This window comes from Cervus elaphus, chromosome 4 (genome assembly GCF_910594005.1).
Source record: "Cervus elaphus chromosome 4, mCerEla1.1, whole genome shotgun sequence".
NCBI lineage: Eukaryota > Metazoa > Chordata > Mammalia > Artiodactyla > Cervidae > Cervus > Cervus elaphus.
Window position 1 is genome coordinate 52138534 of NC_057818.1, and position 64960 is coordinate 52203493.

Consider the following 64960-nt stretch of genomic DNA (forward strand, 5'->3'; position numbering starts at 1 on the left):
TTCCGACCAAACTTTATTTACAAAGAGCCGGTGGGTGGGATTCTGCCCGTGGACTGTAGTTTGCCAGTCCCTACCATAGACGAGCCAGGAAAGGATAGCTAATCGGCAAATAAGCTGAGAGATAAGAGAAGAAAATTAAATGAGACCCTGTGGTCAGCAGAATAATGGTCCCCCAAAGATGTCCATGTCCTAATCCCCGGAACCCGAGATTGTGTTGGCTTCCACACGGCAGAGGGGACTTTGCATACATGACGAAGGAGCTCATCTTGAGACGGGAGATTATCCTGATTATTCCAGTGGGCCCAATGAAATCACAAGGGTCCTTACATGGGAAAGAGGGAGGCAGAGGAGCCAGAGATGTGACAATGGAAGCAAACACTGGAGTGATGGGGGGGCCACGAGTCAAGGAATGCAGGCAGCTTCTCGAGGCTAGAAAAGGTGAGGAAATGGGTTCTCCCCTAGAACTTCCAGAAAAAACACAGCAAAATAAATTTTTAAATACATAAATAAAATTAAAAATAAAATTTAAAAGACAGGAGGAATACAGCCCAGACATCACCATGTTTTTACCCCAACTCAGACTGATTTTGGTTTACTGACCTCCAGAACTGTAAGAAAATAAAGTTGTATTGTTTAAATCCTGTGATCTTGGTAATTTGTTACAGCAGTGTAGAAATGAATACAGCTCTCTACCTTACAGCATACACAAAAATTAACTTGCTAGTGATTTAAGATCTAAGTTTGAGACACAAGACTCTGGAGCATTTAGATGGGAATAAAAGAGAATATCTTAGCAACCTCAGAGACAGAGAAACTTTAAGACACAAAAAGTATAAATTGTAGAGGAAAAGACTGCTGAATCTGATCATGAGCAAACCAAGTTACAACTATGATAGAGATACATAAGGGCTGGGTTTGTTTTTTTTTCCTTTTTGGCCCCACCATACTGCATGTGGGATTTTAGTTCCCTGTCCAGGGATCAAACCCGTGCCCCCTGCTTTGGGAGTGCAGTCACAACCACTGGACCAAGAGGGAAGTCCAAAGATACAGTATTATGAGTATGCATGCCAAGTCGCTTCAGTCGTGTCTGACTCTTTGCAACCCTATGGACTGTTGCCTGCCTGGCTCCACTGTCCGTAGGATTCTCCAGGCAAGAATACTGGAGTGGGTTGCCATGTCCTCCAGGGGATCTTCGCAACCCAGGGATCCAACCGGTGACTCTTATGTCTCCTGCATTGCAGGCAGGTTCTTTACCACTAGCGCCACCTGGGAAGCCCTATTGAGTGTATCAAAGTGAAGTGAAAGTCGCTTAGTCGTGTCTGACTCTGCAACCCATGGACTATACAGTCCATGGAATTCTCTGACAGAATACTGGAGCAGGTAGCCTTTCCCTTCTCCAGGGATCTTCCCAACCCAGGGATCAAACCCAGGTCTCCCACATTGCATGTGGATTCCTTACCAGCTGAGCTACCAGGGAAGCCCATTATGACTGTATACCTGGCATATACTGTTAAATACAGAGTTAGGAAAGGTCTTCTTGAGGAGCTATTGTTTGAGCTTGGATCGGAAAGGTGGGGAGGATGGAATGCAAGGTGGTCTGTGGAATCTCCAGCATCAGGCTCCAAATGAAAACCAGGGGCGGCAGGATGGCAGGCTGCTCAGCAAGGCCCTAGGGGCGGGACAGCCGAGGGGCAGGGTCTCTCCTCTGAAGCCGGCAGTACGGCCTGTGTCCGTGTTCACCACGGAGCTTGTCCTGGCAGATCTTCTAAGAAGCAACCATACCGCCATCCAAGTCTCAAGGACACAAACTCATTTGGAAGGTGTTCATCTGGTCCAACCTTAGCTTGTCTAGACCAGAAAGCTGACTCCTAGAGATGGGATTTGGCTATACCCAAACAAGGGGACAGGGCTTCCCAGGTGGCACTATTGGTGAAGAACCCGGCCTGCCAATTCAGGAGACGCACGATAAGCGGGTGTGATCCCTGGGTCGGGAAGATCCCCTGGAGAAGGAAATGGCAACCCACTCCAGTATTCTTGCCTGTGAAATCCTATAGACAGAGGAGCCTGGCGGGCTATAGTCCATGGGATCGCAGAGTCGGACAGGATTCAGCACGCACATGCATCATGCACCTGATGCTGGAGATTCCACAGACCACCTCGCATTCCAACCTCCCCACCTTTCAGATCTGAGTTCAAACAATAGCTCCTCAAGGCCTCTCCTAACTCTCAGTCAGACAGGACTGAGCACGCATACAAACAAGCGGACAGTGTTGAGTCTGGGTGGGTCCCGTTTTCCTGACATCCCGATGCCCTGCTGCTCCTTGCATGTGTCCTGCCTTGCTTTTCCTCTGCCTGGAATGGTTCCCCCAGACCCTCCCTTACTTCTCCTGAGTCCCTGCCGATGGGCGATGCTCTGAAATGCCTTCCCCGTGACTCTGTCACTCTCATCGCTGGATAACCCCACTCAGCCTTTTCTGCTCACACAAGGTTTATCGCCACGCTGCAAGACACTCGCCGTCTCTGACCCCCAGCAGAATGTCAGCCCCATGAGAGCAGGGATTCATGTCTTGTCTGGCACACCAGAGCCCCAGTGTCTTACACATGGTGGGTGTGGTTGGCAGAGTAATGACCCCCCCAAAGACGCCCACAGCCTGATCCCTGGAACCTATGGATAGGTGGAGGTGAATTAAGAGAGCAGAAGGGGGCTTCCCTGGTGGTTCAGTGGTAAAGAATCCACCTGCCAACGCAGGAGACACAGGTTCGACCCCTGACCTGGGAAGATCCCACAGGCCTCAGAGCAACTAAGCCTGGGCACCACAACTATTGAGGCCATGTGCCCCAACTATTGAAGCCTGCCCACTCTAGAGCCTGTGCTCAGCAATGAGAGAAGCCACCGCAATGAGAAGCCCAGGCAACTCAACCAGAGTAGTCCCCACTTGGTGCAACAAGAGAAAAGCCCACATAGCAACAAAGACCTAGCACAGTCAGAAATAAATAAATAAAAAATTTTAAAGACAACGTAAGGAATGAAGGTTGCTAATGGGCCGACTTTAAAACCAGTAGATTATCCCAGGTTATCCAGGTGGGCTCAGCGTAATCCCAAGAAGTCAGCGTCAGAGTGATGCAGCATGAGAAAGACTCCACCGGCCGTTGCTGGCTTTGGAGATGGAAGGGGCATGGGTTGTGGGATGAAAGTTGGGAAACATAAGGACACAGATTCTCTCCCAGAGCCCCAGGAGGAGTGGAGCCCTGCCTGCACCTTGATGGTTAGCCCAGTGAGACCCATTTCAGACCCCAAATCTAGGAGGTTATAACGTTTCTTTTAAGATATGAAGTTTGTGGTCATTTGCTCCCCAGCTCTGATCCTGCCCTTTGCCCTTCGACCCTTTCCCAACCTCCCCAGGATGAAGTCCAAGCTTCTGGGCTCACGTCCACTGCACTGCAGGGCTGCCCTGTCCTGCCTTCTACAGTGAGGGAAGGCTCTCCGTCAGCACTGTCCAGACCAGCAGCCAGTGGGCACTGGAACTGTGGCCAGTGTGACTGAGGAAGAGAATTGTTCCTTCCACTTCACTATTGCGAAGTTTTTGTTTTTTGCCACACCAAATGGCAGAATGGCACGTAGGACCTTAGTTCCCTGACCAGAGATCGAACCCATCTTCCCTGCAGTGGAACTGCATAGTCCTAACCACTGGAAGCTGAAACTCCAATACTTTGGCCACCTCATGCGAAGAGTTGATTTACTGGAAAAGACCCTGATGCTGGGAGGGATTGGGGGCAGGAGAAGGGGACGACAGAGGATGAAATGGCTGGATGGCCATCACCGACTCGATGGGCATGAGTTTGAGTAAATTCCGGGAGTTTGTGATGGACAGGGAGGCCTGGCGTGCTGCGATTCATGGGGTCGCAAAGAGTCGGACATGACTGAGCGACTGAACTGAACTGAACCATTGGATCACCAGGTAAGTCCTAAAGGTGGTTGTGTTTAGTATTTTTTTGGCTGTGCTACATGGCACGCGGATCTCCCCCAACCAGGGATTGAACCCATGCCCCTGCATTGGGAGCATGGAGTCTTAAACACTGGACCACCGGAGAAGTCCCCCATCCCACCTCCACCTTCTACCCTGATTCTCTTAACACCCAGGTCAGTTCCCACCTTAAATATGGTGAAGCCTTAAAGGGGGTCTGGGATTTGTGGAGGGTGATTTAAATGCCCCTTCCCTAGTTCTCCCTCCCAAATGAGGTGACGTCAAACCAGGCTGGGGATGGTTTCACAGCTACTTCTGAGAGCCCTGGATAAAGGTAAATGTCCTTGGCCCAGGGGAGCTGAGACTTCGAGGGAGGCCACCTCATGAGCATCCCAGCCTGCAGCCCAGGACCCCCAGAGGGACAACTGAGACACGGGAATGGGCTCCGGGGATCCGAACCGGCTGAGGGGTGGCGCTGAGTGTCAGATCCCCAATCCCCTGCCACCCGCTGCCAAAGCAGGGAGGCACCAGGGAGAAGTAACAAGGAGCTCCTTCCCAACCAGGCCCCGGACAGAGAGCCTGTCGTTCTTCCGGAGACCCCAGGACAGGAGTCATCAGGTGGCCCAAAGACCCGGCCTTCAGAGGTGAGTGGAACCAAACGGGAGACAGAAAGCAGGGCGCCTGCTGGGGGTTCTCAGAGATGCGAGTGGGAGGGGCAGCTGCTCCAAGCCAAGTCTCCTTTATTAAACTCGTGTGGGTGTGTGTGTATGCGTGCCTGTATGCGTGCCCATGTGTGCGCATGTGAGTGCGTGTGCGTCCGTGTGCGCACACATGTCACGCCCGGGGCACCACCCCGTAGAGCTGATGGGGAAGTAGCTTCTGCTTCTCGCTGCAGCTGTAGATCCAGCGGGGGCGGACGAACACCAGGGAAGGGTTGTCCGTCAGGGCCTGCAAGGGGCGGGGGCAGTGGGAAGGGTACAGGCAGGAACACGTGAGCCGGGAGGGGCTGGGGCGATGTGCTAGGGCAGGCTGGGCTCCCTCTCCCTGCCCCTCCAGGACTCACCTCCTCAAAGCTGGGGTCCCACTCCTGTGCGGTGATCACAAACTGGACCCGCTCACTCATGTAGTCCTCAAGCTCCCTGGCGGGGGAAGCGAAGAGGCGGAGAATCAGTGTCCCCTCTCTTGACGCCCTCCTCCCCAACCATCCTCAGGGGCCGTCCTCTCTCCATCCCCACCCACGTCCCCGTGGGCCACCCGTGGGTCCCCCACTCTCCACGTGCCAGGCTCGCCGTATCCATGAAAGCACCAGCTCCGGCCAGCACCAATCCTTTCAGAAGGGCGGTGAGGAGCCTCACTTTAGAGAAGAGGAAGTGGGGGTGAAGGGGTCGGGGATGGGGAGTTTGCGGGTGTGGTGTGGGAAGCTATGCATCCAGGGTCCCAGCACAGCGAGCAGGGCTGGCACGGAGCTCCACTGCCTGTGTTGACCCTCAGGGTACATCCCTTCTCCATCCTCCCCATGACCATCCATCTCCCCCAACCCCCGCCCCCGGAGACTGACCCGTTGAAGGCTGTGACGTAGCGGCTGAGCCTCCGCCGCTCGTCCCCTGGGAACTCCCCGTAAAGGAAGAAGCGTTTACCCTGGAAGAAGTCTGCAGGGGAGAGATGGGGCGGGGAGAGCCAATGTGAACCCCTGGAGTCCCGGGGTGCCAGCCAGGAGCCACGGGACACTCGCAGACAGGACAGGAAGGCCGGTGCAGCGGCTGGACGGGGTGAGGGGTGTCCATGAACACCGTGGCTCAGAAGCCATCCCTGACAAGCAGTGGTTCCAGGCAGGCCTAAGGGGGTTTTGTTTAATACTAATGGCAAAAGATACAATTACTATCAGTGGCAACAGGTTTCTTACACCAGGTCAATCAGTTCCTTAACTTGGTCGGGGTTGGAAATTTCACATCCTGCCACTTCCTGGATTGGGTGGCTCACTCCTTTTAACCAGTGCCTTCTCTGGCCCTGACCTTCGGGGTGGCTCTTCCTTCCAGTTTAACATGATTTTGTGTTAAGTTGCCAAGGTCATGTTTGGGGCTTTGGAGGAGGATCAGGGTATGTTCCTGCCCATCACTTATGAGGAACCAAGTGGAAACGGCTTTTTCCAGTGGCCACTGACCCTGACCTCCACTCAGAGCCTCTGACTGCCCGGCTCTCCTTTCACTCTCTCTCTTGGCTGCGCCGCACCACACGCGGGATCTCAGTTCCTTGACCAGGGATCAAACCCGAGACCCCTGCAGGGGAAGCCTGGAGTCTTAACCACGGGACCACCCGGGGAGTCCCTCTTCCTTTCACTCTTGACCAGAAGAGGCTCCGACGCCTGCCCCCATGTCTGGGATGATGAATAGTGAGGCGGGTCCCAACAGGGATCAGTGCATCTGTGTTCCCTGAGACCCACCCCCACCGACAAAGCTGAACCCGGGGGTGTAGCCAGGGTACCTGCAGATTCTTAAAGCCCCCAGGTTGGTCTTGAAGCCGAGAGAGTGGGAGGCCCCTGTGGTGAGTGGGTGAGAAGCTAAAGAGGGTCTGGCGGGGGGCTAGACTGTGAGGGAGGTGGTCACAGTGGAAGTCAGGATGAGACAGGCAGGAAAGGATGCTGACCGGAAGGGAATGGGCCTAAGAGGATACGGAGGTGGCAAAGGTCAGGGAGGAGGGTGAGGAGCCTGGGAGACAAGTCAGAGTGGGCAGTGGCCATCCCAGGGGGGGCCTGGGGCAAGTCACCTTAGAGTGGTGACAGGGCCAAACCCCACATCGGGAGGGAGGGTTCCCACCTGGGAGCTCAGGAATTGGCAGATCGGGAGACTCCAGGGGGCCCTCGTGGTCCGTGTTCTCATCTGTGGATCCCGCGTACGGGTCCTCGCCATTCTCCTCCTGACCAGGGGGCTGCCTTTGTTCCTTCTGCTCGGTCACCCTGGGGAGGCCAAGAAGGGTGGGGAAGGAGTGTGCAGACTGGATCCCCCTCCACCCGAGGTCGCGGCCACCCTGACCACCCAGCCCCACCCTACCTTCTCAGCTCGTCCTCGGTGTCCCCAGAGTCTTCTGCCCCGTTGTCCTGTCCTTCTGTGAGTAGACGCTTAGTCAACTCAAGGCCCCTACCTCCCAGTCTCACACCTGAGCACAGATGGGGTGTCCCAACCCCCAACTCAATTGCTCCCCAGATCCAGTTGGGGGTGAGGGGGTAGCCTCCCCACCCCGCCAGATCCACTGTCTGGGATCCAGCCCCATCTTGCTGGACCAGGAGCTCAACCTTGGAACTCCTTCCCCTTTTAGATGAGAGAGTCTGGGTCTTCAGCCCCTCCTCCCTCAGACCCAGGAGTCCAGGCCCCCAGCCCCTCCTCCCTCAGACTCGGACCTGCCTGCTCCGCCTCAGTGTCATCATTATCTTCCTGGGCCCCTGGTGAGGCTGGTTTGGTCTCTTCTGGGGTTGGGGGTCTCTGGGGTGAGCTGGGTCCGGCTGCCTGAGGGGGCTTGGCTTTGGTCTGGGGGCGCTGAGGAGGGAAGGTGGGCCAGGGAGGAGGGAAGGGGCAAAGAGGGTGTGAGTGTGTGCCCACAGGAGACAGGAGCAGAGAGTTTGGGTTACCATGTCCTCCCCGACTCCACCCTCCCCCGTGCCGGGCAGGGGGCATGGACCTTTCGGGGAGCCTTGGGGGCTTCATCCCCACTGCTGCCGCTGTGAGAGCCCCCCTCGTCCTCGCTGCTTGAGCCTGACCCAGCCATGAGGTACCTGGGGGAGGGATCGGGCCTCAGACCAACAGCAGACGTGTCCTCCGGGGGAGGTGGGGAGGGGGCTTAAGAAGCAGCAGGCGCTGGCATTTACTATCAATAAATAAACCCTCAGGGTGCAATCATGGTCTCCCTCCTGGTCCGCCCCTCCTCCCAGCTCCAGAAGGGCCCCGTGGAACTTCAGCGACCCACACCATAGACCACAGCAATCCCTGGCTTCCCCTCCCTCTGAGGGAAGAAATGTCTCATTTCAGAAATGAAAAAAAAAAAATCAGAAATAATTCTCTCCTTCAAGCATCAGTCGGTTAAGGGAAAAATCTCAAAAGCAAACTTCCTACTGCCAGGCACTGTTCCGAACACCTGACAGGTTCAGAGTTGCTGAATCCGGAGGCGGGTGCTATTTTTAGCCCCCTTTTACAGATGAGGAAATGGAGGCCCAGAGAGATGAATCAAGTGGCCCCAAATCACAGGGCGGAGTGCCTACGCAGCAGAAGCAAATGAACCTGTTGGCGATGCTGCCCTGGTCTCCACGTTAAGCCCCTTCTGCACGTGGTATGGTTGTTTCCAACCTGGTGATGCCCTTTCCGGGTAAGTCACCCTCACTGTAGAACCATGGCTCGTGGGAAAACTCAGAAGACTTAAAAGTGGCGGGGCCTTCCCCGGTGGTCCAGGGGCTCAGACTGCTAAAGGAGCCCCTCCTCCCGACAGACACCAGGCTGACCCAGCCTCAGCTCCTCCGCCTCTGCTCAGCCTGGCAAACCTCTTCTCCTCCTTGAAGAACCCTGGCTCACTGCAGTTCTCCCTGTGGGCCCTCCTCCAAAGTATTTCACAATAAGTCTGGCCCTTCATCAAAATCAGAGGCTCTCGAAAGGAGGGACCGATGTTTGGGGTCCGGCGGTGGGCAGCCCAGCCTGACACCAAGCAGGGGTTTCAGATGTATGAATGCCCACAGGTCCCAACACTTTGTTCTCCGCCCTGAGCCTTTGTGAACACTGTTTCTCCAGCCTGCAGCCTTTTCCTTTGCTAAGCAGACTTCCCAGAGCCCTCCTGGGACCTCCGGGGACGCCCTCCCTCTCCTCCCTGTCTCCCAGCCCTGCCCCTCCTCCTCTGGGAAGTCGGCTGACTCCGGGCTGGCAGGCCACAGCCCGATTTCTCCCCAGATCCCTGGTGCTGCCGGACACGGGGATGAGGGGCAGGGTCGGGGTATGCGTGTGCGTGTGTGTAAGCCACACATGTGCAGAGAGCCTTACCTCCGCGAGGGCAGCCGCCGCCGCATGCGGTGACAATCCAGCACCCACTCTTTGCGCACGATTCGGCCTCCGAGGCCGAGGACCTGGCTGTACTTGGGGGTGTTAGCAAAGGCGCAGCTGGTGGGGAGCAGAATGGAGGGTGTCAGCCGGGGAGCAGAATGGAGGGTGGTCTGAGTGGCAAAGGCAAAGAGACAAGGGACATGGGGAGCGAGATAGAGGGGTGCAGGGAAGAAAAGAAAGAGGACAAGAGGCAGAGGATACAGAGAGGTGAAGTGACAGGGAGCAAGACGGAGGAGATGGAGGAAGACGGAGAAGGGACAGCAGGGGGTGAGGGGAGGGGACGCGGGCCTACATGAGGTGCGTGCTGTCTGGAGTCCAGTCCGGTCGATATTTGGCCCCCAGCTCAAGGGCCTTGTCCCGGAGCTCCGAGCGGAAGGGGTTCTGGAAGCCACTCAGCACCACCACCACACCCTGGAGGATCTTCCCCAGCTCCTGTGGGCCTGCGCGGGGGGCCCTGGGCTCAGCGCCATCTCCTCGGGGCTTCCCTGGTGCCAGCCCTCGTGCTGGGGCAGGGGTCGGGGGAGTGGCTGGGGTACGGGCGGGAGCTGGCACTGGGGAAGCCAGAGAGTGGACTCAGTTAGAAAATGTAGGGCTACACCCCCACCTCTCCTCTCTCACACCCAGGAGTCCAGGCTCCCAGCCCCTCCTCTCTCAGACCCAGGAGTTCAGACCCCCAGGCCCTCCTCCCTCAGACCCAGGATCCCCGCCCCTCCACCCTCGGACCCAGACTCTCTGTGGGAACAAGGAATCCAGTTTGCTCACATTTGGGTCTCTTGAGGGCAGGTAGTGAGGGCTGAGCTGATGGTTTGCTGGGGGTCTTCTTTTCTTCTTGGTTCAAATCCAGCTTCCTCTTGCCTTTGGGGGACTCCTGAGGCTGAGGGGGTGGGTTGTGCTGAGGCCTCCAGCTCTTCTCCTCCTTTTCCGCACCCCCAGGGTCTGATGATCTCACCTTGAAGGTGCTGCCTACTGCCCTGGAGACCGGGGAGGCTGAGGCGGCGGCACTGGAGGCCTGCAGCGTAGCCGCTGCATAGCTGGGTCCTGCCGGGTCACTGGCTGCCACTGCAGACGGGGAAAGCGGGTCCAAGCTGAGGGGGCTGGACTCTCAGGCCTTCTGGCTCCTTCCTATCCATGGGTCACAAAGTGCTGTTCCCAAGACCCAGCAGTGACCCAGGATCCAGGCCCCCAGCCTTTACTTGCTCAGGACCCAGGCTTTCCGTCCTCACCCGGGGGTGTCTTGTTGATACGACTGAAGAAGAGAGCCCCGGGTTTCAGGGAGCTGGCACTCTCATCCTCCTCCTTCACGCGGAACTGGCCGAGCTTGGTCACCTTCTAAGGTCCCAAAGGTCAGAGCAGTGGGAGGGCTGTTGGCAGGTGCAGGTGAAGAGGTGGGGAGAAGGCTGTGGGCAGGGGCAGGCAGACCTTACCTGGGATGAGACCTCAGCCTCATCTTTGTCTGGGGGGCTGTGAAACCGTACGAAACTCAGGCCATAGGGGGCATCCTGGGAGAGGAGGGGTGGGAGTCAGGGAGTCTGGCCAAGGACAAAGGCTTGGCCCCCATCCCTTTCGTTTAGAGAAACCCCTTCCTGACTCCTTCCCTCCAACGGACACACATCTGGGGAGCTGCCCGGTTGATCATGACAAGGATAATAATCGCAAGCTGTCACTGAGCCCTAACTTGGGGTCAGGCTCGGCACAAAGTCCTTTACGTGCTCAGCCCTTGAGCCTCAGAGCAACTGGCAGAGGCTGCAGTGTGTCTAGGCAAATCCACTCTGCCTGCCAATTTTCTGCCCTTGGAATGGGAAGGAGGGCCGTATGCCACTTCCGTGACTCAGAAATGCTCCCAGCTCTTTCCTCCTCTGCTGGGTGGATGTGGAACCATGAGATGAAGGAACCTGGGTCCCAGGATGGCCAGAAAGGTTAAGTCACTAGCCCGAGATCACAGAGCTAAGGAGTGCAGCAGCCAGGTTTGAAACCAGCATTCTGACTCCAGATCTCGTGATGCTAACTCTGAGACCCTGTTCTAAGAGGCCCTGTCTCACACAAGTCAGCAGCTCCCCTTCCCAATTCCCGTGAGATCTTGCAGGTCACCCTTCCCAATCTCCCTCCAGGAAACCAAGATTCCTATATGCGGAGGACCACAAACCAATTTCAGAGAACGGAGGGGCCCAGCCTCCTTGTAATTCCCCAGGGAGGCGGACTATCTGGCCCTCCCAGCCCTCAGGGACTCAATACCAGCCCCCTGCCTTTCCCGTGGCGTGGGACCAAGGACCCCGCTCCCACCCTGGGTACCTTGCTGTAGGGCTGGCTGCAGACAATTTTGACTCGGTCCCAGCGCTTCTCTGCTGCTGCCCGGACCAGCTTGTCAGGCCCAAAGATACGAACACGGTTGGAGTTCGAGCCACTGCGACTCTCGGCAGGGGACATGAAAGACGAGGTGACCAGGAGGACCTGGGAAAAGGCAGAGTGGCTAAGGACCAGGCCTGGCTGGCGGCAATGACACCTCCTATGGACTAGAAGAGCGCAGGGGCCTGGGCAGAGACTAGGGGGTCTCCAGATCCAGCTCTACCTCAGTGCTCCTCGAGTCTTCTAGAAGCTTCTCTTCTTCCTGGGTGTCCTGTCAGTCCTTCCCTGACACAGGCCCCAGAGGGATCCTTCTACTACCAGATCTGAACCACCCTTCTCTAAATTCTTCCAGAGTCTTCCATATCTGGACATGCAGAGGGCTGCACAGTCTCGGAAACCCTCCCAGATTGGTGGGCTCCCAGCAGAGGATATACACAATGACCTTTCAGAAACACACAGCTGAGGGAGCAGAAGGGAAGTGTTAGGGCCTGAAGGAACAGCCTAGAAACCAAAGAGATAGGGGAGATACACCCACTATCAATTGACTGTCTCTGGACTTCCGTTGTGGCCCAGTAGTTAAGACTGCATTCCCAATGCAGGGGGCCTGGGTTCGATCCCTGGTCAGGGAACTGGATCCCACACAGTGTAATGAAGATTGAAGACCTTACTGTGTCATGACTAAGACCTGGCACAGCTGAATAAATAAATTAATTAATTAAAAAAATTTTTTGACTGTTTCTCAGTTCAGACCCATCTTTGAAAAATAAAAAAGCAAGTAAGTAAAATAATAAAGGAATATAATGGAAAGAAGAAAAAAGAAAACAATTTTAAAAGCTTTTTTTTTTTTAAGGAAAAAAAAAATTCCACACTGGTGGCTCAGCTCTGGGATGCTGGGGACATTTCTGATCGCCAGCTGCTCCCTGTCAGGCTCCGCCAGCAAGGGGAGCTAGAGAGAGAGAGTGCAAGGCTGGAGGAGGGAGGTGGATTCTTGCAGCTCAGGTGAGCGGCATCTCAGGCATGCCTTGCTGCTGCTTTTGCAGCAGTTCTTCCCGGGAGGCTGGGGGCCGAGGGGAGCCGCACAGGTGAATCCAGTTTGCCGCATCCCAGGACCTGCACGACTAGCCTCACCACACATTCTCAGGGTAGTCCAGAACCAGCTGGGGATCACCCCCTCCTCAGGATCTGAGTTTCAGCCCCAAGGGTTCACCTCCAAGCTTCAACACACCCACATTTCAACAATTCCAACCTCTTCCTTTTGTTCCTCCAGCCCTAAGGGTGGTGGCTGCCCCCAGCAGTTGCTTCTGTGTCCTATCTGCCTCTGCTGGCCTCTTTAGTTCAATACTTCGTTACTAATTCTTTATATTTAAATTCTGTTAAACTAACTGGTGTGATTTCAGCCTCCTGGTGGGACCCTGACTGACAGTGGGTGGCACTGATGTTTGTATCTGCCTTGTTACCGACTTCATGTGGCACGGAGCCTGATTGAATCAAAGGGTTCTACGTGGTAGGAATACTTTGGTCACCCGATAGAAAGAGCCAACTCAGTGGAAAAGACCTTGATGCTGGGAAAGACTGAGAGCAAGTGGAGAAGTGGGTGACAGAGGATGAGATGGTTGGATGGCATCACCGACTCAATGGACATGAGTTTGAGCAATCTCCGGGAGACAGTGAAGAACAGGGAAGCCTGGCGTGCTGCAGTCCACAGGGGTGAAAAGAGTCAGACAGGATTTAGTGACTGAACAACAACGTGATGTGAGCAGGAAGAACGGGGAGTTCAAAGCATGAGCTCCAACTCAGGAAGAAAGGCATCTCAGGAGACACCCCTGTGCAGAGAGCTGGACCTTCCTTCCATGAGTAAATCAGGGAGAAACGTGTCTTGTGGGGAGAGTCAGTGGGAGCCCTTAGCTCTGGCCAGAGCTCTCTCCCAGCAGAGAAAAGATGAAAAATTCTCTCTGCAGACTCCTATCCCCAGATGGGTTTCCCTGGTAGCTCTGACAGTAAAGAATCTGCCTGCAATGTAGGAGGCCTGTGTTCAATCCCCAGGTCGGGAAGATGCCCTGGAGAACAGAAAGGCAACCCACCACAGTATTCTTGCCTGAGAGCTCTACTCTCAAGGATTTGGAGCAAAAGTCCACACTAGTTATCAGAGTGGGAAAACCCAAGTTGAAAATGTAAGTGGTCCCATGTATGTAGTATCACCTGGTGCTGGCTGGGGCAAATCTTCTTTGGAGGAATGTACTTCAAATGAGGCCCTTATAGAACTTTCACCTATATATTACCCAAGAGTGGAATTAACACACACACACACCCCATTAGGCATGAGGAAATAGGCTGCCATGATTTAAGGTCAGCAAAAACCACAAACTACAGACTCAGACACACAAAGATTGCATATATTGATGGTGAAAAACTAGAAAGAGTGACAGACTTTATTTTCTTTGGCTCCAAAATCACTGTGGATGGTGACTGAAGCCATGAAATTAAAAGACACTTGCTCCTTGGAAGAAAAGCTGCGACAAACCTACACATCATATTCAAAAACAGAGACATGGCTTTGCTGACAAAGGTCCCTATAGTCAAAGCTATGGTTTTTCCAGTAGTCATGTATGGATGTGAGCGCTGGACCAAAAAGAAGGCGCTCAGCCAAAGAATTGATGCTTTCAAACTGTGGTGCTGGAGAAGACTCTTGAGAGTCCCTTGGACAGCAAGGAAATCAAACCAGTCAATCCTACAGGAAACCAACCCTGACTACTCACTGGAAGGACTGAGGCTGAAGCTGAAGCTCCAATACTTTGGCCACCTGATGGGAAGAGCCGACTCATTGGAAGAGACCCTGGTGCTGGGAAAGACTGAGGGCAGGAGGAGAAGGAGGCGACAGAGGATGAGATGGTTGGAGGGCATCACCTACTCAATGGACATGAGTTTGAGCAAACTCTGGGAGACAGTGAAGGACAGGGAAGCCTGGTGTGCTGCAGTCCATGGGGTCGCAAGGAGTCAGACAGGACTTAGCGACTGAACAACAAAATATTGATACTATCAAACACACAACATAAAAGTAAGTGTGCAACTTCCGTGGTGGTCAGGTGGTTAAGAATCTACCTGCCAGTGCAGGGGTCATGGTTTCGATCCCAGGTCTGGGAAGATTCACACATCTCGGGGCAATTGAGCCCCAGGAGCACAATTACTGAGCCCATGTACCACAAGTAGAGTAAACCCCATTTGGTGCAACTAGAGAAAGCCCGCACACAGAGATGAAGACATGCTGCAGCCAAAACTGATAAATAAATTGTAAAATTAAAAAAAAAAAACCCTCAAGGGAATGGGAGACTACTGACATAAGGGTTTCCAGACTCTGCAAACATAAAGCCCTGAGCTGACCATTCTACTTTTCTAGATAGATAAGAGGTTTACAACAAAGATCCACATGCCAGATTAGATACAGTTTTAGCCAAAAATGCACTGACTCTTCGCATAATTAAAAAGTGGAATTTTGATCTGAATCTGCTTGCCAAGAAGAAGAGAGAACTTTTTTTTTTTTAATTGTCCCAAAGATGGTTGATTTTACATAAAATTTTATTTTATTTATTTATTTTTTTTTAATTTTACATAAAATTTTAAACAAGGAGACCATTAGACTGGGTGACTCTGAAGCCTTAGGTAGCTTCAGGAAACCAATCAAAATTTAAGCAAGAGTTGATGAACTCCAATCTAAGAAAATGAAATCAACAGCCAAGTCCCTCGATTTTCCCAAGCAAGGCAATCGTTTGAGCTCCGGGGAGGTGGGGTGGTTGGGACACTGGGACTGACGTACGTATACTCCTGACATCCTGTATGGCAGAGATGCTGCTGAGAGCCTCCTGCAGAGACAGGGTGCTGACCTCAACGGGAAGGAAACCCCAGAGTACGGGGTGTGTGTACGGACAGCTGGTTCACGTTGCTGCCCAGCGGAAACTAACACAACACTGTAAAGCAACTATACTCCAAAACAAATTAGTTTAAAAAAAGTTCAAACTCTAGTCCATTAAACAACTGCTCTGCCCTGCTCTCCTGTCTTCTCTCTAAAAACCTCTGTCCCAGCCCCCCCACAAAGCACCTCTGATCATTTTTTAGTTTTGGCTACCTGATTCAAGTTGTCTGCTTAAATAAACTCTTTAAAACATAATGTGCCATCAATCTGCCTTTTTGCAACTTATAAAACCTTTATTTTATGACTATTATTTTTGGTCACACTGCACAGCCTGTGGGATTTTAGTTCCCCAACCAGAGACTGATTGAGTCTGGGCCCCTGGCAATGACAGTGGTGTCGTAACACTGGACTGCCATGTGTGCGTGCTGGCTAAGTCACTGCAGTCACGTCCGACTCTTCGAGAGCCTGTGGACCGTAGCCCTCCAGGCTCCTCTGTCCTTGGGAATCTCCAGGCAAGAATACTGGAGTGGGTTGCCAAGTCCGCCTACCCTAACCACTGGACCGCCAGGAAATCCCCTAGAACCTTTAGAATAAGAATGTGTGTTCAAGGACAACCTCATTGGTTAGAATGTACCTTGTATGATGGAGAAAGTACTTGATAAAATTCAGCACACACATTCATTTAAAAGACTGGCAGGACCTCACCGGTGGTCCAGTGGCTAGGACTCTGCACTTCAATGCGAGCAGCCCGGGTTTGATCCCTGGTCAAGGAACTAGATCCTGCATGCCGCACATGACCACAACTAAGACCTGGCCCAGCGAAATAAATAAAGACTGGCAATATCAAGTATAAATAAGGGTGTGGGGCTCATATACTGCTGAAGGGAATGTAAAATGGAATAAACCACTCCGGAAAACGATCCATTTCTAATAAGGTTAAAACAGAGATCTACCTGAAGACCCTGCAATGCAACTCTTTTAGGTATTTACCCCAAAGAGATCTCTATACAGAGGCTTGCACAAGAAAGTCCGCAGCAGTTGTGTTCATAATACTCAAAAAGTGGCGGGGAGTTCCCTGGCGTCTAGTGTTGAGAGGACTTTGCACTTTCACTCCTTTGCACTTTGCACTCCTGGGGTCTGGGTTCAATCCCTGCTTGGAGAACTAAGATCCTGAAAGCCGCGAGGTGCGGACAAAAACCACCACCAAAAAGTGGCAACAGTCCAGATGCCCGTCAACAAGAGCATAGATGAACAAGTTGAGATCTACACTTGCAGTGAAACTTCTCAGCAATAAGGCGGAACAGACTGCTGACGTACACACAGTATGTTAGAACCTCAAAGAACAGTATAGAGTAAAAGAAGCCAGCCACACACACACAAACACCTGAAAACTACATACTGTCACACCATTTGTATGAAATCCTAGGAAAGGCAAAACTAGTCTGTAGTGACAGAAAAGAGGTAGTGGTGGCCTGAGCCGAGGGTGGGAGAAGTGAGCCCAAAGTGCCACGAGGCAGCTTCCAGGCAGGCCAGCGATGCTCTGTGTCATTTTTTTTTGGGGGGGGGGCACCCTCCAAAGTATGTGGGGCCTTAGTTCCCCAACCAGGCATCGAACCCAGGACTTCTGCATTGGAAGGCAGAGTCTGAACCACTGGAACACCAGGGAAGTCCAGTGTTCTCTGTCTTGATCTGGGGGATGGTTACCCAGGTATGTACATCTGTCAGAATGATGACCTGCGCATTTTATTATACGCAAAATATACCTCAATCAAAAACAATTTCTCACTGTGAGGAAAAAAACATTCCTTATAGAAAACAGATTCGTTCACTTAAAATTATAAACTCTCTTTTTCACAATATGTTTATTTTTCCCCAAAACATTTGGCTGGCTCACCAGGGGCTCACTATGATCTCCCCAGTCTTACATAAACTAGTTTTACTGGTTTAAAAAAGGATGTTTAAAATACTCATAATAGAGCAAAAGGCTCCTACACATTTGTCATGAATCAAGGAGCTCACAGAGGTGCCCCAAGCGATTCAGAATGTCAATTTGCCGGGACATCTTGGAGAAGTTCTGGGATCAGATAAAAGCAGTTTTGCTCAAAAAAAAAAAGAAGCAGTTTTGCTCTCGAGCAGGGAAAGGCAAAGTGAAAAGTGTGAGTCGCTCGGTCCTGTCAGACTCTCTGCGACCCCGTGGACCGTAACCCGCCAGGCTCCTCTGTCCATGGGATTCTCCAGGCAAGAATAGTGGAGTGGGTTGCCATTCCCTTCTCCAGGGGATGTTCCAGACCCAGGGACTGAACCTGGGTCTCCTGCATTGCAGGCAGATTCTTTACTACCGAGTCCCCTTGGGAAGCCCAAGAATACTGGAGTGGGTTGCCATGCCCTCCTCCAGGGAATCTTCTCGACTCAGGGATTGAACCTGGGCCTCCCACATTGCAGGCAGATTCTTTACCAGCTGAGTCATGGAGATGCCCGAGTCGTAAAACACAGAGGTGCGTTTGGTTCTTTCTGCAACTGTGACGCTGTTTCGGCACACAGCTTATCACCTGGGTCAGCTCTTTATCTCTGAGCCCTGGGCTCCTCTGAAGGGCTGAGGTGGCCCAGGAGCTAGGAAACCCTGGAGCAGCAACGGGAGCATCTGGGGCACAGGTTAGCAGGAGGCCCACCTCAAGGCCCAGCTTACCTCATAGTCCTGCTCCCCGGTGCCTCCGGCCGAGCTGCCCACCAGCACCTCCACGAAGGCCGAGCCGTCATTGCCGATGTCCACGCTGTGGATCTGTTCCTCCTTCTCCAACTGCAGGGGAGGCAAGGCCCAGGTCAGTGCCGTTCTGCCTTGCCCCCCACCCGGCTTCCCTGGAGGACCTCGGAAGACGGACAACCCCCATCCGGGCCACCTCGTCTCCTTGCCAAGTCAACTCGGTGACAGAGGGGGCAGGGCTGCAGGCTGCCCCCGAGTTCCCTGCACACAGCACAGGATGTGGAGTCAGAGTTGGAAAATAGACACTGACGGATTGCCTACACCCTAGAACCCACGTTCCCGGCTCCACCAGACTCTGCCTGACCAGCTTCTAACCCGGCACCCTGGAGTTCTCCTTGGTGGCACTATGCAGGCAAAGGGCACACAGGATCCCATGGATGCTCCTTGAGGGTAGCGGCCTGGTCTGGTTTTGCTCACCACGGACTCCAGGTTTGAGTCCCATCTCCGCCACACCCTAGCTATAGGGCCTTGTCAGCTCAGCTCTTGGAGCCTCAGTTTCCTCATCTGTAAAGTGGGGATGACCCTCTGTAGGATTATGCACATAAATGCCATGTTCACAGGGCATGGCATGCAGCAGGCACCCTGTGGCTACCAGGCAAGAAGTGTTATTAGTCACTGCTTGATGATTATTTGTTGAAAGAAGAGATGGTGACTCGGGGGATAAGAGTCCGCCCTGCCAGTGCAGGGGAGAGGGGTTTGACCCCTGGTTCGGGAAGATTCCACATGCCACGGAGCAACTAGGCCCATGAGCCAAAACTCCTGAGCCTGTGCTCTAGAGCCCTTGAGCTGCAACTACTGAGCCCATGTGCCGTAACCACTGAAGCCTGTGTCCCGTGCTCCAAAACAAAAGAAGCCACTGCAGTGAGAAGCCCATACACTGCAATTAAAGAGTAGCTCCTGCTCAATGCAACTAGAGGAAGGCCATGCAAAAGCGATGAAGACCTGACACAGTCAAAAATATGAGCTGACTGTGGAAGTCTTCCCCTAAAGTTTCTGCCAGTCCTGTTTGACTTAAACGCACAGAAAGCCATGTGGGGGTGGAAGGCAGCTACAGGGGCTGAAGCAATCTCCTACTTTCCATCCTGGGGCTTTTATTATTATTAATTATTTATTTGGCTACCTCAGATCTCAGTTGCGACACTCGGGATCTTCGTTGCAGGAGCCTTTGTTTGAGTGACAGAGCTTAGTTGCTCCAAGGCACCTGGGATCTTAGTTCCCTGACCAGGGACCAAACCTGTATCCCCTGCATTGCAGGAAGGATTCTTAACCACCGGACCACCTGGAAAGTTTCTGGGGCTGTTTTATTTGGCTCACAGAATGACAAGTTGACTATGACCCCCAAAGTCTCCTAGTCCACCACCCCACACAGCCAGGAACATCTGATGACCCGATCTGCAACGTCACCCCCAGCCGGGCGGTGGCCTGGAGACACTGCCGGCACACCGCTACAGACAGGAGCGTCCCTACAGCGGAGGGAGGAGCCTGGGCTTGTGCGGAGGCCAGCCTGAGCTCAAATCTAGCCCTGGCACTGCCAAGCTGTGCAGCCCCGGTGACATAAACCTCTCTGAGCCGCAGTTTCCTCATGAGTCAAGGGGGTCTCCCCACTTCTGAAAGGAGTTGACGGGACACAGAATGCTAACCATCGAAACGCACAGCCACTGTGGAGGCATCTATGTGTAAACGGTGTGGCAGACCCGTAATCCCAGTAAGACGCGTCGACACCTCTGGGAGCCAGGAGCTATCTTGATCTCCATTTCACAGGGAGCCACTGAGACGGCAAGCACCTGTGTAAGTTCCCAGAGGTCACGAGGCCGGGCTACAGCCAGCGTCAGCAGGGCTGCGTTCCTTCTGGACGTTCTGGGGGAGAATCGGTTCCTCATCTTATCTCCAGCTTCTGGAGCCCCTGCCCTCCTCAGCGGTGGCCCCTTCCTCCGTCTCCAGAGCCAGCAGTGGCATCGCTCCAGCCTCTGCTTCCATCCCCACAGCTCCTCTGACTGGTTCTCCAGTCGCCCTCCTCCTCTGATAAGGACTCTTGTGATGACACTGCCTCCCCCCAAATCATCCAGGCCCATCTGCCCACCTCGAGATCCTTACAGGGACCTCCTGGTGGTCCAGTGGCTAAAACTCTGCCCTCCCAATACAGAGTGTTTGGGTTTGAACCCTGGTCAGGGAACTAGATCCCACAAGCTGCAGCTAAGAGTTCACATGCTACAGCTAAAAGATTCGGCACACCGCAACAAATACAGAAGATCCCGCATGCCCCAGCTGAGACTCAATGCGGCCAAATAAATATTTTTAAAAAATCCTCACAAAGTCCCTTTCTCCATGTAAAGGACACATGTACAGGTTCTGGGGATTAGGATGCAGACTGTGTGTGTGTGTGTGTGTGTGTGTACACTCAGTTGGCCAGTGTGTGTGTGTGTGTGTCTGTGTACACTTCTGGGGATTAGGATGCAGACTGTGTGTGTGTGTGTGTGTGTGTACACTCAGTTGGCCAGTGCGTGTGTGTGTGTGTGTGTGTGTCTGTGTGTCTGTGTACACTTCTGGGGATTAGGATGCAGACTGTGTGTGTGTGTGTGTGTGTACACTCAGTTGGCCAGTGCGTGTGTGTGTGTGTGTGTGTCTGTGTGTCTGTGTACACTTCTGGGGATTAGGATGCAGACTGTGTGTGTGTGTGTGTGTGTGTACACTCAGTTGGCCAGTGTGTGTGTCTGTGTGTCTGTGTCTGTGTGTCTGTGTACACTTCTGGGGATTAGGATGCAGACTCTGTGTGTGTGTGTGTGTGTGTACACTCAGTTGGCCTGTGTGTGTGTGTGTACACTCAGTTGGCCAGTGTGTGTGTGTGTGTGTGTGTGTGTACACTCAGTTGGCCAGTCATGTCCAACTCTTTGCGACCCCACGGATGCAGACAATGTGTGTGTGTGTGTGTGTGTGTGTGTGTGTGTGTGTGTGTGTACACTCAGTTGGCCAGTCATGTCCAACTCTTTGCGACCCCATGGACTGTAGCCCACTGGGCTCCACTGTCCATGGGTTGCCCTTTCCTTCTTAGGGGATGTTCCCAACCGAGGGATTGAACCTGTGTTTCCTGCATCAGCAGGCAGATTAATTACCACAGAGTCACCAGCAAAGACTGTGACACCTTTAGGGGGCCGTTATTTTGTCTACCACGCTGAGCAAAGCTCTTCCTCGGCCAGGCATCACTTTGGCCTCCCGACCACACGGGGAGGCAGGGTCAGTTAACTCCCCCAGCTTTACAGATGGGGAAACTGAGATGCAGACAGGAAAATCAATGGCTCACAGGTCGCACACAGTGAATGACTGGCAGAGAAATTCAGACCCAACTCACTGACTACAAGCCAACAGGGCTTTCCAACTCCACAATTTCAATCCTTGTGGTAAAACCTCAACATTTTGGGACTTCCCTGGAGGTCCAGGATCTGAGACTCCACACTCCCAATGCAGGGACCCAAGTTCCATCCCTGGTCAGGGATCTAGATCCCACGTCCAACAACTAAAGGATACTGCATGCCACCACTAAGACCCAACTCAGCCAAATAAATAAATAAAATTTTTTAAAGTCAAAAACCCCATTCCACTGCCTCCTCTCCCACTGGACGCATTCCTTATACCTCCTGACCGTGTAATTTCCTCCCCAGCACGCGGCATCTGACATACATTTGACTTACTGATCTGTCAGTCTTTCCTTGCCATTATAAAATCTCCACAGGTCTGATATGTTTGTCTTCTGATGTCTGCGGCACTGTGTGCCTACAACAGTGTGGGGCCTACAGAAGGCGCTGCTATGAATGAAGAACACATGAATCCATCCGCTCTCAAGTCTCAGGGCCCGTCTCTGTGCTGACACTCCTACAGCTCTGCCCTGGCTCCAGGCCCATCCCGGCTCTCCCTTGGATACTGTTCCTTGTGTGTCCCAAAGTCACAGCCAACCTGGACATCCCAACGAGCGGATGACTGTCTCAGGCTGCCCCCCTGCTCTAGGGCCTGCATCTCGGTGTCAGAGGCCACGTCCCCCTCGGTCTCCCAGGCAGAGAAGCCGGAGCCTCGTCTGGTTCCTCTGGCTCTCTCACTCCCCACTTCCTGTCTCTCCTTGCTCCCACTCCAACAGAGGTGCAGAATGAAAGGGGACGCTCCTGATCATGAAAGAGCCCAGCAGGATCAGGCACTAATACACACGTGCATCCCCCCTTTACACAAACACCTGCGTGGTGACAGCGCATTTTGCAAACATCATGTCACCGGATTTTCATGGTAACCCAGGGCTCAGATCACATGATCTTCCATGGACAGATGAGAAAACAGCTTCCGAGAAATGAAACCATTTGCCTGAGGTCACAGGGAGAGTAAGAGGGAGAGATGGGGACTTAATTCCACCTGAGATTAACTTGTCAGCCACCTGCATCTCTCTCTCTGCTTAAAATACTGGCTCTAGGCAAATTTTATAATCTCTCTGGGCCTAGTTTCTTCATCAAACAAGGGGATAATAACAGATTTGAGGTCATGGGATTTTTATGAGGATTCAATGAACTAACCCATATGAGGCATTTAGAACGGTGACTGGCAGTTTTGGTTTTTTTTGGGGGGGTGGGGGGTATTTTCCGAAGTTGGGCCTACAACCTGATCCTCATGGCATGGAGTGGAATCCTAACCACTGGCCCACCAGGGTATTCCCAAACAGTTGTAACTGTGAATAAACTGCTAGCTCTCATTAGTATGATGTACTACATTAGGGAACTATGAGATATTTAAAGTCCAAAAATAACTCACAAAATCTGTGGTTTGTGTTTAATTCCTGGGAGGAGAATTCTCAGCTTCTAAGTTGCAAAAAGGTCTATGAACCAAAACATTTTCAGAGCCACTGGGTAAGACAGACAATAATATATTTAACACAATCCGGTAGGCCTAGTCCCCACTATCCTTACCCAAACACCCTTACATTGGAGGGATGAATGTGGCCAAAATCAAGAAGTTGAGGACTTCCGTGGTGGTCCAGTGGTTAAGAATCCAAGCCTCCAGTGGAGCAGAGGGCTGGGAGGCAGGTTCAATCGCTGGCTGAGGATCTAAGGCCCCAAAATGTCATGTGGTGTGTGCAAAAATAAAGAAAAAAAAAATTTATTTTTTTTTTTTAAAGACTGAGACACCCCAGGAGGTCCAATAGCTACAACTTCATGCTACTAATGCAGGTGGCCCAGGTTCCCAACTCTGGCCAGAAAACCAGATCCCACATGCTGTAACTAAGACCCAACGCAGCCAAATATGAATAAATATAAACAAGAAAGGAAGTCAACATACGGACACAAAGAAGCAAGAAAAAGGTGGCGAGAGCACCCACACTGGGGTCAGGTCTCAGCACCGCCACGTGTGAGGGGTGATAACAGCTCCAACGTCATCCGACTCCCTGGAGAGCCAGATCACGCAGGGGAACACCCAGGCAGCACCTGGGAACACTCTAACTCACTTCTCCCACAGGTTCCTTATGCCTGATGGGAACCGCCTGCTGGGAATTCTGTCACCATCCTGGGTCACACTCCCCTTTTCCCTTGGCTCCCTCCAACCTCACCAAGCACGTACCAAAGCACTGAGCCGTCCACAACGGTCGCTAAGACTGACCACTGCACTCTGGCCCTTCATAGGCCTCAGTTTCCCCATCTTTAAAATGAGCTTGATTGGCCTAGATGATATGAGACACCTTCCAGTCCAAACCCCTTTAGAAGGCAGAATGCATGGCAATGGTTTACTCTGTTCCAAATGAGGATAAGGCTCTGAAAAGAGCAGCAACCGACCTGGACCACACACGGATTCATTCCTGGCCTAGTCCTTGGATCACCTATCTCCACTGCTAAGGGCACAGGGACCACAAGGCTCATTGTCCAGGTGAGGTGGTGAGGACCGAAGAGAAAGTACCACAGCTCATGGCCAGTTAACCCCAGAGTAGGGTCTGGAGCCTGGACCTACAGATTTCTATTAAGGAGATGGAGGGAGGGAGACGTCTCTGGGCATCCAGTGGTTAAGCCTCTGAGGTTCCAGGGCAGGGGGCTCCAGTTCCATTCCCGGTCAGAGACCTAAGATCCCTCATTCCACCCAGCAGAGAAGGCAAAAAAAAAAAAAAAAGATGGGGGGCTGGCACAATCACCTGGAGCACCACAGAGATGGTCTTCTCACCCGCCTTGGCTGCCCGCCATTTACGGTAAGTGTCTGCCTTGAGAAGGTTTTCTGCACAGTAGGTCTGAGGAGAAGAGTAGAAAGGGGAATGTTAGGGTTCAGAGATGACAGCTATGACCCCAGCTCTCAGATGACTCTCAGAGTTTTCTCAAGCCCTCTGACATGACTCAGGTTTAGGTTTCCTTATTAATCCCTGCACACTCTGGGCTTTGGGGAAGAGTGGATACATGTGTATGACTGTCTGAGTCCCTTTGCTGTTCACCTGAAACTTTCACAACACTGTTATCTGGGTATACCCCAATACAAAACCTTCCAGTGTTAAAATAATAAATCCCCCCACACTCTACCTGGAGTCCCCTCCAACATTTTCCCCTGGAAATTCACCTCTGCTCCTTCCCAGGAAGCAAAACACCCTCCTTTTCTCTCAGCAAATTCCTCTATCCCACATCTCTCCAGAATTCCCTATGGCCTCCCAGAAATTCTCCCATGACACTCCTTAGAATTCCACAAAGTCCCCTCCGTGAAAGGAAAAACAAAACGAAGTTCGCATTGCTAGAAGTGTTCTTTAAGATTGACCCGGGGGGGCCACATTGGAATTCTGACCAAGCCGGTCGCAGCTACAGTGGAACCTGGCCTTTGACCACTTATTGTATTAACACAGGCATCCAGAATATGCGCCAGAAACTCCAGGTACTTATCAGACCCTTACCCTCCAGTAACTCAGGACAGCTTCTGCTTTAAAGTCAAATATTTCTTTACGTGTGTCACAGTCAATTAGAATTCTCTCCACACGACTTTAACAACCTGCTGACCTCTGTCCTCATAAGCCCCTGATTCCCTCTGCCAACACTCCGTTTATCGGAATCTGTCTCCGAAACTACAATTCTTAAGAACCCCAATCAAGCTCTTTCTTGGCACCCCGCAGACGGATTATTTTTCCACACCTTTCAGACTCCAAAAGTTCTCCTAGAGCCCCTGACGAATTCCTTTACTTCTTCCGCCCTCCCCCATGCAAGTCCCTCACCGAGTCCTGGCTACTGCAGGACACCACATGGCGGAGGCGGATCTCCGGCATGTCAACGTCGAGTGGGCTTCGCCTGACCCAAAAGATGCACGAAGGGCTGAGTCTGGGGGTCTCACAGGGGGTGCGCCCCGTGCGGCCTTCACTGCGCAAGCGCACGAGACTCGGGCCTTTCAAAACGCGGCGCGCCGGCGGTTACGTCACCATTGCGCATGCCTAGTGCGTGTGTCCGGAGAGCGGCCGGAGGCGCCGAGTTCCCTAGCAACGAGCTTTTCCCGCCTAGCTCGGGCCAAACGTCTCTCTAGCCCCTCCTCCTGGTCACTTTCACACCAGGATTTCTAGCAACCTGCTTCGCCTGCAGGATTGGTCCCCAGAAGAAATTCGCCATCCTCAGCGCCCCAACTGAAGCCTGGAAAGCAAGAGGCCAGCAAACTTGAGTGGATTCTTTCAGGAAGCCGGGAGCCTACCGCAACAAGATCCCCCTCCATGGCTGGCTGGCTGGCTAACCTCCCCACGCCCAACACAAACAGACACACACACAGACACACACACAGACACAGACACACACACACACAGACAGACACACACACACACACACACACACTGATCCCTGAAGATCAGGCCTGAGGTAGACAGAGTGTTAAAGGATCTCAGTAAAACACAAAGTATGTGCCCGAGCCAGACACACACCCAGGCTTCACTGCTTCTAACCATGCCTCACTTTTCCAGTGTGAACTCGGTATCTGTCTCCTACCATCCCCATGCCCTGAACAAGCACCCCTCTGTTCAGTCTGCGAGAGACCCAAGTGCATCCTGGGTTGGGGTCGGAGATGGAGACAAACCAAACACAGAAAAGCGAGGATGAGCCAAGCATGCCCTGGCAGAACAAGCCTGGACTTGCTTGGTGCTCACAGGTAGGGCCTCACCCACACTGGGCACCTCCTTGGGAAAGGAGAGAACGGGGTGGGGTGGGTACCTGAGTCCTAGCAGTTGCTCTACCCTAAAGGAAACAAAATGACCTGATTCTGATCTTGGGCTTCAGGGGAGAAAAGAGGGTGAGGGCAGGGCAGTGGGACCTGATGCAAGAGAGGAATGGAAGATGAGACGCCTGGGGCTGCATGGAGGAGGGGCCTGGGCACAAGATGCCACTGCTCCTTTTGGATTCTGGTTCAGTCTCCCCCACTCAGAGCTGCAGAGACCTACCCCCAGGGCTTACATCATCATTTCTTAGCCTAGGGGTAAGGTAGGTCCAGACCCGCCCCTTCTTAGCTTCCTATAAGAACAGCTGGGGACCTGGGAATGCAGGGTCAGTCATCCATCCATCATGAAGCCTTCCATGAAACCTGAGACCTTCCTGCTGGGCTCCGCCCTGCTCTGCACCCTCCTGGGTCTGGGTAAGTGACTAGGGCTCTGGATTCCTGGGACCCTCAAAACAAGGAGTATGAGAGAACATTCTGCCATGTCCTCAAGGGAGAAGGGAAAGAGGAGGTGTCCTGGGAACTGAAATTCATGGAGAAGGCAGAGGGTAAAGGGCAGAAAGCCTGGGTGCCCAAGGGAGGAAGAGCTAAAAAAACATGTGAGTTTAAATCTCTCTGAAAAGATGGGTTTGGATGCATTCTGCTCCCTGTATCCCAGGCAGTGTCTCAAAATAAGACACCTGAATTCTGGAAAATCAGAGAATATGGTTAGTATTTGTCGTTAGTATGAAAAAAAAATCAGGCTAGGGGGAGAGCTTTCCTTTCTCACAGGACTCTGAGAAGTTCAGGTCCCCAGTGTCCTCCTCCCTCAGATATAGGAGTTCAGGCAGCTCCACTTTCCCCAGGACCGAGATACCTTGTGTCTGGACCCCCAGCGGCTGCTCTCTCCGGACCAAGGAGTCCAGGCCCTTATCCTTTTAGTCCTCGATCTTTCTTCTTGACCTGGGATGCAGATCCCCTCTAAGGTACCCCTGCCTGAGCACCCACTGCCTACCAGACTCAGACAGCCTGGTAGCCACACGGAAGGTGATCCCACTCCCGAGAACCAGGTGGACGGGAAGGTTCACACAAGTCCATGAAGGACTTCCCCTGTGCTTCAGTGCAGAATCTGCCTGCCAAAGCGGGGGACACGGGTGCAATCCCTGGTCCAGGAAGCTTCCACATGCTTTGGGGCGACTAAGGCCCTTTACCACAACTACTGAGCTCATGCTCTAAGCCGTGGTCTGCAACCGGAGAAACCAGCACAAACGAGAAACCCAAAACCGCAACTCGGGAGTTGCCCCTACACACTACAACTAGAGAAAAACCAACAGGAAGCAGGAACCCAGCACAGCCAACAAGATAAAAAAGAAAATTAAAAATATAAAAAAAAATTTTTAAGTCCATGGAAACCTTCAGCAGGACCCGTCAAGGTCCCCTAGCTTTATCAGCGGGTCTAGCATCCCAAGTCCCCAGGCTTGTAATTACATAAACTTGCTCCCTGATCAGACTTGCTTTCTGCCCGGCCCCAGAAAGCAGCTTTGCTCTCAGGACCATGGCATCCCTGCCGAGCTTCCAACAGATCCCTGTTCAGCGGCCACTGTCCTGCCCACGAATAACCAGGGAGACACCAGACCTTTTCGGTCAGACCCCACCCCCCACCCCATCCCCGTCTGGATTCGGGAGTCATGGCCCACAGACTATGGCACCTTTCACTAGAGCCCCGTTCTCTAACTGCAGGGTACCCGCTAAGCTGTGAGGTGTGTACCAGTGACGGTCCCAACTGCAGTGGAAAACTGCAGACTTGTGCCCCGGATGAAGACTCCTGCATGGTTGTCGTGACTGAGAGCAACAGAAGTAAGTGGGCAGGGGCTGGTATCAGATGCTGGGGAGGTGGGCGGCAGATACCACCATGAGTGGGGAGGAACGTTTGAGTGATGAGTATGTCAGGAAAGAGAGAAAGGCAATCTCGAGGTGGGTGGTGAACAGAGAATCTGGTGGAATGACAGAAGCCACTATGGCCAAGGATTACTGAAGATGAGACTCCAAAGAGAGGAGGAGGAGGGGCAGATACAGACTTTCTTACCAAAGAGGGAATTTGGAAAGCAAAGGACATGGGGGAAGAGTGAAATCCAGAGAAGGGGGAAATCTAATATGTAAAAGGTGAAGGGGTGGGTGTACAGCAGACTTGGGTGAGTTGCAAAGAATGTGATCAGGTTGATTCTCTGGGGCTGCAAGGGGTCTCCCAGAGATGTGAGCTGCAAGCTACTGTTCCTGAAAGAGAAAGAGGGAGATACGGGGGGCTGGTTGAGTTGGGTGCAAGCTCAGTTGTGTCTGACTCTTTGCCACCCCATGGAGTGTAACCCGCCAGGCTTCTCTGTCCATGGGATTTTCCAGGCAAGAGTACTGGAGAGGTTTGCCATTTCCTCCTCCAGGGGATCTTCCCCACCCAGGGATGGAACCCACATCTCTTGCATCTCCTACATTGGCAGGGGGGTTCTTTACCACTGCACCCCCTGGGATTCCCAATATTGTCATAAAGAGAGAGACATAAGGACAGATGATCCCTGGGCGCAGTCCATGAGGTTGCAAAGAATCGGGCACAACTGAGCCCTACACACCCAAGCATGTGGTGTAAAGAGCAGAAACCCTAGGCCTGGAGGAGACACCGTATCTGTGGTGGGGAAAGGGAAGGCCAGGGAGACTGGAAGAGACCACTTCAGGCAAGACCTGAGAGTACCTAAGGAGGGCAGCAAGAGACCATAGGTAGGAAGTCTGGGGAGTGACCCTGGGAAATCTGGAAGAGTCTACCTTAGATGGAGAAGGAAATGGCTGTGACAGCAGGTGGGGATGGCAGCCCCATCCCAGCATTTGGTGGAAGGAACTCCAGGGGCCAGGGGAGGACTGAAAACTGGAAGAGACCATTACACAGGCATGGGGGTAATCACAGGTGGTCTGGAAAAGACCACTCCAGGTGCGACCCCTGCAGGATGGCAGTGGGGTGTCCCTGGGGTGGAAGGGGCCACTCTGCAGAGTCCAGCACAGCCTGGGGACAGGGGGAGGATGGGGTGCATACCTGATAATCCATTCAGATGATGCCCCAGGCAGAAAGGGGGCTTGAACTTGGGGAGCTGGAAGAGACCTCTCTAGACAGCAGTGGGCTGGAGCTACTATAAGGTGAGAGAGACAACCCAGGGCAAGGGCCCAGACCAGAGGCCACTGAGCTCTCTGCCCATGGCCATCCTGCAGAGGGCTCCTTGGCGGTGACCAGCTACAAGGGGTGTGCAAAATCCAGCGAGTGTGACTCAGGATCCTTCGCCATCACCATGAACACTGAGAACTACATGGGCTCCACGAGGCGCTGCTGCCAGGATGATGGGTGCAACCAGGACCCACTGCCCGGTAAGCCCCGGCTGAGCCCCACAGCTGGAGTCCCTCCCTGCCCACCTTCTCCCGCCAGGGCCAGCTGTGAGCACCTGCTCCTGACCTGCCCTGTAACCAGGGACGAGCGTCCTCCTTGCGCTGAGCCTTGGTTTCTTCTACTGTAAACTGCAGGATCCAGGGACTTCCCTGCTGGTCCACTGACTAAGTCTCCATGCGCTCTCTGCAGGGGTTTGATCCCTGGTCAGGGAACTGGATTCCTCATGCCGCAGTTAAGATCCAATGCAGTCAAATATTGTTTTCTGAAAATGCAGTGTGCGTTAGCAACTGGTGTCCCTGAGTGGCTGTGATGTTGGGAAAGGGACTAACGTCTCCGATTACCTTCCCCTCCACCCTCCTCTTCAGCGATCGTGAGAAACCATACAGAGAATGGCCTTCGGTGTCCTTCCTGCATCGCTGCCTTTTCGGAAACATGCACTTCGACTCAGGAAGCGGTCTGCGTTGGTGAGGAAACCCACTGTGTCGCCGTGTCTGGCCTCGCACAGCCTGGTAAGGGGCACCTGGAATTCGGGAGGAGGGCACAGGGATTCCAGACAGTCCCAGAACTGCAGCCTCATTCTTCCAGATTCTGAGGGAGAGAGTGGCTCCAAAGATCCGGGGGAGAAGGTGGCTGGGGCACGTGACCCTGGACTAGGAGGAGGGAGGCACTGGAGATCCTGACTGTAGTCTACAATCCCCTCCCGCAGGCATCAGATTTGCGGCCCGCGGCTGTGGCACGGAGGCCGCCTGCCACAGCAAGCCTGGGACCCTGGTGCCCTCAGGCTCTCGTTTGTTGACCATCAAGAAGACCAGCTGTCGTCCAGGCCCCCAGGCTTCTGGCAAGGCTGAGTGAGGAACTGAGGCCCACGTGGTGTGTGGTCTCCATTCATTGTCAGCTGTGTTTCTAGAAATTTCTACAGTTCCCATGTGTCTATAAATTAAACAAGTTAACAGAACGATCCTGAGTCTTTGTGATGTGCTGCATTTCGGGGAGATGGGATGAGAAAAGCAGGGGTCTGAACCCTTGGGAACACGCTCTATGGAGGAAAGAAATGAAAGATGCTACCTCTTCTTAAGGGATTACTTCTTGCCTGGTCCCCATGCTAACTGTTTTCCATGCATTACCTCATTTCATAATCACAACTCTGTGAAGCTGAAAGTATTGCCCCCATTTTACAGAGAAACACACTGAGGCAAGGATTGTGGTGTCACTTGCCTTCGGTCAAACAGCTGGGAGGGTCAGACTCCAGAGTCCATGATCACCTCTCCTAGTTAACCTGTTTTTGCCTGAGAGTTCATGTTTGTAAAATGCAGAGATAATAGCTATAACCTCAAAGGGTTGTCTTAAGAGTCCAATGAAAGAACACGAAAAAAGGACTTAGTGCAGTGCCTAGCACATTTAAGGGGCTTCCCTGGTGGCTCAATGGGAAAGAATCTGCCTGCCAATGTGGGAGACGTGGTTCAATTCCTGGGTCAGGAAGATCCCCTGGAGAAGGGCATGGCAACCCACTCCATGATCTTTGCCTGGAGAATCTACGGACAGAGGAGGCTGACACGCTACAGTCCACGGAGTCACAAAGGGTCAGACCCCACTGAGTGCCTGAGCACCCTGCACTAGCGCCTTGAAGGCAGAGTGGGTTCTGGGACAATGTGTCTGGCCAAAGAGTTACCATCCTAATAGCTGCCACTTCCTCAGTGGCCATGTGTGGCAGCTACTAGACTTTGGCATCTATCAGGATAGTCTGGGTTATGCTACAGTAACAAACCAGTCCCTAAACTCAGTGGTTTAAAACAACAAAGTTGTATTAGTCTGTTCATGCTGAGTAATGTTGTATAACAAACCATGCCCCACTTGAGACTTGTAAAAAGAAACACTCTTCTTCCTATGGGTTTGTAGGTATCTGGGGCAGCTTTGTTTCTGGCTGTGCACTGGTCGGTTTGGTTCCAGTCTGGGAGGGGGACTCTAGTTCACCTCCGTGGGGTTCCAGACTCTTCTGGATGTGTGACTCCCTGGTTAACATCCTTCTCATGGCAGATGACAGGGGCACAAAACCCAAGTGCACCAAAGGTCCCTGCGGAGGTTTGGGGGTCTGCAGGAATTCTATCCTGCACACAACCCCACCACCCCTCCTCTCCAGGGACCCTGGGGTCCTCACCCTCCATCCCTCCTCCATCAGACCCAGAAGTCTAGGCTTCCGGCTGACAGAATCCCAAGCATCTTCCACCCTCGAACCCCCAAAGAACAGACACACAACAGAATTTCTACTCTTTTATTCGCTCCTCCAAAAAACACCACAAGCAAAGCCACCCTTGATTCTCCGGGCTTCATGGTTCCTCACCTTAACGGACACAAATTTATCGTTATCCTGACAAGTAGGAAATTCAGCTAAGCTGAAGAGGCTTTTGGACCTCCTCTGCTTCTGCCAGTGGCAACACCAAGATTCATCATGTTTACTTGAATTTCTGCCTTCAAGGCCTGCCAGCATGCAGGGGCCCCGTAGAATCACCCTGAGGGCAGCAAGTGATCCCTGCACAACGGAGTCTTCTGTCTTTTCTTTTTGTATACTCCCAGAGACAGATGCCTCGCTACCAACTTGCTGCCTCCAGAGCCTAAAATTCAACCCTTTGAAAAGTCATGATTTAAAAGGCAACCGTTCCAAAAGAGAGCCGTGACACCCAAGGGTGCCGACACACAGCTGCGTGAACGAGATCAGCACAGTGGGCGCTGACACATGGAAACAAAGCCGCTCTTGCTTTCTGAGAGTTGATCCAGGCAGGAGGCCCCTTGGCAGGAGGGTAGACGGAAATTGGAAGAGGGAAGCGCAGGGGGGAGATGGCAGACAGGGCCAAGTCAGAGATAGCGTCAGAGAGGAGGGCACCCTGAGCAAAGGGTGAGACTAAAGTTGGAGCTCCCCATGTTCCGGGCTTCCAGGAGGGGTTGCAAGTCTATTACTGTGCAAGAGACAGACTGCGAGTAGAGGCGTGCCTACATGGGATGCTCACGATAACTCCGCATGTAGATGCCATTTGCTGAGCCACTTGGAAAAGGCCACCCCGATTGTCAAGCGGCTGTCTGGCCCGAGGGCAATGAAGATGGAATGCCTATTCCCCAAGAGGGACCAAAGGGTCTCCAGTTCTCCTACACAAACCCCAATTCCCTGCTCCACATGGAGACCTTCCACCAGCCATGAACGAAGAGGCAAGGACCTCAGCCCTCTGGGGAGCCAGGAGTTCTGAGACTCCAGAGAACCAGCCTTTCCCCAGTGAAGATTCAAAGCCTATTTTGGATGCAGGCCTATCCCCCAACCCCGGAAACCTATAGCTTATACCCATTGTGGCTCAGAAGCCCAAGGATTCCAGCTCCCGGGGGAACCCAAACTCCCCTCCTTCATGTCACAATCCCCAACGGGAAGGAGACCGCCTTCATCAGCAATCAGGGCATCCACCTCCTCCGCAGGGGGACTAGACACCTATTACATCTACTCTTGAGAGACCAAGATAGGGCCCTTCCAGGAGTCCAAACCCTCAACTCGCTTGAGGAGTTCCGTAGTCTGATGATCCCCAGAGAAATCAGGAATCCCGTCCCCCAAATTCTGTTTCCCTTCAGGACCCAGGAATCCTGGTGACCAGACGTCACCTACTCCAACCCCTAGTCAGAGCCCTCATTTCCTTCAAGAACCCAGGATTCTGAGTGGCGAACCCCTAGCCCCGTGATCTCTCAGGCCCAGACATCCCATGCTAGAGTCTGGACCCCGCGCCCTCTCCAGCACTGCCTCGGCGTCCCCGCGCATCTCCTCCAGCACCTGCAGCAGGACGCCCTGCGCCGCGCCCCTGGATGCTGTGGGATGCTGGGCACGACTCTATCTCCAGCTGCTGCTTCCCAGGCTCCGCCAGCAGGGGGAGCGAGCGAGAGAGAGAGCGGCCCCAAGCCTTCTGGAGGGGGGCGGGATGTTGCAGGGCACTGGAGCAGCACCCCAGGTGTGCTTTGAGGCCGCTTTGGCAGCGGGGGTCGGGGCGGGGTCGCGCAGGTGAGTCCAGTTTGTAGCGCCCCAGGACCTGCAGGACTAGCCTCAGCGCACGTTCTCAGGGTAAGACCAGAACCAGCCGGCATCACCCCCTCCTCAGGATCTGAATTTCAGCCCCAAGGGTTCAGCTCCAAGCTTCAAAACACCCACATTTCAATAATTCCAACCTCTTCCTTTTATTCCTCCATCCCTAAGAGTGCTGGCTGCTCCTGGCACTCGCTTCTGTGTTCTACCTGCGTCTTCTGTCCTCTTTAGTTCAACGTGGTGGTTTAGTTCCGAAGTCGTGTTGGACTCTGCGACCCCATGGAATATAACCGGCCAGGCTCCTCAGTCCATGGAAGTCTCCCCACAAGAATACTGGACTGGGCTGCCCTTTCCTTCTCCAGGAGATCTTCCCACACCAGGAATCCAACTTGTGTCCTCTGCATTGAAGGCAGATTCTAAACCGACTGAGCCACCTCCTTACTATTTCCTTTTATTAATTCTCTGGTAAAGTAACTGGTGTGATTTCGGCCTCCTGGTGGGACCCAGACTGATACAATGGGTAGCACTGATGTTGGTGTCTGCCTTGTCACTGATTCCAGGTGTCACGGAGCTTGATTTTCAAAGGGCTGTAGGTGGTGGGAATACTTTTGCCATCAGATGTGAAGAGCTGACTCACTGGGAAAGCGCCTGATGCTGGGAAAGGCTGAGGGCAGGAGGAGAAGGGGGTGACAGAGGATGAGATGGTTCAATTGCATCACCTACTCAACAGACATGAATGGGAGCACACTCTGGGATATAGTGAAAAAGAGGGAAGCCTGGCGTGCTGCAGGCCATGGGGTCTCAGAGAGTTGGACAGGACTTAGTGACTGAAAGACAATATGGTGGGAGCGGAGGGAAAGGGAAAGAAAGCATGGGCCCCAGCTCAGGAAGAGAGGCCTCTCAGGAGACGCCCCTGAGCTGCAGGAGTGCAGAGCTGAGCGCTCCTCCTGAGGGTAAATGAAGGGAGATGGGCTTGGTGGGGAAGTCAGTGGGAGGCCTGAGCTCTGGGGGGACAGGAGAGGAAACACGGAAACTTCTCTCGGCAGACTCCTAGCCAATACTGGCTTCCCTCGGGGCTCTGATGGTAAAGAATCTGCCTGCAATGCAGGAGACCTGGATTCGATCCCTAGGTCGGGAAGACCCCCCTGGAGAAGGGAATGGGAAGCCTTCCAGTTTTCTAATTTATGATCTCTACTGTCAACGATTTGGAGCAAAATTCCTAAGTAGTTATCAGTGTGGAAAGAGCCAAGTTGAAAACTCTAAGTGGTCCCATGTATGTAGTATCACCTGCTGAGAGGGCAAATCCTCTTTGGAGGAATGTACTTCAAACCAGCCCCTCAAAGAATCTCCACCAATATATTACCCAGGAGTGGAATTCACACACACACACACACACACACACACACACACACACACACCATTAAGCATCAGGAAATACGCTTCCATGATTAAGGGTTGGTAGAAACCACAAACTGCAGACTCAGACACACAAAGATTCCATATATTGATGAGTGAAAACTGGAAAGAGTGACAGACTGTATTTTCTGGGCTCCAAAATCGCTGCAGATGGTGACTGCAGCCATGAAATTGAAAGATGCTTGCTCCTTGGAAGAAAAGCCATGAGAAACCTACACATCGTATTCAAAAGCAGAGACATCACTTGGCTGACAAAGGTCCATATAGTGAAAGCTATGGTTTTTCTAGCAGTCATGTACAGACGTAAGCTTTGGACCATAAAGAAGGCTGAGCACCAAAGAGTTGATGCTTTCAAACTGTGGTGCTGGGGAAGACTCTTGAGAGTCCCTTGGACAGCAAGGAGATCAATCCAGTCAATCCTGAAGTAAATCAACCCGAATATTCATTGGAAGGACTGATGCTGAAGCTCCAGTACTATGGCCACCAGATGTGAAGAGCTGACTGATTGGAAAAGACCCTGATGTTAGGAGGGCTTCCTTGGTGGCTCAGATGATAAGGAATCCACCTGCAATGGGGGAAACCTGGGTTCGATCCCTGGGGTGGGAAGATCCCCTGGAGAAGGGAATGGCTGCCCATTCCAGTATTCTGGCCTCGACAATTCCACACTCAGTGGGGTTGCAAAGAGTCAGAGACAACTGAGCGCCTTTCACTTTCACTGATGCTGGGAAAGACTGAAGGCAAAAGGAGAACAGGGCCGCAGAGGGTGAGAGGTTTAGATGGCATCCTGGACTCTGACTCAGTGGACAGGAGTGTGAGCAAACTCCAGGAGACCGTGAAGGAAAGGGAAGCGAGGCGTGCTGCGGTCCATGGGGTCTCAAAGAGTCGGACACGACTGAGGAAAGCAAATTGATGTTATGAAACACACAATATGAAAGTAAGCCGGTAAGAATCTCCCCGCCAGTGTCGGGCTCTCAGTTTCCATCCCAGGTCTCGGAAGACTCCACGTCCCTCAGGGCAACTGAGCCCAAGCACCACGACTACTGACAGCCGGCTCCAAAAGCCTCTGCTCCGCAGTCAGCAAAGCCCCTGTGATGAGAAGCCCGCACACCGTAACCAGAGTGAACACCGCTCGCTGACACTAGAGAATGCGCACGCGCAGGAGTGAAGCCCTGGTGCAGTCAAAGCTGATAATTAAACTGTAGTAATAATTATTTAACAAACTCAAGGGAATGGGAGACTACTGACATAAGGGTTTCCAGACTTTGCAAACATAAAGCCCTGAGCCGACAACTCCACTTTTCTAGGTAGATCAGAGATGAATATAAAGATCCACATACCAGAATAGATACAGTTTTAGCCAAAAATGCATTGACTCTTCTTGTAATTAAAAGGTGGAATTTTGATCTGAAGAAATTTTTTCTTTTTTAAATTGCCCCAAAGCCAGTTGATTTTATGTAAAATTTTAAACAAGGATGCCATTAGACTGGGTGACTCTAAAGCCTTAGGTAGCTTCAGTAAACAACTCAAATTTTAAGCAAGAGTTGATGAACTCAAATCTAAGAAAATGAAATAAACTAATTGTGAACAGCCAAGTCCCTCGATTTTCCCAAGGAAGAAAATCCTTTAAGCTCCAGAGAGGTGGGGCGGTTGGGGCACTGGGACTGACGTACATATGCTCCTGACGCCGTGTATGGCAGAGATGCTGCTGAGAGCCTCCTGCAGAGACAGGGCGCTGACTCAGCGCTGTGCTGACCTCAGTGGGAAGGAAACCCCAGAGTGCGGGGTGTGTGTACGGACGGCTGGTTCTCGTTGCTGCCCAGCGGAAACTGACACAGTATTGTAAAGGAACTAACCCCAATAAAACTAATTAATTTAAAATGTTCAAGCTCAATCCAATTAAATATTTGCTCTGCTTCCATGCTTTCTCTCCAAAAACCTCTGTCCTAACCACCCACAAAGCACCTCTAATCATTTCTCAGTTTTGGCTGTCTGATTTGAATTCTCTGCTTAAATGAACTCTTCAAACTATAACATGCCTCAGTTTATCTTTTTATAACTGATAGAACCTTCATTTTATTATTATTATCATTCTTTTTAGTCACACTGCACAGCTTGTGGGATTTTAGTTCCCCAACCAGGGACTGATTGAATCTGGGCCCCCGGCAATGAGAGAGTGGCGTCCTAACCACTGCACCGCCAGGGAACTTCCTAGGACCTTGAGAATAAAAATGTGTGTCCAAGGGCAACCTCATTGGTTAGAACGTATTTTGTAAGGTGGCAAAAGCGCTTGATAAAATTCAACGCACGTCAGTTAAAAGACTAGTGGGACTTCCTGGCGGTCCAGTGGCTAGGACTCCGCACTTCCAATGTAGGGGGCCCGGGTCTGATCCCTGGTCGGTGAACTAGATCCTCCTGCATGTGCAGCTGCAACTAAGAGCTGGCCCAGAGAAATACATCGATAAAGACCGGCAATATCAAGTATCGGTGAAGATGTGAAGCTCACATACTGCTGAAGGTAATGTAAAATGGAACAACCACTTTGCAAACCAGTCCATTTCGAATAAGTAAAACACACATCTGCCTGCATGCTGAGTAGCTTCAGTCGTGTCTGACTCTTTGTGACCCTATGGACTGTAGCCCACCAGGCTCCTCTGTCCATGGGGCTCTCTAGGTAAGAATACTGGAGTGGGTTGCCATGCCCTCCTCCAGGGCATCTTCCCAACCCAGAGATCGAACCCTCCTCTCCTGTGTTTCTTGCATTGCAGGCAGATTTTCTACCACTGAGTCAACAGGCAAGTCCTGAATCTAACTGAAGGCCCTGCAATTTGACTCTTTCAGATAGTTATCCCAAAGAGAGCTCTCTACAGAGGTTTGTACACGAAGGTTCACAGCAGCTGTGTTCACCGTCACGAAGCATTTAACTGGAGGCTTCCTGTGTGCTGTTTTGGATCTGTCAGGAATCCTCTGGTCCTTATTAATTCCTGAATATTCAGGAATTAAGAGGAGGCTAAGGAATCCAGGTATTTCTCATTACTGTGATAAGTACTCTCTTCCTTTTAAGGAACCATGTGTTAAAAAGTGATTTATTGTAACTCTCTCTTTGATAGGGATCGCCTTATGTTTTGTAAATCTGGAATTTTAATCTTTATCTTTGCTGAGAATACCTACCTTGTAAGACGGTATATATGCCCACGCCATGTTGATTAAAACAGCTTTTCTCCATCAGAGATTTGGTCCCTGTGTCTTGCTTTCTTTCTTTCTCTCTCTTACTTTCTTTTTTTTTTTTTTTTCGTTATAAGACAAAAATTTAATGAAAATTGGTATGTAATAATCCAAAGGGCTAAATAGTTACATGGGACTGTATTAGAAATTTAATATACAAGTAAATGTTACATGTTATCATCATCTGATTCATCTTCTTCCTTCAAAGATTCCTTGGCATATTTCTCTGCCTCTTCCCTTATATCTTTAGCAACTATTTCATGTCTTCCATTAGTTATTTCACCAACCCAGCTGAGCTCTAGTTCAAAAGCTTTATCCTTAACTTCATCGTGGACTATATAAATTATTTTTGCAACTTCTTTAACAACATCACGGCAGGTCATTTCTTTCATCTGAAGCTTTTCAATTTCTGTCTTTGCAGCCTGCCTGGCTTTGCCAATGGCACAGCCCCAATAACCATATGAAACACCCGATGGGTCAATCATGTAGAGTTGTGCATCGTCATTCACACTGTAAGACCCTAACATGAAACTGCAGCCAAAAGGTCTAACAGCACTGTAGAGTGTATACGCGTGTACATACATGGCCACTCTGTCTGCAAGATGTTTTAGTGGAATGTTATATCCAAAGTTAGATCTAAGTTGGAAGCCTCTTCTCTTGCAATGTCTGCTAAAGAACGAGCATCTGCCAACAAACCTGCTACTGCCATTCCAACGTGTCGATCAACATTAAAAAGTCGTTTGTTGGAACCTTCTTCATAAAGTTTAGACAGGACTAATTTTTCTACCCCAAAGACAACGCCGTCTTTACATCTGATTCCAATAGCTGTACTACTATTTTCCACAGCCTTCATAGCATATTCAACTTGAAAAACTCTTCCATCCGGAGAGAATGTAGAAGCTGACAGATCATACCCGGTGCCGACTGAACTCATCCTGCCAAAATCCTCTCTTACTTTCTTATCATTGACTCCGGATCACCAGGTTCCGCTCCATTAAAGGACCAACACTCATAATAGTCAAAAAGCGGTGGGGCGTTCCCTGGCGATCTAGTGTTGAGGGCTTTTCACTTTCACTGCTGAGGTCTGGGTTCAATCCCTGCTTGGAGAACCGAGATCCTGAAAGCTGTGAGGTGCGGACAAAAACAGCCACCAAAAAGTGGCAACAGTCTAGATGCCCGTCCACCAGAGGATGGATGAACAAATTGAGATCTACGCGTGCAGTGAAACTTCTCAGCAGTAAGGTGGAACAGACCGCTGACGTACACACAATATGTTAGACCCCATGCTCCTGGCTCCACCAGACTCCGCTGGACGCGCTTCTAACCTGACACCACTGCTCTCCTTGATGGCACTATGACAAACTGCCTATCTGTCACCCCTGTCTGCAATCACATAGGACTCTGTGGACGCTCCCTGAGGGTAGGGGCCTGGTTTGGTTTGTTCACTACTGGGTCCTGAGCTTGAGCCCAGCTCTGCTGCACACTAGCTATAGCACCTTGTCGGCTCAGCTTTTGGAGCCTCAGTTTCCTCATCTGTAACTGGGGATGATCACCCTGTGTAGGATTTATGCACATAAACACCACGGCCACAGGGCACAGCCCATAGTGGGCACCCTGTCACTGCCAGTCGGGAGGTCGCTGCTCATTGACTGTCTTGAAAGAAGAGAAGAGCTGGTCTCCCCTGATGGCGCGCTGGATTAGAATCTACCTGTCAGGGCAGGGGACAGGGGTTCGATCCCTGGTCTGGGAAGATTCCACATGCTACAGAGAAATTCGGCCTATGAGCCAAAACTATTGAGCTTGTTCTCTAGAGCCTTGAGCTGCAATGACTGCGTGCACATGCAATACCTACTGAAGACCATGTCCCATGCTCTGCAACAAGAGAAGCCCACGCACTGTAACTAGACAGGAGCCCCCACTCCCTACAACTAGAGAAAGCCGATGTAAAAGCAATGAAGCCCCAGCACAGCCTAAAATAAGTAAAGAGATGACTGTAGGAAGGCTTCTCCCAAAGTCTGCATTCTGTCTGACATAAAGGGACAGAAGGCCACATGGCGGTGGAAGGAAGTTACAGGGGCTGAAGCACTCTGAGGCTATTTTTTAAAATTTATTTATTTGGCTGCCTTGGGTCTCAGTTGCAACACTCAGGATCTTTGTTGCAGGATCTTTCATTTGGGTGACTGGGCTGAGTTGATCCCGGGCATTGGGGATCTTAGTTCCCTGACCAGGCATGAAATCCGTGTCCCCTGCTTTGCAAGAAGGATTCTTAACCACTGGACCACCTGGAAAATTCCCTAGGACTCTTTTATTTGGCTCACAGAATGACAAGTTGACTATGACCCCCAAAGGTTCCTAGTCCGCCACCCCACACAGCCAGGAACATCCGATGACCCGATCTGCAACGTCACCCCCAGCCGGGTAGTGGCCTGGAGACACTGCCGGCACACCGCTACAGACAGGAGCGTCCCTACAGCGGAGGGAGGAGCCTGGGCTTGTGCGGAGGCCAGCCTGAGCTCAAATCTAGCCCTGGCACTGCCAAGCTGTGCAGCCCCGGTGACATAAACCTCTCTGAGCCGCAGTTTCCTCATGAGTGAAGGGCGTCTCCCCACTTCTGAAAGGACTTGACGGGACACAGAATGCTAACCATCGAAACGCACAGCCACTCTGGCAGCACCTATGTGTAAATGGTGTGGCAGACCCGTAATCCCAGTAAGACGCGTCGACACCTCTGGGAGCCAGGAGCTATTTTGATCTCCATTTCACAGGGAGCCACTGAGACGGCAAGCACCTGTGTAAGTTCCCAGAGGTCACGAGGCCGGGCTACAGCCAGCGTCAGCAGGGCTGCGTTCCTTCTGGACGTTCTGGGGGAGAATCGGTTCCTCATCTTATCTCCAGCTTCTGGAGCCCCTGCCCTCCTCGGCAGGGGCCCCTTCCTCCGTCTCCAGAGCCAGCAGTGGCATCGCTCCAGCCTCTGATTCCATCCCCACAGCTCCTCTGACTGGTTCTCCAGTCGCCCTCCTCCTCTGATAAGGACTCTTGTGATGACACTGCCTCCCCCCAAATCATCCAGGCCCATCTGCCCACCTTGAGATCCTTACAGGGACTTCCTGGTGGTCCAGTGGCTAAAACTCTGCCCTCCCAATACAGAGTGTTTGGGTTTGAACCCTGGTCAGGGAACTAGATCCCACAAGCTGCAGCTAAGAGTTCGCATGCTACAGCTAAAAGATTCCGCACACCGCAACAAATATAGAAGATCCCGCATGCCCCTACTAAGACTCAATGCGGCCAAATAAAGAAATATTTTTAAAAAATCCTCAACAACAACAACAAAAAAATCCTCACAAAGTCCCTTTCACCATGTAAAGGACACATGTACAGGTTCTGGGGATTAGGACGCAGAAAACGTGTGTGTGTGTGTGTGTGTGTGTGTGTCTGTGTGTCTGTGTGTCTGTCTGTGTGTGTGTCTGTGCCTGTGTGTGTACACTCAGTTGGCCAGTCATGTCCAACTCTTTGCGACCCCACAGACTGTAGCGCACTGGACTCCTCTGTCCATGCGATGTCCCAGGCAAGAATACTGGGATGGGTTTCCCTTTCCTTCTCCAGGGGATGTTCCCCACCCATGGACTGAACCTGTGTTTCCTGAATCAGCAGGCAGATTCATTACTACAGAGTCACCAGCAAAGACTGTGACACCTTTAGGGGGCCGTTATTTTGTCTACCACGCTGAGCAAAGCTCTTCCACACAGGGAGTCAGGGTCAGTTAACTCCCCCAGCTTTACAGATGGGGAAACTGAGATGCAGGCAGGAAAATCAATGGCTCACAGGTCACACACAGTGAATGACTGGCAGAGAAATTCAGACCCAACTCACTGACTACAAGCCAACAGGGCTTTCCAACTCCACAATTTCAATCCTGGTGCTAAAACCTCAACATCTTGGGACTTCCCTGGCGGTTCAGAGTCTGAGACTCCACACTCCCAACGCAGGGACCCAAGTTCCATCCCTGGTCAGGGATCTAGATCCTACATCCCACAACTAAAGGATACTGCCTGCCATCACTAAGACTCAACTCAGCCAAATAAATAAATAAATACTAAAAAAAAAAAAAAAAAAGTCAAAAAACCCCTTGCCACTGCCTCCTCTCCCACTGAAGGCATTCCTCATTCCTCCTGACCGTGTCATTTCCTCCCCAGCACGCGGCATCTGACATACATTTGACTTACTGATCTGGCAGTCTTTCCTTGCCAATATAAAATCTCCACAGGTCTGATATGTTTGTCTTCTGATGTCTGCGGCACTGTGTGCCTACAACAGTGCGGGGCCTACAGAAGGCGCTGCTATGAATGAAGAACACATGAATCCATCCGCTCTCAAGTCTCAGGGCCCGTCTCTGTGCTGACACTCCTACAGCTCTGCCCCGGCTCCAGGCCCATCCCGGCTGTCCCTTGGATACTGTTCCTTGTGTGTCCCAAAGTCACAGCAAACCTGGACATCCCAACCAGCAGATGACTGTCTCAGGCTGCCCCCCTGCTCTAGGGCCTGCATTTTGGTGACAGAGGCCACATCCCCCTCGGTCTCCCAGGCAGAGAAGCCGGAGCCTCGTCTGGTTCCTCTGGCTCTCTCACTCCCCCCTTCCTGTCTCTCCTTGCTCCCACTCCAACAGAGGTGCAGAATGAAAGGGGACGCTCCTGTTCATGAAAGAGCCCAGCAGGATCAGGCACTAACACACACGTGCATCCCCCCTTTACACAAACACCTGCGTGGTGACAGCGCATTTTGCAAACATTATGTCACCGGATTTTCACGGTAACCCTGGGCTCAGATCACATGATCTTCCATGGAAAGATGAGAAAACAGCTTCTGAGAAATGAAACCATTTGCCTGAGGTCACAGGGAGAGTAAGAGGGAGAGATGGGGACTTGAATTCCACCTGAGATTAACTTGTCAGCCACCTGCATCTCTCTCTGCTTAAAATACTGGCTCTAGGCAAATTTCAAAATCTCTCTGGGCCTAGTTTCTTCATCAAACAAGGGGATAATAATAGATTTGAGGTCATGGGATTTTTATGAGGATCCCGTGACCTAACCCCTATGAGGCATTTAGAACGGTGACTGGCAGTTTTGTTTTTTTTGGGGGGGGGGGGGGATTTTCCCAAGTTGGGCCTGCAACCTGGGCCTCGTGGCATGGAGTGGAATCCTAACCATTGGCCCACCAGGGTATTCCCAAACAGTTGTAACTGTGAATAAACTGCTAGCTCTCATTAGTATGATGTACTATGTTCAGAAACTATGAGATATTTAAAGTCAAAAAATAACTCACAAAATCTGTGGTTTGTGTATAATTCCTGGGAGGAGGATTCTCAGCTTCTAAGTTGCAAAAAGGTCTATGAACCAAAACATTTTCAGAGCCACTGTGTAAGACAGACAATAATATATTTAACACAATCTGGTAGGCCTTGTCCCGACCATCCTTTCCCAAACACCCTTACATTGGAGGGATGAATGTGGCCAAAATCAAGCAGTTGAGGACTTCTGTGGTGGTCCAGTGGGTGAGAATCCAAGCCTCCAGTGGAGCAGAGGGCTGGGCGGCAGGTTCAATCGCTGGCTGAGGAACTAAGGCCCCAAAATATCATGTGGAGTGGCCAAAAATTTAAAAACAAAATTTTTTTTTTTTCTAAAGACAGAGACATCCCAGGAGGTCCAATAGCTACGACTTCATGCTACTAGTGAAGGCGGCCCAGGTTCCCAATTCTGGCCAGAAAACCAGATCCCACATGCTGTAACTAAGACCCAACGCAGCCAAATATGAATAAATATAAACAAGAAAGGAAGTCAACATACGGACACAAAGAAGCAAGAAAAAGGTGGCGAGAGCACCCACACTGGGGTCAGGTCTCAGCACCGCCACGTGTGAGGGGTGATAACAGCTCCAACGTCATCCGACTCCCTGGAGAGCCAGATCACGCAGGGGAACACCCAGGCAGCACCTGGGAACACTCTAACTCACATCTCCCACAGGTTTCTTACGCCGAATGGGAACCGCCTGCTGGGAATTCTGTCACCATCCTGGGTCAAACTCCCCGTTTCCCTTGGCTCCCTCCAACCTCAACAAGCATGTACCAAAGCACTGAGCCGTCCACAATGGTTGCTGAGACTGACCACTGCACTTTGGCCCTTCCTATGCCTGTTTCCCCATCTTTAAAATGAGCTTGATTGGCTTAGATGATATGACACACCGTCCAGTCCAAAGCCCTTTAGAAGGCAGAATGCATGGCAATGGTTTACTCTGTTCCAAATGAGGATGATAAGGCTCTGAAAAGAGCAGCAACCGACCTGGACCACACACGGATTCATTCCTGGCCTAGTCCTTGGATCACCTATCTCCCCTGCTAAGGGCACAGGGACCACAAGGCTCATTGTCCAGGTGAGGTGGTGAGGACCAAAGAGAAAGTACCGCAGCTCATGGCCAGTTAACCCCAGAGTAGGGTCTGGAGCCTGGACCTACAGATTTCTATTAAGGAGATGGAGGGAGGGAGACTTCTCTGGGGGTCCAGTGGTTAAGCCTCTGAGCTTCCAGGGCAGGGGGCTCCAGTTCCATTTCCGGTCAGAGACCTAAGATCCCTCATGCCACTCAGCAGAGAGGGCAAAAAAAAGAAAAGATGGGGGGCTGGCACAATCACCTGGAGCACCACAGAGATCGTCTTCTCACCCGCCTTGGCTGCCTGCCATTTGCGTAAGTGTCTGCCTTGAGGTTTTCTGCACAGTAGGTCTGGAGAGAAGAGTAGAAAAGGCAATGTTAGGGTTCAGAGATGACAGCTATGACCCAGTTCTCAAATGACTCTGAGAGTTCTCTCAAGCCCTCTGACATCACCCAGCTTGAGGTTTCCTTATTAATCCCTGCACACTCTGGGCTTTGGGGAAGAGTGGATACATGTGTATGATTGTCTGAGTCCCTTTGCTGTTCACCTGAAACTCTCACAACACTGTTATTTGGCTATACCCCAATACAAAACCTTCCAGTGTTAAAATAATAAATCCCCCCACACTCTACCTGGAGTCCCCTCCAACATTTTCCCCTGGAAATTCACCTCTGCTCCTTCCCAGGAAGCAAAACACCCTCCTTTTTTTTCAGCAAATTCCTCTATCCCACATCTCTCCAGAATTCCCTATGGCCTCCCAGAAATTCTCCCATGACACTCTTTAGAATTCCACAAAGTCCCCTCTGTGAAAAGAAAACCAAAACGAAGGCCTCATTGCTACAAGTGTTCTCTAAGATTGACCCCGGGAACCACATTGGAATTCTGACCAAGCCGGTCGCAGCTACAGTGGAATCTGATCTTTTGACCACTTATTGTATTCACAAAAGCATCCAGAATATGCGCCAGAAACTCAAGGTACTCATCAGACCCCTACCCTCCAGTAACTCAGGACAGCTTCTTCTTTAAAGTCAAATATTTCTTTACGTGTATCACAGTCAATTAGAATTCTCTCCACACGACTTGAACAACCTGCTGACCTCTGTCCTCATAAGCCCCTGATTCCCTTTGCCAACACTCCGTTTATCGGAATCTCTGTCTCCCAAACTGCAATTCTTAAGAACCCCAGTCAAGCTCTTTCTTGGCACCTCGAAGACGGATTATGTTTCCACACCTTTCAGACTCCAAAAGTTCTCCTAGAGCCCCTGACGAATTCCTTTACTTCTTCCGCCCTCCCCCATGCAAGTCCCTCACCGAGTCCTGGCTACTGCAGGACACCACATGGCGGAGGCGGATCTCCGGCATGTCAACGTCGTGTGGGCTTCGCCTGACCCAAAAGGTGCACGAAGGGCTGAGCCTGGGGGGCTCACAGTGGGTGCGCCCCGTGCGGCCTTCACTGCGCAAGCGCACGAGGCTCGGGCCTTTCAAAACGCGGCGCGCCGGCGGTTACGTCACCACTGCGCATGCCTAGTGCGTCTGTCCGGAGAGAGGCCGGAGGCGCCAAGTTCCCTAGCAAGGAGCTTTTCTGGCCTCGCTGGGGCCAGGGGTCTCTCTAGCCCCTCCTCCTGGTCACTTTCACACCAGGATTTCTAGCAACCGGCTTGGCCTGCAGGATTGGTCCCCAGCAGAAATTCGCCATCCTCAGCGCCCCAACTGAAGCCTGGAAAGCAAGAGGCCAGGAAACTTGAGTGGATTTTTTCAGAAAGCCGGGAGCCTACCGCAACAAGATCCCCTCCATGGCTGGCTGGCTGGCTAACCTCCCCACGCCCAACACAAACAGACACACACACACACACAATTAACACACATGAGAAAACCTCTGATCCCTGAAGATCAGGCCTGAGGTAGACAGAGTGTTAAAGGACCTCAGTAAAACACAAAGTATGTGCCCGAGCCAGACACACACCCAGTCTTGACTGCTTCTAACCATGCCTCACTTTTCCAGTGTGAACTCAGCATCTGTCTCCTACCATCCCCATGCCCTGAACAAGCACCCCTCTGTTCAGTCTGCGAGAGACCCAAGTGCATCCTGGGTTAGGGTCGGAGATGGAGACAAACCAAACACAGAAAAGCGAGTATGAGCCAAGCATGCCCTGGCAGAACAAGCCTGGACTTGCTTGGCGCCCACAGGTAGGGCCTCAGCAATATTGGGCACCTACTTGGAAAAGGAGAGAACGGGGTGGAGTGGGTACCTGAGTCCTAGCAGCTGCTCTACCCTAAAGGAAACAAAATGACCTGATTCTGATCTTGGGCTTCAGGGAAGAAAAAAGAGGCTGAGGGCAGGGCAGTGGTTTCATGAAGAACAAGCTGATGTAATGTTAAACTATCTTCCCCTTAGAAATGTACTAATTTATTCAATGCTATTCTCTCATCATCCCGAAATAAAAAAAGAAAAAAAAAAGAAATGTACTAATTTAGGGTATAAAAGCCACGGTCAAAAAATACAGCATTGCCAGACTCTGCTGTACCCCCCGTCTGGTGTCTCTCTCTCTGTCTCTCTCTCTCTCTCTCCCTCCCAGACTTGGCACTATCAAGGCTGGTCTCACGTGTCTTCTCTCTCTCGCCAACGCCGTTTATCCTGAGGGTACCACCTGGATCCTGCCGAGGCTGGATCCTGGCACCCTGGGATTCCCAAATTTGTCATAGAGAGAGAGACATATAAGGACAGAGGATCCCTGGGCACAGTCCATGAGGTCGCAAAGAATCGGTCACAACTGAGCCCTACACACCCAAACACGTGGTATAAAGAGCAGAAACCCTAGGCCTGGAGGAGACACCCTATCTGTGGTGGGGAAGGGGAAGGCCAGGGAGACTGGAAGAGACCACTTCAGGCAAGACCTGAGAGTAGCCAAGGAGGGCAGCATGAGACCATAGGTAGGAAATCTGGGGAGTGACCCTGGGAAATCTGGAAGAGTCTACCTTAGATGGAGAAGGAAATGGCTGTGACAGCAGGTGGGGATGGCAGCCCCATCCCAGCATTTGGTGGAAGGAACTCCAGGGGTCAGGGGAGGGCTGAAGACTGGAAGAGACCATTACAGAGGATTGGGGTTAGTTACAGGTGGTCTGGGAAAGACCACTCCAGGTGCGACCCCTGCAGGATGGCAGTGGGGTGTCCCTGGGGTGGAAGGGGCCACTCTGGAGAGTCCAGCACAGCCTGGGGACAGGGGGAGGATGGGGTGCATACCTGGTAATCCATTCAGATGATGCCCCAGGCAGAAAGGGGCTTGAATGTGGGGAGCTGGAAGAGACCTCTCTAGACAGCAGTGGGCTGGAGCTACGATAAGGTGGGGGAGACAGCCCAGGGCAAGGGTCCAGACCGGGGGCCACTGAGCCTTCTGCCCACGGTCATGCTGCAGAGGGCTCGTTGGCGGTGACCAGCTACAAGGGGTGTGCAAAATCCAGCGAGTGTGACTCAGGATCCTTCGCCATCACCATGAACACTGAGAACTACATGGGCTCCAGGAGGCGCTGCTGCCAGAACGATGGGTGCAACCAGGACCCACTGCCCGGTAAGCCCCGGCTAAGCCCCACAGCTGGAGTCCTTCCCTGCCCACCTTCCCCCGCCAGGGACACCTGTGAGCACCTGCTCCTGACCTGCCCTGTAACCAGGGATGAGCGTCCTCCTTGCGCTGAGCCTTGGTTTCTTCTACTGTAAACTGCAGGATCCAGGGACTTCCCTGCTGGTCCACTGACTAAGTCTCCATGCGCTCTCTGCAGGGGTTTGATCCCTGGTCAGGGAACTGGATTCCTCATGCTGCAGTTAAGATCCAATGCAGTCAAATATTGTTTTCTGAAAATGCAGTGTGCGTTAGCAACTGGTGTCCCCTGAGTGTTTGTGATGTTGGAAAAGGGACTAACGTCTCCAATTACCTTCCCCTCCACCCTCCTCTTCAGCGATCGTGAGAAACCATACAGAGAATGGCCTTCGGTGTCCTTCCTGCATCGCTGCCTTTTCGGAAACATGCACTTCAACTCTCAAAGCGGTCTGCGTGGGTGAGGAAACCCACTGTGTCGCCGTGTCTGGCCTCGCACAGCCTGGTAAGGGGCACCTGGAATTCAGGAGGAGGGCACAGGGATTCCAGACAGTCCCAGAACTGCAGCCTCATTCTTCCAGATTCTAAGGGAGAGAGTGGCTCCAAAGATCTGGGGGAGAAGGTGGCTGGGGCACGTGACCCTGGACTAGGAGGAGGGAGGCACTGGAGATCCTGACTGTAGTCTACAATCCCCCCCCGCAGGTATCAGATTTGCGGCCCGGGGCTGTGGCACGGAGGCCGCCTGCCACAGCAAGCCTGGGACCCTGGTGCCCTCAGGCTCTCGTTTGTTGACCATCAAGAAGACCAGCTGTCGTCCAGGCCCCCAGGCTTCTGGCAAGGCTGAGTGAGGAACTGAGGCCCATGTGGTGTGTGGTCTCCATTCATTGTCAGCTGTGTTTCTAGAAATTTCTACAGTTCCCATGTGTCTATAAATTAAGCAAGTTAACAGAACGATCCTGAGTCTTTGTGATGTGATGCATTTCGGGGAGATGGGATGAGAAAAGCAGGGGTCTGAACCCTTGGGAACACTCTCTATGGAAGAAAGAAATGGAAGATGCTGCCTTTTCTTAAGGGATTACTTCCTGCCTGGTCCCCATGCTAAGTGTTTTCCATGTAGTACCTCATTTCATAGTCACAACTCTGTGAAGCTGAAAGTATTGCCCCCATTTTACAGAACTGACTGAGGCACGGATTGTGGTATCACTTGTCTTTGGTCAAACAGCTGGGAGGGTCAGACTCCAGAGTCCATGATCACCTCTCCTAGTTAACCTGTTCTTGCCCCAGAGTTGAAGTTTGTAAAATGCGGAGATAATAGCTATAACCTCAAAGGGTTGTCTTAAGAGTCCAATGAAAGAACACGTAAAAAGGACTTAGTGCAGTGCCTAGCACATTTAAGGGGCTTCCCTGGTGGCTCTGACGGAAAAGAATCTGCCTGCCAATGTGGGAGACGTGGTTCACTTCCTGGGTCAGGAAGATCCCCTGGAGAAGGGCATGGCAACCCACTCCATGATCTTTGCATGGAGAATCTACGGACAGAGGAGGCTGACAGGCTACAGTCCACGGAGTCACAAAGGGTCAGACCCCACTGAGTGCCTGAGCACCCTGCACTAGCGCCTTGAAGGCAGAGTGGGTTCTGGGACAATGTGTCTGGCCAAAGAGTTACCATCCTAATAGCTGCCACTTCCTCAGTGGCCATGTGTGGCAGCTACTAGACTTTGGCATCTATCAGGATAGTCTGGGTTATGCTACAGTAACAAACAAGTCCCTAAACTCAGTGGTTTAAAACACCAAAGTTGTATTAGTCTGTTCATGCTGAGTAATGTTGTATAACAAACCATGCCCCACTTGAGACTTGTAAAAAGAAACACTCTTCTTCCTATGGGTTTGTAGGTATCTGGGGCAGCTCTGTTTCTGGCTGTGCTCTGGTCGGTTTGGTTCCAGTCTGGGAGGGGGACTCTAGTTCACCTCCGTGGGGTTCCAGACTCTTCTGGATGTGTGACTCCCTGGTTAATATCCTTCTCATGGCAGATGACAGGGGCACAAAACCCAAGTGCACCAAAGGTCCCTGCGGAGGTTTGGGGGTCTGCAGGAATTCTATCGTGCACACAACCCCACCATCCCTCCTCTCCAGGGACCCTGTGGTCCTCACCCTCCATCCTTCCTCCCTCAGACCCAGAAGTCTAGGCTTCCAGCTGACAGAATCCCAAGCATCTTCCACCCCCCTGAAACCCAAAGAACAGACACACAACAGAATTTCTACTTTTTTTTCGCTCCACCAAGAAATACCACAGGGAAAGACACCCTTGATTCTCTGGGCTTCATGGTTCCTCACCTCAATGGACACAAATTTATCGTTATCCAGACAAGTAGGAACTTTAGCTAAGCTGAGGAGGCTTTTGGACCTCCTCTGCTTCTGCCAGTGGCAACACCAAGATTCAACATGTTTCCTTGAATTCCTGCCTTCAAGGGCCTGTCAGCATGCAGGTGCCGCGTAGACTCATGCTGAGGGCAGCCAGTGACTCCTCCACAAGGGAGTCTTCCGTCTTTTCTATTTGGATGCTCCCAGAGACAGATGCCTCGCTACCAACTTGCTGCCTCCAGAGCCTAAAATTCAACCCTTTGAAAAGCCATGATTTAAAAGGCAACCGTTCCAAAAGAGAGCCGTGACACCCAAGAGTGCCGATACAGAGCTGTGTGAACGGGATCAACACAGGGGGACGCTGACACATGAAATAAAGCAGGTCTTGCTTTCTGAGATTTGATCCAGGCAGGAGGCCCCTTGGCAGGAGGGTAGACGTTATTTGGAAGAGGGAAGCGCAGGGTGGAGAAGTCAGACAGAGTCAAGTCAGAGATGGTGTCAGAGAGGAGGGCACCCTGAGCAAAGGGTGAGACTAAAGTCTGAGCTCCCCGTGTTCCGGGCTTCCAGGAGGGGTTGCAAGTCTATTATTGTGCAAGACAGAGAATGCAGGTACAGGCGTGCCTACGTGGGATGCTCACGATAACTCTGCATGTAGATGCCATTTGCTGAGCCACTTGTAAAAGGCCACCCTGATTGTCAAAGGGCTGTCTGGCCCGAGGGCAACACAGATGGAATTCCTATTCCCCAAGACGGACCAAAGGGACTCCAGTTCTCCTACACAGACCCCAATTCCCTCCTCTCCATGGAGACCTTCCACCAGCCATGAATGAGGAAGCAAGGACCTCAGCCCTCTGGGGAGCCCAGGAGTTCTGAGACTCCAGAGAGCAGTCCTTCCCCCAATGAAGATTCAAAGCCCATTTTGGATGTAGGCCTATCCCCCAACCCTGGACACCTACCTCTTACACCCTTTGTGGCTCAGAAGCCCAAGGATTCCAGCTCCCTGGGGAACTCAGACTCCCCTCCTTCATGTCAGAATCCCCAGTGTGAAGGAGACCGCCTTCATCAGCAATCAGCGCATCCACCACCTCCTCCACAGGGGACTAGACACCTATTAGATCTAGTTCTACTCTTGAGAGACCGAAATAGCCCCCTTCGAGGAGGCCAAACCCTCAACTCCCTTGAGGAGTTCCATAGTCTGATGATCCCCAGACAAATCAGGAATCCCGTCCCCAAGAAGTCTGTTTTCCTCAGGACCCAGGAATCCTGGTGACCAGATGTCACCCACTCCAACCCCTAGTCAGAGCCCTCATTCCCTTCAAGCACACCGGATTCTGACTGGCGGACCCCTCACCCCGTGATCTCTCAGGCCCAGACACCCCATGCTGGAATCTGGACCCTGCACCCCTCCCTCTCACCGGGTCTGGAGTCCTTCCTGCTGAGACCTTTCTGCTGGCCTCCTTGCTGCTCTGCACCCCTCTGGGTCTGGGTAAGTGACTAGGGCTCTGGATTCCTGGGACCATCAAAACAAGAAGTATGAGAGAACATTCTGCCAGGTGCTCAAGGGAGAAGGGAAGAGCTGTCCTGGGAACTGAAATTCATGGAGAAGGCAGAGGGTAAATGGGAGAAAGCCTGGGTCCCCAAGGGAGGAAGAGCTAAAAAACATGTGGGTTTAAGTCTATGAGAAAGGATGGGTTTGGATGGGTTCTGCTCCCTGTATCCCAGGCAGTGTCTCAAAATGAGACACCTGAATTCTGGAAAATCAGAGAGTATGATTAGTATTTGTCATTAGTGTGAAAAAAAATGAGGCGACGGTGAGAGATTTCCCTTCTCCCAGGACTCTAAGGAGCTCAGGTCCCGAGTGTCCTCCTCCCTCAGATATAGGAGTTCAGGCAGCTCCACTTTCCCCAGGACCGAGATACCTTGCGTCTGGACCCCCAGCTGCCTGCTCTCTCAGGACCAAGGAGTCCAGGCCCTTTTCCTCTTAGTCCTCGATCTTTCTTCTTGACCTGGGATGCAGATCCCCTCTAAGGTACCACTGCCTGAGCACCCACTGCCTACCAGACTCAGACAGCCTGGTAGCCACACAGAAGGTGATCCCACTCCCGAGAACCAGGTGGACGGGAAGGTTCACACAAGTCCATGAAGGACTTCCCCTGTGCTTCAGTGCAGAATCTGCCTGCCAGAGCGGGGGACACAGGTGCAATCCCTGGTCCAGGAAGCTTCCACATGCATTGGGGCGACTAAGACCCTTCACCACAACTACTGAGCTCATGCTCTAAGCCGTGGTCTGCAACCGGAGAAACCAGCACAAACGAGAAACCCAAAACCGCAACTCGGGAGTCGCCCCTACTGACCACAACTAGAGATAAACCAACAGGAAACAGGAACCCAACACAGGCAACAAGAGAAAAAAGAACAGTAAAAATATTTTTAAAAGTTTTAAAGCCCATGGAACCCTTCAGCAGGACCCGTCAAGGTCCCCTAGCTTTATCAGCGGGTCTAGCATCCCTAGTTACCAGCCTTGTAATTACATAAACTTGCTCCCTGATCGGACTTGCTTTCTGCCCCGCCCCAGAAAGCAGCTTTGTCTCAGGACCATGGCATCCCTGCCGAGCTTCCGACAGATCCCTGTTCAGTGACCACTGTCCTGCCCATGAATAACCAGGGAGACACCAGACCTTCTTCCTTCAGACCCCACAACGCCATCCCCATCTGGATTCGGAAGTCATGGCCCACAGACCACGGCACCTTTCACTAGAGCCCCATTCTCTAACTGCAGGGTACCCGCTAAGCTGTGACGTGTGATGGTCCCAATTGCAAAGGAAAACTGTAGACTTGTGCCCCAGATGAAGACTCCTGCATGGTTGCCGTAAATGAGAGCAACAGAAGTAAGTGGGCAGGGGCTGGTATCAGATACTGGGGAGGTGGGCGGCAGTGCCTTCCGGGTGGCAGATGCCCCGAGGGGGACCAAAGCGTCTCCACTTCTCTCACACAGACCCCAAATCCCTGCTCCACATGGAGACCTTCCACCAGCCATGAATTTAGAAGCAAGGAACACAGCGCTCTGGGGAGCCAGGAGTTCTGAGACTCCAGAGAACCACCCTTTCCCCAGTGAAGATTCAAAGCCCATTTGGGATGCAGGTCTATCCCCCAACCCCGGATACCTACAGCTTATACCCTTGTAGCTCAGAAGCCCAAGGATTCCAGCTCCCTGGGGAACCCAGACTCCCCTCCTTCATGTCACAATCCCCAGTGGGAAGGAGACTGCCTTCATCAGCAATCAGGGCATCCACCTCCTCCTCCTCAGGGGGACTAGACACCTATTACATCTACTCTTGAGAGACCAAGATAGCCCCCTTCGAGGAGTCCAAACCCTCAACTCCCTTGAGGAGTTCCGTATCTGATGGTCCCCAGAGAATTCAGGAATCCTGTCCCCCAAACTCTGTTTCCCTTCAGGACCCAGGAATCCTGGTCATCAGACATCACCCACTCCAACCCCTAGTCAGAGCCCTCATTCCCTTCAAGAACCCAGGATTCTGACTGGCGGACCCCTCGCCCCGTGATCTCTCAGGCCCTGACATCCCATGCTAGACGCTGGATGTTGTGGGATGCTGGGCACAACTATATCCCCAGCTGCTGCTCGTCAGGCTCCGCCAGCAGGGAGAGCGAGAGAGAGAGAGAGAGAGAGAGAGCGACCGCAAGGCTAGTGGAGGGAAGCAGGATCTTGCAGGGCTCTGGGGCAACACCCCGGTGTGCTTTGAGGCCGTATTGGCAGCGGGGGTCGGGGCGGGGTCGCGCAGGTGAATCCAGTTTGTAGCACCCCAGGACCTGCAGGACTAGCCTCACCGCACGTTCTCAGGGTAAGACCAGAACCAGCCGGGGATCACCCCCTCCTCAGGATCTGAATTTCAGCCCCAAGGGTTCACCTCCAAGCATCAAAACAGCCACATTTCAATAATTCCAACCCCTATCTTTTCTTCCTCCAACCCTAAGGATGCTGGCTGCTCCTAGCACTCGCTTCTGTGTTCTACCTGCGTCTTCTGTCCTCTTTAGTTTAACAGTGGTGGTTTAGTCCAGAAGGCGTGTCGGACTCTGGGACCCCATGGAATGTAACCCGCCAGGCTCCTCAGTCCATGGAATTCTCCCCGCAAGAATACTGGACTGGGCTGACCTTTCCTCCTCCAGGAGATCTTCCCGCACCAGGAATCCAACTTGTGTCCCCTGCATTGAAGACAGATTCTAAACTGACTGAGCCACCTCCTTACTAATTCCTGATATTAATTCTCTGGTAAACTAACTGGTGTGGTTTCAGTCTCCTGGTGGGACCCAGACTGATACGATGGGTAGCACTGATGTTGGTGTCTGCCTTGTCACTGATTCCCGTATCACGGAGCTTGATTTTCAAAGGGCTGTAGGTGGTGGGAATACTTTGGCCATCGGATGTGAAGAGCTGCTGCTAAGTCACTTCAGTCGTGTCCGACTCTGTGCGACCCCATAGACGCACCCACCAGGCTCCCCGACTCCTGGGATTCTCCAGGAAAGAACACTGGAGTGGGTTGCCATTTCCTTCTCCAATGCATAAAAGTGAAAAGTGAAAGTGAACCCGCTCAGTCATGTCCGACTCTTCGCGACCCCATGGACTGCAGCCTACCAGGCTCCTCCGTCCATGGGATTTTCCAGGCAAGAGTACTGGAGTGGGGTGACATTGCCTTCTCCGTGTGAAGAGCTGACTCACTGGAAAAGCGCCTGATGCTGGGAAAGGCTGAGGGCAGGAGGAGAAGGGGGTGACAGAGGATGAGATGTTTGGAAGGCATCACCGACTCAACAGACATGAATCGAAGCACACTCTGGGATATAGTGAAGAAGAGGGAAGCCTGGCGTGCTGCAGGCCATGGGGTCTCAGAGAGTCGGACAGGACTTAGCGACTGAAGGACAATGTGGTGGGAGCGGAGGGGAAGGGAAAGAAAGCATGGGCCCCAGCTCAGGAAGAGAGGCCTCTCAGGAGACGCCCCTGAGCTGCAGGAGTGCAGAGCTGAGCGCTCCTCCTGAGGGTAAATGAAGGGAGATGGGCCTGGTTGGGAAGTCAGTGGGAGGCCTGAGCTCTGGGGGGACAGGAGGGATAACAGGGAAACTTCTCTCAGCAGACTCCTAGCCAATAGTGGCTTCCCTCGGGGCTCTGATGGTAAAGAATTTGCCTGCAATGCAAGAGACCTGGATTCCATCCCTAGGTCGGGAAAACCCCCTGGAGAAGGGAATGGCAAGCCACTCCAGTATTCTCATCTATGATCTCTACTGTCAACGATTTGGAGCAAAATTCCTAAGTAGTTATCAGTGTGGAAAGAGCCAAGTTGAAAACTCTAAGTGGTCCCATGTATGTAGTATCACCTGCTGAGAGGGCAAATCCTCTTTGGAGGAATGTACTTCAAACCAGCCCCTCAAAGAATCTCCACCAATATATTACCCAGGAGTGGAATTCACACACACACACACACACACACACACACACACACACAAACACACCATTAAGCATCAAGAAACAGGCTTCGATGATTAAGGGTCAGTAGAAACCACAAACTGCAGACTCAGATACACAAAGATTGCATATATGGATGAGTGAAAACCGGAAAGAGTGACAGACTGTATTTTCTGGGCTCCAAAATCGCTGCAGATGGTGACTGCAGCCATGAAGTTAAAAGATGCTTGCTCCTTGGAAGAAAAGCCATGAGAAACCTACACATCGTATTCAAAAGCAGAGACATCACTTTGCTGACGAAGGTCCATATAGTGAAAGCTATGGTTTTCCAGCAGTCATGTACAGATGTGAGCTTTGGACCATAAAAAAGGCTGAGCACCTAAGAGTTGATGTTTTCAAACTGTGGTGCTGGGGAAGACTCTTGAGAGTCCCTTGGACAGCAAGGAGATCAATCCAGTCAATCCTGAAGTAAATCAACCCTGAATATTCATTGGAAGGACTGATGCTGAAGCTCCAATACTATGGCCACCAGATGTGAAGAGCTGACTCATTGGAAAAGACCCTGATGTTAGGAGGGCTTCCTTGGTGGCTCAGATGATAAAGAATCCACCTGCATGCAGAGACCTGGGTTCGATCCCTGGGGTGGGAAGATCCCCTGGAGAAGGGAATGGCTGCCCACTCCAGTATTGTGGCCTGGACAATTCCACAAACAGTCAATGGGGTTGCAAAGAGTCAGAGACAACTGAGCGCCTTTCACTTTCACTGATGCTGGGAAAGACTGAAGGCAAAAGGAGAACAGGGCCGCAGAGGGTGAGAGGCTTATGTGGCATCGTGGACTCACTGATTCAAGGGACAGGAGTGTGAGCAAACTCCAGGAGACCGTGAAGGACAGGGAAGCGAGGCGTGCTGCGGTCCCCGGGGTCGCAAAGAGTCAGACGCGACTGAGGTCCTGAACAACAGCAAATTGATGTTATGGAACACACAACATGAAAGTAAGCGGGTAAGGATCTCCCTGCCAGTTCCAGGCTCGCAGTTTCCATCCCAGATCTCGGAGGACTCCACACCCCTCAGGGCAACTGAGCCCGAGCACCACGACTACTGAGAGCCGGCTCCAAAAGCCTCTGCTCTGCAGTCAGCAAAGCCCCTGTGATGAGAAGCCCTCACACCGTAACCAGAGTAAACACCGCTCGCTGACACTAGAGAACGCGAACGTGCAGGAGTGAGGACCTGGTGCAGTCAAAGCTGATAATTAAACTGTGGTAATAATAACATAAAAAACCTCAAGGGAATGGGAGACTACTGACATAAGGGTTTCCAGACTCTGCAAACATAAAGGCCTGAGCCGACCATTCCACTTTTCTAGGTAGATCAGAGATGAATATAAAGATCCACATACCAGATTAGATACAGTTTTAGCCAAAAATGCATTGACTCTTCTCGTAATAAGAAGGTGGAATTTTGATCTGAATCTGTTTGCCAAGACGTTTTTTTTTTTTTTAAATTGCCCCAAAGACAGTTGATTTTATGTAAAATTTTAAAGAAGGACGCCATTAGACTGGGTGACTCTAAAGCCTTAGGTAGCTTCAGTACACCAATCAAAATTTAAGCAAGAGTTGATGAACTCAAATCTACAAGAATGAAATAAACTAATTGTGAATAGTCAAGTCCCTCGATTTTCCCAAGGAAGAAAATCCTTTAAGCTCTGGGGAGGTGGGGCGGTTGGGACACTGGGACTGAGGTACATATGCTCCTGACGCCGTGTATGGCAGAGATGCTGCCGAGAGCCTCCTGCAGAGACAGGGCGCTGACTCAGCGCTGTGCTGACCTCAGCGGGAAGGAAACCCCAGAGTGCGGGGTGTGTGTACGGACGGCTGGTTCTCGTTGCTGCCCAGCGGAAACTGACACAGTATTGTAAAGGAACTAACCCCAATAAAACTGATTAATTTAAAATGTTCAAGCTCAATCCAATTAAATAATTGCTCTGCTTCCACGCTTTCTCTCCAAAAACCTCTGTCCTAGCCCACCCACAAAGCACCTCTAATCATTGCTCAGTTTTGGCTGTCTGATTTGAATTCTCTGCTTAAATGAACTCTTCAAAGTATAACGTGCCTCAGTTTATCTTTTTACAACTGATAGGACCTTCATTTTATTATTATTATTATTATCATTCTTTTTAGTCACACTGCACAGCTTGTGGGATTTTAGTTCCCCAACCAGGGACTGATTGAATCTGGGCTCCTGGCAATGAGAGAGTGGCATCCTAACCACTGCACCGCCAGGGAACTTCCTAGGACCTTGAGAACAAGAATGTGCGTTCAAGGACAACCTCATTTATTAGAACGTATTTTGTAAGGTGGCAAAAGCGCTTGATAAAATTCAACGCACGTCAGTGAAAAGACTAGTGGGACTTCCTGGCGGTCCAGTGGCTAGGACTCCGCACTTCCAATGTAGGGGGCCGGGGTCCGATCCCTGGTCGGTGAACTAGATCCTGCTGCATGTGCAGCTGCAACTAAGAGCTGGCCCAGAGAAATACATCAATAAAGACTGGCAATATCAAGTATCGGTGAAGATGTGAAGCTCACATACTGCTAAACAAAATGTAAAATGGAACAACCACTTTGGAAACCAGTCCATTTCGAATAGGTAAGACACACATCTGCCTGCATGCTAAGTCACTTCAGTCATGTCCGACTCTTTGTGACCCTATGGACTGTAGCCCGCCAGGCTCCTCTGTCCATGGGGCTCTCTGGGCAAGAATACTGGAGTGGGTTACCATGCCCTCCTCCAGGGCATCTTCCCAACCCAGGGATCAAAGCCACCTCTCCTGTGTCTCCTGCATTGCAGGCAGATTCTTTACCACTGAGCCAACAGGCAAGTCCTGGATCTAACTGAAGGCCCTGCAATTTCACTCTTTTAGATAGTTATCCCAAAGAGAGCTCTCTACAGAGGCTTGTACACGAAGGTTCACAGCAGCTGTGTTCATAATAGTCAAACAGTGCTGGGGCGTTCCTGGGCAGTCTAGTGTTGAGGGCTTTTCACTTTCACTGCTGGGGTCTGGGTGCAATCCCTGCTTAGAGAACTAAGATCCTGAGAGCCGCGAGGTGAGACAAAAAAAGCCACCAAAAAGTGGCAACAGTCCAGAGGCCAGTCAACAAGTTGAGATCTATGCTTGCAGTGAAACTTCTCAGCAATAAGGTGGAACAGACCACTGACATACACACGATATGTTAGACCCCGTGTTCCTGGCTCCACCAGTCTCTGCTGGACGCGCTTCTAACCTGACACCACTGTTCTCCTTGATGGCACTCTGACAAACTGCCTATCTGTCACCCCTGCCTGCAATCACATAGGACTCTGTGGACGCTCCCTGAGGGTAGGGGCCTGGTTTGGTTTGTTCACTACTGGTTCCTGAGCTTGAGCCCAGCTCTGCTGCACACTAGCTATAGCACCTTGTCGGCTCAGCTTTTGGAGCCTCAGTTTCCTCATCTGTAAGTCTGTAAATCACCCTGTGTAGGATTTATGCACATAAATACCATGGCCACAGGGCACAGCCCATAGTGGGCACCCTGTCACTGCCAGTAGGGAGGTCGCTGCTCATTGACTGTCTTGAAAGAAGAGAAGAGCTGGTCTCCCCTGATGGCGCGCTGGATTAGAATCTACCTGTCAGGGCAGGGGACAGGGGTTCGATCCCTGGTCTGGGAAGATTCCACATGCTACAGAGAAATTCGGCCTATGAGCCAAAACTATTGAGCTTGTTCTCTAGAGCCTTGAGCTGCAATGACTGCGTGCACATGCAATACCTACTGAAGACCATGTCCCATGCTCTGCAACAAGAGAAGCCCACGCACTGTAACTAGACAGGAGCCCCCACTCCCTACAACTAGAGAAAGCCTATGTAAAAGCAATGAAGCCCCAGCACAGCCTAAAATAAGTAAAGAGATGACTGTAGGAAGGCTTCTCCCAAAGTCTGCATTCTGTCTGACATAAAGGGACAGAAGGCCACATGGCGGTGGAAGGAAGTTACAGGGGCTGAAGCACTCTCGGGCTCTTTTTTTAATTTATTTATTTGGCTGCCTTGGGTCTCAGTTGCAACACTCGGGATCTTTGTTGCAGGATCTTTCATTTGTGTGCCTGGGCTTAGTTCATCCCAGGCATGGGGGATCTTAGATCCCTGACCAGGGATCAAATCCGTGTCCCCTGCATTGCAAGAGGGATTCTTAACCACTGGACCACCTGGAAAGTTTCTGGGGCTGTATTATTTGGCTCACAGAATGACAAGTGACTATGACCCCCAAAGGTTCCTAGTCCACCACCCCACACAGCCAGGAACATCCGATGACCCGATCTGCAACGTCACCCCCCAGCTGGGCGGTGGCCTGGAGACACTGCCGGCACACCGCTACAGACAGGAGCGTCCCTACAGCGGAGGGAGGAGCCTGGGCTTGTGCAGAGGCCAGCCTGAGCTCAAATCTAGCCCTGGCACTGCCAAGCTGTGCAGCCCTGCTGCTGCTGCTACTGCTAAGTCACTTCAGTCGTGTTCGACTCTGTGCGACCCCGTCCCTGGGATTCTCCAGGCAAGAACACTGGAGTGGGTTGCCATTTCCTTCTCCAATGCATAAAAGTGAAACGTGAAAGTGAAGTCACTCAGTCATGTCCGACTCTTCGCGACCCCATGGACTGCAGCCTACCAGGCTCCTCCGGCCATGGGATTTTCCAGGCAAGAGTACTGGAGTGGGGTGCCATTGCCTTTTCCGGCTGTGCAGCCCTAGGTGACATAAAACCTCTCTGAGCCCCAGTTTACTCATGAGTTAAGGGTGTCTCCCCACTTCTGAAAGGACTTGACGGGACACAGGATGCTAACCATCGCAATGCACAGCCACTGTGGCGGCACCTAAGTGTAAATGGTATGGCAGACCCGTAATCCCAATAAGACGCGTCGACACCTCTGGGAGCCAGGAGCTATCTTGATCTCCATTTCACAGGGAGCCACTGAGACGGCAAGCACCTGTGTAACTCCCAGAGGTCACGAGGCCGGGCTACAGCCATCGTCAGCAGGGCTGCGTTCCTTCTGGACGTTCTGGGGGAGAATCGTTTCCTCATCTTATCTCCAGCTTCTGGAGTCCCTGCCCTCCTCGGCGGTGGCCCCTTCCTCCGTCTCCAGAGCCAGCAGTGGCATCGCTCCAGCCTCTGATTCCATCCCCACAGCTCCTCTGACTGGTTCTCCAGTCGCCCTCCTCCTCTGATAAGGACTCTTGTGATGACACTGCCTCCCCCCAAATCATCCAGGCCCATCTGCCCACCTTGAGATCCTTACAGGGACTTCCTGGTGGTCCAGTGGCTAAAACTCTGCCCTCCCAATACAGAGTGTTTGGGTTTGAACCCTGGTCAGGGAACTAGATCCCACAAGCTGCAGCTAAGAGTTCACATGCTACAGCTAAAAGATTCCGCACACCGCAACAAATATAGAAGATCCCGCATGCCCCTACTAAGACTCAATGTGGCCAAATAAAGAAATATTTTTTAAAAATCCTCAACAACAACAACAAAAAAATCCTCACAAAGTCCCTTTCACCATGTAAAGGACATATGTACAGGTTCTGGGGATTAGGACGCAGAAAACCTGTGTGTGTGTGTGTGTGTGTGTCTGTGTCTGTGTGTCTGTGTCTGTGTGTCTGTGTCTGTGTGTGTACACTCAGTTGGCCAGTCATGTCCAACTCTTTGTGACCCCACAGACTGTAGCGCACTGGACTCCTCTGTCCATGCGATGTCCCAGGCAAGAACAGTGGGATGGGTTTCCCTTTCCTTCTCCAGGGGATGTTCCCCACCCATGGACTGAACCTGTGTTTCCTGAATCAGCAGGCAGATTCATTACCACAGAGTCACCAGCAAAGACTGTGACACCTTTAGGGGGCCGTTATTTTGTCGACCACACTGAGCAAAGCTCTTCCACACGGGGAGTCAGGGTCAGTTAACTCCCCCAGCTTTACAGATGGGGAAACTGAGATGCAGACAGGAAAATCAATGGCTCACAGGTCACACACAGTGAATGACTGGCAGAGAAATTCAGACCCAACTCACTGTCTACAAGCCAACAGGGCTTTCCAACTCCACAATTTCAATCCTGGTGCTAAAACCTCAACATCTTGGGACTTCCCTGGCGGTTCAGAGTCTGAGACTCCACACTCCCAACGCAGGGACCCAAGTTCCATCCCTGGTCAGGGATCTAGATCCTACATCTCACAACTAAAGGATACTGCATGCCATCACTAAGACCCAACTCAGCCAAATAAATAAATAAATATTTAAAAAAAAAAAAAGTCAAAAAACCCCTTGCCACTGCCTCCTCTCCCACTGAAGGCATTCCTCATTCCTCCTGACCGTGTCATTTCCTCCCCAGCACGCGGCATCTGACATACATTTGACTTACTGATCTGTCAGTCTTTCCTTGCCAATATAAAATCTCCACAGGTCTGATATGTTTGTCTTCTGATGTCTGCGGCACTGTGTGCCTACAACAGTGCGGGGCCTACAGAAGGCGCTGCTATGAATGAAGAACACATGAATCCATCCGCTCTCAAGTCTCAGGGCCTGTCTCTGTGCTGACACTCCTACAGCTCTGCCCCGGCTCCAGGCCCATCCCGGCTCTCCCTTGGATACTGTTCCTTGGGTGTCCCAAAGTCACAGCAAACCTGGACATCCCAACCAGCAGATGACTGTCTCAGGCTGCCCCCCTGCTCTAGGGCCTGCATTTTGGTGACAGAGGCCACATCCCCCTCGGTCTCCCAGGCAGAGAAGCCGGAGCCTCGTCTGGTTCCTCTGGCTCTCTCACTCCCCACTTCCTGTCTCTCCTTGCTCCCACTCCAACAGAGGTGCAGAATGAAAGGGGACGCTCCTGTTCATGAAAGAGCCCAGCAGGATCAGGCACTAATACACACGTGCATCCCCTCTTTACACAAACACCTGCGTGGTGACAGCGCATTTTGCAAACATTATGTCACCGGATTTTCACGGTAACCCTGGGCTCAGATCACATGATCTTCCATGGACAGATGAGAAAACAGCTTCTGAGAAATGAAACCGTTTGCCTGAGGTCACAGGGAGAGTAAGAGGGAGAGATGGGGACTTGAATTCCACCTGAGATTAACTTGTCAGCCACCTGCATCTCTCTCTGCTTAAAATACTGGCTCTAGGCAAATTTCATAATCTCTCTGGGCCTAGTTTCTTCATCAAACAAGGGGATAATAATAGATTTGAGGTCATGGGATTTTTATGAGGATTCTGTGACCTAACCCATATGAGGCATTTAGAATGGTGACTGGCAGTTTTGTTTTTTTGGGGGATGGGGGGCATTTTCCCAAGTTGGGCCTGCAACCTGGGCCTCGTGGCATGGAGTGGAATCCTAACCATTGGCCCACCAGGGTATCCCCAAACAGTTGTAACTGTGAATAAACTGCTAGCTCTCATTAGTATGATGTACTATGTTCGGAAACTATGAAATATTTAAAGTCCAAAAATAACTCACAAAATCTGTGGTTTGTGTATAATTCCTGGGAGGAGAATTCTCAGCTTCTCTCTAAGTTGCAAAAAGGTCTATGAACCAAAACATTTTCAGAGCCACTGGGTAAGACAGACAATAATATATTTAACACAATCTGGTAGGCCTTGTCCCGACCATCCTTTCTCAAACACACTTACATTAGAGGGATGAATGTGGCCAAAATCAAGCAGTTGAGGACTTCTGTGGTGGTCCAGTGGGTGAGAATCCAAGCCTCCAGTGGAGCAGAGGGCTGGGCGGCAGGTTCAATCGCTGGCTGAGGAACTAAGGCCCCAAAATGTCATGTGGAGTGGCCAAAAATTTAAAAACAAAATTTTTTTTTTTTTTTTAAAAGACAGAGACATCCCAGGAGGTCCAATAGCTACGACTTCATGCTACTAATGGAGGCGGCCCAGGTTCCCAACTCTGGCCAGAAAACCAGATCCCACATGCTGTAACTAAGACCCAACGCAGCCAAATATGAATAAATATAAACAAGAAAGGAAGTCAACATACGGACACAAAGAAGCAAGAAAAAGGTGGCGAGAGCACCCACACTGGGGTCAGGTCTCAGCACCGCCACGTGTGAGGGGTGATAACAGCTCCAACGTCATCCGACTCCCTGGAGAGCCAGATCACGCAGGGGAACACCCAGGCAGCACCTGGGAACACTCTAACTCACTTCTCCCACAGGTTCCTTATGCCTGACGGGAACCGCCTGCTGGGAATTCTGTCACCATCCTGGGTCAAACTCCCCTTTTCCCTTGGCTCCCTCCAACCTCAACAAGCATGTACCAAAGCACTGAGCGGTCCAAAATGGTCGCTGAGAGTGACCACTGCACTTTGGCCCTTCACAGGCCTCAGTTTCCCCATCTTTAAAATGAGCTTGATTGGCCTAGATGATATGACACACCTTCCAGTCCAAAGCCCTTTAGAAGGCAGAATGCATGGCAATGGTTTACTGTTCCAAATGAGGATGATAAGGCTCTGAAAAGAGCAGCAACCGACCTGGATCACACACGGATTCATTCCTGGCCTAGTCCTTGGATCACCTATCTCCCCTGCTAAGGGCACAGGGACCACAAGGCTCATTGTCCAGGTGAGGTGGTGAGGACCAAAGAGAAAGTACCGCAGCTCATGGCCAGTTAACCCCAGAGTAGGGTCTGGAGCCTGGACCTACAGATTTCTATTAAGGAGATGGAGAGAGGGAGACTTCTCTGGGGGTCCAGTGGTTAAGCCTCTGAGCTTCCAGGGCAGGGGGCTCCAGTTCC

At 51.8% G+C, this 64960-nt stretch overlaps 3 protein-coding genes and 1 pseudogene across 5 annotated transcripts; 2 read left to right on the forward strand and 2 right to left on the reverse strand.

Moving 5' to 3' along the window:
• Positions 1-4688: 4688 nt before the first annotated feature.
• Positions 4689-25444, reverse strand: XRCC1 (X-ray repair cross complementing 1). 2 transcript variants are annotated; one of them, XM_043899348.1, is made up of 17 exons: positions 25256-25444; positions 24203-24295; positions 17977-18087; positions 11330-11488; positions 10465-10539; positions 10264-10369; positions 9990-10099; positions 9803-9914; positions 9333-9591; positions 8981-9097; positions 7638-7731; positions 7360-7495; positions 7013-7067; positions 6779-6918; positions 5524-5614; positions 5029-5104; positions 4689-4913 (listed from the first exon to the last, which is right to left on the reverse strand). In XM_043899348.1, exons 1-17 carry the CDS (start codon positions 25304-25306, stop codon positions 4800-4802), a joined length of 1899 nt encoding a protein of 632 aa, XP_043755283.1. In that variant the 5' UTR covers positions 25307-25444; the 3' UTR covers positions 4689-4799. The 2 variants fall into 2 exon arrangements, with proteins under 2 accessions (XP_043755283.1, XP_043755282.1); XM_043899347.1 differs by having other exon boundaries at positions 9803-10099.
• Positions 25445-25940: 496 nt separating this feature from the next.
• Positions 25941-30584, forward strand: LOC122692126 (phospholipase A2 inhibitor and Ly6/PLAUR domain-containing protein-like). Its single transcript, XM_043899354.1, has 5 exons — positions 25941-26646; positions 27949-28065; positions 29458-29610; positions 29995-30138; positions 30336-30584. The coding sequence occupies exons 1-5, from the start codon at positions 26577-26579 to the stop codon at positions 30479-30481; spliced, it is 630 nt and encodes a 209-aa protein (XP_043755289.1). The 5' UTR covers positions 25941-26576; the 3' UTR covers positions 30482-30584.
• Positions 30585-38366: 7782 nt separating this feature from the next.
• LOC122692124 lies at positions 38367-39264 on the reverse strand (annotated as a pseudogene). Its single transcript, XR_006340601.1, has one exon. The product of XR_006340601.1 is annotated as a proteasome subunit alpha type-3-like (transcript).
• An 8241-nt stretch (positions 39265-47505) lies between these two features.
• On the forward strand, positions 47506-57378 carry LOC122692773 (phospholipase A2 inhibitor and Ly6/PLAUR domain-containing protein-like). The gene is made up of 5 exons (XM_043900602.1): positions 47506-47664; positions 48147-48299; positions 48685-48828; positions 49026-49167; positions 57201-57378. Exons 2-5 carry the CDS (start codon positions 48224-48226, stop codon positions 57376-57378), a joined length of 540 nt encoding a protein of 179 aa, XP_043756537.1. The 5' UTR covers positions 47506-47664; positions 48147-48223.
• Positions 57379-64960: the final 7582 nt, after the last annotated feature.

Bases quoted from the DNA above. Each gene is read 5' to 3' on its own strand.
- XRCC1 (XM_043899347.1), bottom strand. From the start codon at position 25,306: ATGCCGGAGATCCGCCTCCGCCATGTGGTGTCCTGCAGTAGCCAGGAC. The intron at 18,088-24,202 runs GTGATTGTGCCA...CCTCCCCTGCAG, and splicing joins CCATCTCTGTGGTGCTCCAG to TTGGAGAAGGAGGAACAGAT. The intron at 5,105-5,523 runs GTCAGTCTCCGG...TTCCCCCGCCAG, and splicing joins TACGTCACAGCCTTCAACGG to GGAGCTTGAGGACTACATGA.
- LOC122692126 (XM_043899354.1), top strand. From the start codon at position 26,577: ATGAAGCCTTCCATGAAACCTGAGACCTTCCTGCTGGGCTCCGCCCTG. The intron at 29,611-29,994 runs GTAAGCCCCGGC...CCTCCTCTTCAG, and splicing joins CAACCAGGACCCACTGCCCG to CGATCGTGAGAAACCATACA. The intron at 30,139-30,335 runs GTAAGGGGCACC...CCCCTCCCGCAG, and splicing joins GTCTGGCCTCGCACAGCCTG to GCATCAGATTTGCGGCCCGC.
- LOC122692773 (XM_043900602.1), top strand. From the start codon at position 48,224: ATGAACACTGAGAACTACATGGGCTCCAGGAGGCGCTGCTGCCAGAAC. The intron at 48,300-48,684 runs GTAAGCCCCGGC...CCTCCTCTTCAG, and splicing joins CAACCAGGACCCACTGCCCG to CGATCGTGAGAAACCATACA. The intron at 49,168-57,200 runs GTGAGGAACTGA...TTTCCATCCCAG, and splicing joins CAGGCTTCTGGCAAGGCTGA to ATCTCGGAGGACTCCACACC.